Source organism: Macaca mulatta, chromosome 13 (assembly GCF_049350105.2).
Source record: "Macaca mulatta isolate MMU2019108-1 chromosome 13, T2T-MMU8v2.0, whole genome shotgun sequence".
Classification (NCBI taxonomy): domain Eukaryota; kingdom Metazoa; phylum Chordata; class Mammalia; order Primates; family Cercopithecidae; genus Macaca; species Macaca mulatta.
The window spans coordinates 64,487,309-64,559,397 of record NC_133418.1 but is presented as its reverse complement, the minus strand read 5'-3'; the positions used below and the strand labels follow the sequence as shown (position 1 = coordinate 64,559,397).

Genomic DNA, 72,089 nt, shown 5'->3' with positions numbered 1-72,089 from the left:
ACAAGGATCATGGGTCTACCATCATCTTCTGTGAAGTCTCTTACATTTACACAGCATTTACTGCTTTTGAAAAAGATTTCCACATCCATCACTTTATTTGAGATCCACCCTGTGAAGTAGGTGGGAGTGTTACCGTCCTATTTTACAGCAAAGGTCAGAAGACTGAACTGAGATTGGACAGTTTGGGAAGTTAATACAACAATCAGTCTAACACAACAGCAGGTCTCCTTACCTGCATCCAGTTCTCCACCCACTTCACTTCACATCTTGCCTTCTGTGCCTCCAAGGCTTCAGTACAAGAGGTCTAAGTATAGAGAAGTTAACAGACCAGGCAGGGTGACCAACAGCTCACTCTTCTACTCACTTCATAGAAGCTCATACTTCTACTACACTTAATCCTCACAACAGCCCTAGGAGGCAGGTACTATTCATTATCCTCATTTTGTAAATGAGGGAACTGAGGCACAAGGAAATTTACCAATTAGCCCAAGTTTTAATGGGTAGCACGTGGAGGAGCCAGGCTTTGAACCCAGGCAATTTGGCCCCAAAGTCTGTGCCCTTAGCCCAAAGAGAGCTAATGTAGTACTGCAAGAACTATTATCTTTGAGCTAGAACTTCTCAAAATATATTATAAACCAATGACGTTCTAAGCATTCTTCAAAACAAAGAACCAAAGGCAAAATGAAACTAAATTAGCCCTTTAGAATGAAAATGATATTGCTTTGAAATTCCTGTTGGAAACTCTTTCCACCAGATGTGTCCATTTGTAATGTGGTCATTATTAGCCACACATGTTTGGGGCACACGAGCACGTGTGTGTGTGTGTGTGTGTGTGTGTGTGTGTGTGTGTGTGTGTGAGTTCATGTACTGTGAGATGAGTGGCAGACTCTCCAGATGGTTCACTAGAAACCTTACTTCAGGGCTCCCCCTGTGCTTCTGCTCCATCAAAGGGACTTTGAGTTTGGAGTTTGAGTAAATTAACAACATCCCTGTTCTTTATTTATCTCCCTTCTGACTGTGATAAATAGCCCTGGGGAATCCTTCCTATTTCTGGGTTGGGAAAAAAATGAAACATCTCTGCCTACATTTTACACCAATATGGTTCGTAGAGTATTTATTATAAGCTAGCTGTATTCTAGTGGTATAGTACATGCTTTCCATCTCCCAAAAGTAATAAGTGTGCTTATCACCATCATTTCAAAGCCTCACTAATTACCTTAACCAGGTGGGGCAGGATGCCACCGCTGTGTAGAAATAACTGTAACTTCCCTATAAGAACTGGCAGTAAAACCCACATGTCCAATGCATACAGCCTACACGAAAGAATATGCGGACACTGGCTGAAAGATGGGTTTGGGAGGTCTCCCAGTCTAATCTCTATCATATAGATCTGAAACTGAGGTCCAGAGATAAGAAATGATTTGTCCAGGATTTCTCAGCAACAGAATAGCAGTGCCTGCTTGTATTGGCACATTAGGTAACTTAGATGAACCTTCATACAGAGAATAATCAGAAAAGCTGGGCAATATTTAAAAAATTATCTGGCACAAGAGATGTTCCAAGTCAGGGAAGAATTAGAAGACCAAGACTGAGAGAATAAAAAGGAAACCCAGAGAAGTCAGTCTGAAATTTTAGACTACTTTTCCTCCTGACTCTAAAGGCTCAGCCAATTCCAGTCAAGGTGTCTGAGAAGTTTGAGAGTAAAATGTAACAGACCTTTTGACAGACTATCTTGTGGATACGAAATATATATATATATATATATATTCAGGACCCACCAGAAATAGGGGCTGATAAAGTCCTGAGCTTTGGGTTGGGACATGAAAGGGACATAAGCTTACCCAAGGAGTAAGTGTGAATAAAAAAATAGACTAGATCTCACTGGACTAAAATCCAGATTTGAGCCATTTATGCCTAATTATATTAAGGTGGTATTGAATTTCAAAGGGATGGTGACTTTCAGTAAGATGCAATTTAAATCCTCTCTAGAGGAAGATAACTTTATGCTTAGCCTCAAATTATCTCTAATTTTTATATACAATACATAGTACCCAATCAAAAATAACCAGAAGGACTCAGATAATAGAGTTTTCAGACTCAGACTTTAAAATGACTATGCCTAATATATTCAAGGCATTTAAAACCAAGATGAAAAATTTTGCCAATCAACTGGAAACTATTTTAAAAATAAGAAAATAAAATTTCTAAAAATTAAAAAATACAATAACTAAAATTTTGAAATCATGGATGGTTTTAAGAACAAATTAAATGGAATTGAAATGTTAATTAGTAAGAGGGATTAAGAGAGAAAATACGTTGGAAGAAATCATCCAGAAGAAAGCACTGAAAGATAAATGATGGAAAACAGAAAAAAGAACATATGAGATAAATTAGGACCTATTGCATAGAAAGAAAATATCCAAGTAATATTTGTTGTCATAGAAAAAAAGAGAGAAAGAATAGAAGAGGAGCAATTTTAATTTAATTTTTAACTTTAGAGCATTTTTCAAAACCGCTGAAAGATAAAAAGGCACAAATTCAAGAAGTACTTACCATGAATCTTAAGCATGATTTTTAAAAAGTTAAATCTTAGCTACACATCAGAAAAAAAACTGATAATTAACCAAAAAATGGAGGATTCTTTAAAAGAAAAATTACAGAAACAAAAATATAACTCACATGTGACCTCTCATCAAAGAAAACACAAGCCTGGCAGTAAAGCGATAGGATCATAAAAGTGCAGAGAAGACAACTGCCATTCTACAATCCTATACCCAGCTAAAATATCCTTCAGAAAATGTTAGTGTAATCAAGATATTTTTCACACAACAAAACATAGAGAATTTATCAGTAGACTTGAACTAGAGGAAATGTTTATAAGCAGTAGCAAAGTGATCCCAGATGGGAGCTTAAAGGTGCAATAAAACGTGAAGAGCAACAGAAATGATAAACAAGTGGATAAGCTAAGTGAGCAGTTACTACATAAAATAATAATAATACTATCTTGCAAGATTTAATATATGTGTCAATGAAAATTTGTGGTCATAGCAGCATACAAGTTGAAGGTGGAAAATATAAAGTGCTTTAGGGCCCTTGCTTTATTGTGATGAAAGCTCCAATTTCTGTTATAGTTGTTATATTAAATATATACATGTAAATTTTAATAACCACTATAATTATAACAAAGAATATACCTACAACAATCACAAAAATATAAATGGCAAGCTAATAGAGATAGAAATGAAATCATAAAGGAATAGTAAGTCCAAAAGAATGAAAAAAGGAGAGAAAATGAAACACCATAGGTAAGACAAACAGAAAACAGTAAGACTGTAGATTTAAACTCAAATAGATCCATAAATGCAATAAAAGGCAAACGGACAAAATGCTCAAATTAAAAGAGAAAGATTATCAGAATGGATTAAAAACCCAAAACCCCCCCAAAATATGTGTGCTGCTTACAAGTGACACTCATTGAATGTAATCATAGAAAAAGGCTGAAAACATGGGAAAAGATATACTATGCAAATACTAGCCACAAAGAGCTGGCAAAACTAAGTTAACATCAAACAAGTAGAATGTAAGGCAGGAATGATTTGTTGAAATAATCAGGGACACTTCACAATGATAAAAAGTATTCAGTTGACTAAGAAAGTACATAATTCTAAATTCACATGTAGGTATTAATATAGCTAGTTACCACTGGGCTAGGTCCCAAGTGAGGAGAAAAGAATACCTTTGGCTTCAGAGAATCCTCTTAAATGAAGACAAAAACAGAAAAAAAAAGAGGAAGAAAAATGGAAAATAGATTAGGAGAGTCATGGAGATAGGAAAGAGATGCAGAGAGAGAAATTAAAAAGATAGTTGAGTATGGAGAAAAAGTCTAGGGAAAATGAAAGAGAGGGAAAAAAGAAGGCTAGAAAGGACAGAGAGCAAAAACCAAAAGTAAAGTTAAAATGTGTTGAGAGAAAAAGTATGAAGTCATTGAGATTCCACAAATGCACCTCCTTCAAGGAAGCTCAGCTCTTCACACCCAGGGTCAGACTTTCCTGTGGCACATCAAGTGACAACTGCCTTCATTAATTGCAAATATCAAAATCAGAAATCAAAAGCAATCATCACTGTAACCCGCTTTCTGGCCTCAGAACTTGCATACAAATTGTGGTGTTCTCCATGTCGTAAGAGCAAGAACAATCTTGCATTTCCTTTCTGCCCAGAAAAGCCAAGAAGTTACATATTACGCAGCCACGCCCTCACCCAGCCAGACTGCCAGGACCAGGTCCTGTGTATGGTCTTGTCAATGATGAAACCAGTGAGGCCTAAAGTCAGGACTCAATTAAACCCTGAATTCCACTTTTGGACCATTTTCCACAGACGCAAGTTGACTCCTGAGTAAACAGGCCAGGGAAGATGATTTTGTAGCAAATCTATTTCTGCTGTGCCCTATCTGCATGCAGTGTTTGCTCTGCTTTGTTGTGCTTAAAAGTGCTTTGGGGATTTGAAGATTTTGCTGGGACGAGTACGTGAGACAGAAGAGTCATCATTCTTTAAGCAGAGAGATTTTAATAACAGTTTTGAAAACACTGACTGGTGTGCAGGGCCTGCAGCTGTAAGAACTCTATTGATCCCACTGACATGGTATTTGTAAAACTTGTGGCTTCTTGAAGGATTCATTCATTTATTCAACCAGTAATGGTGAGCAAGGCAGATATGACCCTACCCTAACAGAGCTTACATTCTAGTGGGGAGAACATGAATAGTCAAACAAAGCAATTACCACTTTTTATAAGACATCAGGACAGACAATAACTGGAAAGAGGAGAGAGCCCCCTTCAGAGAGGGTTGTCAGGAAAGGTCTCTTTGAGGAGGTGACACCTTGGCCAGGTGTAAAGGAAGTGAAAGCAAGCCACGTAGGAGCTAAAGACAGCTTTTAGCAAGAAGGGAAGTATGCGAAAAGGCTAAGGTGAGAAGGGAGACTTTGGTGTGTTTGAGCACTAAGAGCCAAGTCCTGCCCGTTGGTGTGCAGAGGAGGTGCCATTTGAGGGATCATCATGGTGGAGATTATGCAGAGCCTGCAGGCGGTGATCAGGAGTTGGGTTTCACCATGCCAGCCATGGAAAGCTTCCAGGAGCTTCCAGGTAGAGGAGTGACTTGATCCATTCAACAACTGCAAAAGTGACAGCTCTCAAGGGCAGCTGCAGAAGAAAAACTGTGAAACTTGAAGAACTTCCTGGCTAAGAGTGGCTGGCACCAGAGCCAGTAGGTAAGCAAGTCCCAAGAGCCTCCCTGCCCCAAGGCTCCAAAAGCCCAGCCTTTTTCAGCTGAGATGGTCTAAGAGAGATGGATGTTCCTTAGGGAGAGGAGAGCCTGGACCAGTGACTCAGAGGTTGTTCTTGTGACTGTAATTACACTGCTGAGGTTAATCCCAGACCCAGTGTTGTCACAGTACTTCTGAGCATTGATTCCGTCCAAAGGTAGGCAGCTAAGTTTTACCCAGTAAGGAGATACTACAGGGTTAAGCCAGGTAAACTATGAACCTCAACCAAGTGAAACAAATACAAGCCAACTTTGAGTAGAGAGACAGAGGAGATATTGGTGTGGTCGAGATTTTGGACCAATATTTCTCTAGTGTGGTCCATGACTCATCTGCATCAGAATCAACTAGAAGACTCGCTAAGAATTCAGACTCCTGGTTTCATACAATTCAGATCTGCTGAATCCAAATATGGCTTTGAGTTTGGAAGGGACCCTTTGTGGCAAATGCATCCTTGCCTGTCACATCATTGGAATAATATATCATAAATATAGGAAAACACTATTGAATATGTCCTGTTAGTTTTCCAGACCCCCAACGATCCCTGATCATCCCTCTTATCTTAATGAGTCTCAAGGTGAATTTACAGAACTATGAATATTTAAATCCAGATCTATAATTTAATCTATTTTGTTTAAAAATAGTGTTGCTTGCCATAAAAAAGAATGAGTTCATGTCCTTTGCACGGACATGCATGAAGCTGGAAACCATCATTCTCAGCAAACTAACACAGGAACAGAAAACCAAACACCGCATGTTCTTAGTCATAAGTGGGAGGTGAACAATGAGAACACATGGACCCGGGGAGGGGAACATCACACACCAGGCCCTGTCGGGGGATGGGGGGCAAGGGGAGGGAGAGCATTAGGACACATACCTAATGCATGCGGGGCTTAAAACGGGTTGATAGGTGCAGCAAACCACCGTGGCACATGTATACCTATGTAACAAACCTGCACGTTCTGCACATGTATCCCAGAACTTAAAGTAAAATAAAAACATAATAATAATAATGTTGCTTTGATATGCTTGTGTTGTTTCCTAACAGCTCTGAGATATAACTGTTGTACAATAAACTATATATTTAAAGTGTATGTGTGATAAGTTTGACACAGAAATACATCCATGAATACATCACCAAAATTAAGACAGTGAACACAGCCATCACCACCAAAGGTTTTCTCATGCCCCTTGGTCATCCCACTCTCTGGCCCCTCCCCCTCCTTCACCCCATGCCAGACAACCACTGATCTGTTGTCTATCACTGCAGATCTGTTTGCACTTTCTATATGTTTTATAAATAAAATCACACAGTATATCCTCTTCTTTTTGTCTGGCTTCTCTTACTCAACATAATTATTTGGAGATACATCAACACTGTGTGTATTAATAGTATATTTTTATTGCTAGGTAGTGTTCTATAGTACAGATATACCATAATTTGTTTATCCATTCACCTGTTGATGGACAGCTGAGTTGTTTAGAGTTTTTGGCAACTTCAAATAAAGATGTTGTGAACATTCTTGGACAAATCTTTACATAGAAAAAGGCTTGCATTTCTTGCTGGTATGTACCTAATGGATGGGTCCTCTGGCAGATGTACATTCAACTTTTAAAGAAACTGCCAAACTGTTTTCAAAAGTGTTTTATTGATTGCTTTACATTCCCACCAGCACCTTATGAGAGTTCCAGCTGCTGCATATCTTTTCCAACACTTGGTATGATCACCAATTTTTATTTCAGACATTCCAATAGAGATACAGTGGTGCTTAATTGTGGTTTTAATCTGTATTTCTTCTATATTTTAATCTGCATTCCTCTTGAGTATTTCTTATGGATTTGCTGGTCATCAATATATCATTTTTGGTAAAATGTCTATTGAAATGTTTGCCCATGGTGCAGAGGTTAATTTTCTTATTACTGGGTTTGGAATTTCTTTATATGTTACGAATATGAATCCTTTATCAGACATGCAGTATACAAATATGTGCGCTCTCTCTCTCTCTGTGGCTTGTATTTTCATTCTTTCAACAGTGACTTTAAAAAGCAGGAGTTTTTAATTAAATCCAATTAGTCAATTTATTTTTCTTTTATGAATCATACTTTAGGTGTTATATCTAAGAAATCTTTCCCTAACCCAAGGTTAAAAGATGTCTATGTTTTCTTATATGGTATTCTTAGAGGGTATTTTGTGTTTTCTTATAGGATATTTCGGACAAAGATTTATTTTAAGTTAATTGTTGTACATGGTGCAAAGTGTGGGTTGAAATTCTTTGTTCTGTTTTTTTAATATGTATATACAATTGTTCCAACACCATTTACTGAAAAGAATATTCTCTAGCCACTGCATTGTCTTTGAACCTTTGTCAAAAATAGGTATATGTATATGTGTGTCTGCTTCTCAACTCTATTCTGTTCCCTGATTTATTTGGTTATCTTTGTGTCAGTACCACACTGTCTTGATTACTGTAGCTTTGTAATGAACCCTCCAATATTGTTCTTTTTTTTTTTTTTCGAAGTTGTTCTGGTTATTCCAGGTCCTTGGATTGGATTTGTAGATCGTTTGGACAGAATCTTAACAATAGTGAATCATTTTGTTCATAAACAGTTTATCTCTCCAATTATTTATGAACTCCTTAATTTCTCTTAGCACATACAAGTCTTGCATGACTTTGGTCATATTTGTTTGTAGTATTTTCTATCTTTGATGCTGTTGTAAATACTATTTTTTTGTTTCAATTTCTGATTGCTCATTGTTAGCATAAAGAAATGTAATTAAATATTGTATCTTTGTTTTTTGGGGTTGTTTGTTTTTGTTTTGTTTTGTTTTGTTTTGTTGTTTTTGAGACAGAATCTCGCTCTGTCACCCAGGCTGGAGTGCAGTGGTGCAATCTTGGCTCACTGCAACCTCCGCCTCTCTCCTGCCTCAGCCTCCCAAGTAGCTGGGATTACAGGCATGTGCCACCATAACCAGCTTATTTATTTATTTATTTATTTTTTTTGAGACAAGTCTTGCTCTGTCGCCCAAGCTGGAGCACAATGTCACAATCTCAGTTCACTGCAACCTCCACCCGCTGGGTTCAAGCGATTCTCCTGCCTCAGCCTCTTGAGTAACTGGGATTTTAGGAATGCGCCACCATGCCTGGCTAATTTTTGTATTTTTAGTAGAGGCAGGGTCTCACCATGTTGGTCAGGCTGTTCTCTAACTCCTGACCTCTGGTAATCCCCCTGCCTCGGCTTCCCAAAGTGCTGGGATTACAGCTGTGAGCCACCATGCTGACCCTGTATCTTGATCTTTTATTCTGCAACTTTGTTAAATTTACTTACTAATTCTAGCAGCTTCTTTGTAACTTCCACAGAATTTTCTACATACGCAATCATGCCATGCCCAAATAAAAACAATTTTTCTCCTACCTCTCTTATCTGGAGGATTGTTTTCTTTTTCTTGCTATTTTGTACTTCCTACACCCTCCAGTAAAATGTTTAATAGAGGAATGAACATCCTTGTCTTATTCTTGAACTTAGGGAAAAGTCATTCAGTCTCTTACAATTAGATACAATGTCAGTGGTAGATATTACATAGATGCTAATTATTGTTAGGACATTTACTTCCTTTCTTGGTTTGCTAGACATTTAGAATAGGAAAGAAGCTGATTTTATCAAAATGTTTTGGATTTATTTTGTTTAGCATCTACTGAGATAATCATTTTATTTTAAAATTTTTAAATTTAAATTGTTAAATTGGTGAATTACAATGTTTGATTTTTGAATGTTAAATAACACTGAATTCCTTAAACACCAGTTGGTCACGATGTATTTTCTGTCAAAGGGTCTTCAAAACTTCATGGAAAGTACATATTATGAAAAAACTATGCCTGGATTTCAATTTTTTTGCATCAAAATACAGTTGTGCTAATTTGTTACAACGTGTCTGAACAGAATCAAGTTTGAGGCACTAAGAAAGATAAAATATCAGTTTGAAAAAAGCTCTTAACAGAATAACATGAATTCTGCTAAAATTGAAGCAAGAACAAGCATTAAATCTATGGTGAAGTTTGGATGGAAGAATGGCGAAATCATTGAAATCATTGACAAAGCTTATTGTCACCATAAGTTTTACATAAGCTTTGCAAAAAGCTTATGGTGACAATACCCCAAAGAAATCATCAGTTTACAAATGAGTAACTCATTTTAAGAAAAAAATAAGATGATGTGGAAAATGAAGCTCACATTGGCAAGCCATTTACATCAACTTTTGAGGAAAAAAAATCATCTTGTGTGTGCCCTAATTAAAGAGGACTGTTGATTAATAGCACAAACAATGGTGAACACCAAAGACATCTCAACTTATGCAGCTTACACCATTCTGAAAGAAAATTAAAGTTCAGCAAAGTTTCCACTGAATGGGTGTCAAAACTGTTGCACTCAGGTCAGCTGTAGACAAGAGTAGAGCTTTCAATTGAAATTTTAAACAAGTGGAATCCTGAAGCATTTCTTTAAAGAATTGTAACAGGAGATAAAACATGACTTCACCAATGCAATCCTGAAGACAAAGCACAATCAAAGCAATGGCTACCAAGAGGCAGAAGTGCTACAGTCAAAGCAAAAGCAGATGTCTGCTTTTGAGTATCAGTGTAATGCTGTCTTACAGGTTGAGTTCAAAAATATTTTTTCAACTTCAATTTTCTGGAAAAGTTTGTGTAGAATTGATATTTTTCTTCCTTAAATGTTTGGTAGAATTTCCCTCATGAAACCCTCTAGGACTGGAGTTTTCTTTGTGGGAAAGTTTTTAAATATGAGTTCAATTTTTAAGAAATAGGAATACTCAGTTTACTTACTTTCTCAAATGAGGCTTTATAGTTTGTATCTTTCAAGAAATTTGTCCATTTAATCTAAGTTGTAGAATTGATGGCTAAAGTTCTCCTTTATTATCCTTTAAATAATCTTTTCTGATAACTCATACCTACTCTCTCTTTTTCTAGTCAGTCTAGCTAAAGGTCTATCAATTTTATTGATAATTTTATTGATCAATTTTCTTAAAGAATCAACTTTGGATTTTATTGATTTTTCTCTATTCTTTTTCTAGTTTTTAAATTTATTTCCATTGTGATGTTTTTGTTCTTCTTACTTTGGTGTTCTCTCTTTTTAATTTCTCAAGGTAGAAATTGAGGTCATTGATTTGTAACATTTTTTGATATAGACATTTAGTACTATAAATTTTCCTTTAAATATGACTTTAGCTGCTTCCCACAAATTTTTATATATTTTCATTATTGCCAACTCAAAGTAGTTTTTAACTTTGCTTTTGATTGCTTCTTTGACCCATGAGTATTTTTAAGTGTACTATTTCATCTCCAAATACTGGAGAGGGTGGTAGGTTGAAATACCTTTCTGTCATTAAAGTTTTAATTTACTTGCTTTGTGGTCAGAGAATGATTTGATTTGGATTCTATTATATTTACTGAGATTTGTTTTATGGTTGAGTATAGTCTATCTTGGTAAACAGACACCCCATGGAAACTTGAAAAGAATGTTTATTCTGTTGTTGTTGGGTAGTGTGATCTATAAATGTCAATTAGAACAAATTTATCTGTAGTGTTGTTCAGGTCTCCTATATCCTTATTGATTTTTCTATTCACCTATTCTATCGGGTACTAGAAATCAAATGTTCACATTTGACTATAATTGTGTATTTACCTATTTCTTCTTGCAGCTCATTTTTTGCTTCTTGAGTGTTTAGGATTGTACTATCCTATTGAGAAATTGACACTTTTATCACTATAAAATGATATTCTTTATTCTTGATAATCTTATTTGTTCAGAAATCTACTTTGTCTAATATTAAAATAGCTACTCCTTTCTTTTCATTAGTGTTAGCATGAAATACCTTTTTATATTCTTTATTTTTGACTTATTTATGTCTTTAATTTCAAGTGGATTTGGGGGTTTTGCTTTCTTATCAAATCTGAAAATTGTGACTTTTGCTTGGGATATTTACATTTACTGTAATTAATAATACACTTGGATTTTAATCTACTATATTGCTATTGCTTTTCTATTTGTCCCGTCTGTTTCTTCTATTTCTTTCCCACTTTTTTTGAATTAATTGAATATTTGTAATAATTCCATTTTATTTGGATTGTTGATTTGTTAACTATAACTATTTCTTTTGTTATTTTAGTAGTTTTTAAGGATTTATTTCATTCATCTTTAACTTATTACAGTCTACCTTTAAATAATATACCATTTTATATATGGTACATGATGGTTAATTTTATATCTCAACTTGACTGGACTATGAGATTCCCAAATAGCTGGTAAACTTTATTTCTGGGTGTGTCAGTGAGAGTATTTCTGGAAGAGTTTAGCATTTGAATCAGTAGACTGAGAAAAAAGATCCATTCTCACCTGTGGGGATGGGCACCATCCAATCTGTTCAGAGTCCAAAGAGAAAGACAAGTGGAAGAAGAAAAAACTATTTCTCACTTCTTGAACTGGGATACCATCTTCTTTTGCCCTCAGATAAGGTACTGCTTCTTGAGCCTTCGGACTCTAGGACTAACACCAGAACTATCCTTTTATCCCCTTACACCTTTGACTCCTCTGATTCTCAGACCTTTGGACTCAGACTGAATTATACCACCAGCTTTCCTGGTTCTCCAGCTTGCAGGCAGCGTATCATGAGATATTTTGGCCTCCATAATCACATGTCAATTCCCATAATAAATCTCCTCTTATATGTCTATATATACGTATCCTATTGGTTCTGTTTTTCTGAAGAACTTGGACTAACACTTTGCTACTCCAGAGACTACAATAGGAGGATTGCTTGAGCCCAAGAGGTTGAAGCCAGCCTGCATAAAATAGCAAGACCCCACCTCTAAAAAAAAAAAAAAAGTTTTCATGCTGCTAATAAAGACTTACCCCAGACTGGGTAATTTATAAAGGAAAGATGTTTAATTGGCTCACAGTTCCACATGACTGTGCAGGCCTCACAATCATGGTGGAAGGTGAAGGAGAAGCAAAGTCACATTTTACATGGCAGCAAGCAAGAGGCCATGTGCCAGGGAACTCCCCTTTATAAAACCTTCAGATTTCATGAGACTTATTCACTATCATGAGAACAACATGGGAAAAATATACCCCCATGATTCAGTTATCTCCTACCAGGTCTCTCCCATGACTCATTGGTATCATGGTATTATTACAATTCAAAGTGAGATTTGGGTGGGGATACAGAGCCAACCATCACACCTATATACTTCATTTTTCACTGTTTCTCATTTCTGATGGAAATTTAATCCATTATTTTCTTCAATTTGTTTTTATCCTGCCTCTCTCTCCTCTTTAAGGGATTCAGTTACACATAGACTACCTAGAATTGCCTCACAGTTGATTGGTGCTATGTTTCTCTCTCTCTCTCTCTCTCTCTCTCTCTATATATATATATATATATATGTGTGTGTGGTTTTTTTTTGTTTTTTTTTTTTGTGAGATGGAATCTCGCTCTGTCACCCAAGCTGGAGTGTATCTCAACTCACTGAGGCCTCTAAATCACAGGTTCAAGCAAGATGGGGTTTCACCATGTTGGCCAGGCTGGTCTTGAACTCCTGACCTCAAGTAATCCACCTGCCTAGGCCTCCCAAAGTGCTGAGATTACAGGCATAAGCCACTGCACTTTGCCTCAATCTGTTTTCCTATCTGTTTTTTACCTTGGATAGTTTCTATGCCTATGTCTTCAAGGTCACTGATGCTTTCTTCTATAATGTCTAATCTACTGTTAATCTCATTCAGTGTATTTTTTTTTTCTCTTGGACATTGTGGGTTTTGTACCTTCCATGTCTCTACCTAACATTCTTAATTTTTTGCTAGTTTTTTTATAAACTTAAAACAGTTATAATTGTTTCAGTGTCCTTGTCTATAAATTCTATCATCTGTTTAATTCCTTAGTTGGCTTCTATTGATAGGTTTTTCTCTTTGTGGGACATATTTTTCTGCTTCTTTGCATGTCTCGTAATTTTTTATAAGGTTGCTAGACATTGTGAATTTTACCTTGTTGAGTACTGGATATTTTTACATTTCTATAAATATTTTGAGCTTTCTTCTGTGACACAATTAAGTTGCTTGGAAACAGCTTGGTCCTTTCAGGAATTTTTTAAGCTTTGTTAGGTAGAATCAACATTTAATCTGGAACTAACTTTTCTCACTACTGAAAAATAACTCTTCTGAGTATTCTACTCAATATCCTATAAATTATAAGATTTTCCACTTGAAATGAAAGAAACAGACTATTCCTGGCCCTAAAATCTTCAGAAGTATTTTTTCTCTAATCCTTTAAGGTAATTCTTTCTCTAGGCTTGTGTAGCCTCCTCAATGCATGTGCTGATTAGCACTGCTCAGCAGATATCTGCGTAAAACCCTCTATAGAGCTCTGGAGCTCTTTCTCTATGAAAGTCTCTTCACTCTGCCACTCTACCTTGTGAACTCTAGCCACATTGCTTCCCCAGACTTCCAGCTATGTCTTCTAAGGAACTTGCCAGAATCCACTGGGTTTCCCCTCCCTGTACCATGACCTGGAAACTCTCTCCAGGCAATAAGCTGAAGTGATCATAATACTCATTTCATTTGCTTCCCATATTTTCAGGATCTCCATCCTTGTTGTCTTTATGTCTAATGACTTGAAAGCCATTATTTTATATACTTTGTCCAGTTTTATAGTTGGTTGGGGGTGGAAAAGTAAACCTTACCCCTGTTACTTCATCCTAGTTGGAAGAGGAAGTCATGAATATACCTTTATCATAGTAGTTCCTACATCTGTCCATGTAATGGCCCCTTACAAGACCATACCTTCTTTGAGATTAGGAGCATACTTTACCCACTACTAAATACATAAAATACATTTAATTAGTATTGATTAAACTGAGTTACTATGAGAGAATATGTCTCAATCATTCCCACTCTAGTAATGACATGGAAGATACAACTCTCTTTTGTTTAATATAGGGCATGGGAATTAGGATTTCTGGGTTCTGATCCTGCTTCTACTACCAAAGAGCCTGTATAGTTTTGGAAAAATACATAATCTTGATAGTTCTTGATAATGAAATGAGGATAACTGCTCTTGCTAATTTCACAAGATCGCTAGGATGAATTTTCTAAGTGCTAAAAAAATCAGCCCAACTCAAAGATTACTGAAGGCAATAACAAGAACCTCCCAGAGTGCCTAAGAAATTACCAAACCTGGAAATACATTTTTGAAGTTAATATGACTGAATATTTATCAATATTACTTTGCAGAATTGTAAAGTGCTAGAACGGGAAGCAAGAACTGAAAGGATCTTTTCACATTTTACAGATAGGAAACCTGAGCCCAGAGAGGTTAAGTGATCTGTGTAAGGACATTCAGACAGTCAGTGACAGAACTGGGAGAACAACTCTTCTCATCACAATGCCACGCCTTTCAGTCTAAACCATCACTTTATTATTGTTTTCATTGATTTTTTTTCACTTATTCTTTGGCATTCCTGATGATTTCACAATCTCAGTGGGGGTCATTTCCATGAATGTAGTGAACCACAATGTCACAAATTTTTTAAAAAATTAACGAATCCAAAGGTCACTTGCATAACTGTCATAGTAGGCATTAGGAGGATGATTTACAGATGCAGAGAATATTCAGCAGCAAAGGGTTCTCTGGCAGTAATAGTGTTAATTCTATGCCACATGCTGAAGTTTGAAGCTGGAACATTATTAGGGAAAGAAAACCCAAGACCAATGTGTTAGTCTGTTCTCATGCTACTATGAAGAAATACCCAAGACTGGGTAATTTATAAAGGAAAAGGGTTTAATTGACTCACAGTTCCACAGGGCTGGGGAGGCCTCAGGAAACTTACAATCAGGGTAGACGGGAAAGCAAACACATCCTTCTCCACGTGGCAACAGGAAGGAGAAGAATAAGAGAAGTGCAGAACAAAGGGATAAAGGCCCCACACAAAATTATCAGATCTCATGAGAACTCACTCACTAACATGTGAACAGCACGAGGGAACCATCCCCATGATTCCGTCACCTCCCACAAGGTCCCTCCTCCAACACATGGAGATTACAATTCGAATTACAGTTCAAGATGAAATTTGGGTGGGCACACAAAGCCAGACCATATCAACCAACATATTTTAATATTTAACTAACCAGTGATCATCAGAATTAAAAGAAACACCACTGTGTCTTAGGGCAGACCCCAACCGATCAAAACCAAGGGCTTGACAGATGAAAGTAATCCAGGGCAGGAACTGAAGGGAGAAGAGTCCAGAGGGATGAATGCTGAATGAAATCTACTTAACTTCCAACCTACTGAACTTCCTCTATTGGACAGACCCAAAAAGCACACACCACAAAAAGGGAAAAATCAGAAAATAAGGTCCTCCAAGACACAATGTAACACAAGTCCAAGGGACCTTCCTGGAACTGAGGTCAAGTGGAAGAGGAGACTGGCAGGAAGCCTGGAAGTATTGGGCACTTATATTTTGCTTGAGTTGTGCCAAAGATGCAACATGGTAATGGATTTTTCCATTGCAATATCCTAGAGCATCTCAGCAATATCCAAAGCATCCTTTAGAATGAATCCTCTTGTTCTGGGTTGATGGTGGAATGCAAACTTGCTCCCTGGCTTCTGAACATTTCTTATAAGCAGACTCTCTGCACGAGGAGCCCAACAAAGGGTCTATGCAGCCATTCACGCTGTGATCTTTGAGAATGCCCTGCCCCTCAGTTGTTCAGTGTGCATCCTCAAAACTGTGTGTGGCTGCCCTGCTATGATATTTTGAGACACAGTACACAGAAGCTATTTGTTGTTCCACATAACTAACAAGGGTTCCAGTGACCTTATAAGACTCATTTCTTCAATTCAAGCTCTAAAGAAAAACATTTTATCTTTCTCTTTGGCCAATATTTGGGTTTCTGATATCTGGTCTGCAACACTGAAAAGAATAGGGGTCCAGCTAAGTAGAAAAATATCTTTATTCAGAAGCAGATAAAAATTATACATTTAAAGGCTGAGGAAGCAAAGCCTCTCATGGATATAGACATTTGTGTATTTGTATCTCAGTCGGGATAGGTTAGATTATGCTGCAGTAATTTAAAAACCCAAACTTTCAGTGGCACAAGGCTACAAAGGTTTATTTCTTGTTCACATCATGCGTCCATGGGAGATCAAGCAGGAGCTCTCACTCCAAGGCCCAAGCTGATGGAGTAGCTACTATCTGGAACTTTGCCAGCAAATATAACAGAAGGAAAAGAGAATGCTTGTTTCTCACAGCTTCCACCTAGAAGTGACACATATTGGCTTCAGTTAACATTATCAACCAATCCAAGTCACATGATGGTGTCTGCCAGTGTCCAGGAAGTGGAATTCTTCCCACAAGGAGGTGAACTGCCAATCGGCGAACAACGGTTCAGTTAGGCCGGCATGAAAAGAAAAGGTTTCAGGGAAGTTAATCTAGGATGGTGACCTAATATTCGGGAACAAGATTTATTTTTTATTCATTCGTTTGTTCATTCATTCATTCACTTAACTAGACCATTACTTACCTAGAGTGAGGGGAGAACACTGCTTTGCTCAGGAGAGGCAAATGAGACCAGCCACAAATTTCCAAAGAAATAGGCCTAAGAATCAGCAAGAAACCATGAATCTTGCTGAACACAGTGAGAGAAAATGTAGAAAGGAATAGCAGAGATTGGGTAGACGAAGGAGAACCCAGTGAGCTACCAAAAAGCACATCACTGAGGGACATTTGAGGAGTAGGGAGAACATCAGAAAGGACAATAAATTGAAATTGAGACCTGTCCCCAGACAGCAACCATCAACTGCCCTCAAGTAGCAGTGTCTGGACACAGACTCCTGGACCCGGAAGATGCTCTCGTACACTCACCAACAGACCAGTGCGCTTCCCGACAAGGCTGCAGACCACTCCACGGCCCAGTCGCCCTCCTGGGACAGCCACTGTCTTCCTCTCCCTTTTCCATCTTGAATGGCAATTAGGAGAAGGTTAACTGAGTGTCTTTCTCCCAGGAATCCTCTTCCACTTTTCAAAATCACAGCGTTAGCAAAAGAAAATCCCAGCTTAGGCTAACAGGTAGGAACGTGGTGCAGCCCTGGGAGCTGCTGTTGGAAGTGGGGAGATTGGGTGAATCTTCCCAGCGGGAGGTTAATACTCATCATTCGGAGTTGCAGCTGAGGCCCATTTGAGTGACAGGCAGCCGGGAGCTGAAAGAGCCGCTCGGATCCCAGAACTGCTGGCATGCGAGCTTGAAAGAGATTTATTTCAGGATAATTAGCTGGGAGTATTAAAGGTGGCCAGGAAGATCCGCAATTACTGTTTAGCAAACAGAAAGAAGACACACACATGCAAAAAAAAAAAAAAAAAAAAAAAAAAAAAAAAAAAAAAAAAAGCCAAAAATGAAATTAAAAGACCCAAATTTTTCTCCACTTGAAAGTTGTTGAATAATTGAAAAAAAAAAAAGCTCAAAGCAACTTCATTGTATTGACACACATGCAAAAGTGTTAGAGGAGGAAGGAAGGGGAAAACAGGGAGGAAAGAATGAGATCTTGGGTGACAAGGCTGATGGCAAAAATACTCTCGCCAAAACTGAGTATTTGGAGGGCAGAATCTTAAGGCAAATTGTTCTTACATCAAATGGAAAGTTCTTGCACCTCTTTTCTTGTTACTTCCTTTTACCCACACAAAAAGAACTATGTCAACACCAGTTTAAAAGAAAATCAAATCAAATCCTAAAGTCCAAGTATCTGAAACAAGAAGTTTCACATATCCCAGACATTTTACAAGAAAAACTGAAAAAGCAGGAGGAAGGAAAGAAATGAGGGACAGAGGAGGCCCTGCTCCTCCATCGCTTGTGCCCTAGAGGAAATCAGCACCCTCATCTGGAGCCAAAGAAACTGCCCGCCCTTCACCTTTTAGAGTTGGAGTTGGAGGGTTGAGAGAGCTCCTCCTCCTGTTTTCTGCTTTTGCACCCTGGCTGGAGATGAGGTTGTCCAAAAAGGAAGATATTATATTTTTACCTCATTTTATCATGAAAGGACCAAGTATAGAATTTTCTAAGTAGTCTGATTAATGACAGTTTTGTTCCTTATTTGGGACAGGCAGACTGGGTGGCATCTTCCTCGCCATACGTAGTCACCAACCTTGGCCAAAGCAGTAAATACAACTGCACCCATCACAAGGCTTCATTTCTAGAGTGCACCAAGGAGGAGCCCAAATGGCTCCCGACTACTCACGGAATCCACTCAATAGAGATGCATTCATTCCTTAGCGTTTACATGTTCATGCCCAGGTGTGTCACCATAAAAAGGCTCTTTGGAAAGTGGAGACTTACATTTTTATGGGCTAAGGTATTGGCCCAGAGTCCTTCAAAAGGTTTCAGAAATAAATGCCAGGTTCCTGGTTGAGGGATCTGAGGAAGAGGCTCAGCGGGCTGAGCGAGGGGAAGGGAGGCCATGTTGCCCCCCAGGTTTGCCATGTTCTCAAACCTGGTCAAAAGAAAATGCCACACTAACTACTCACAAGGCTAGTGGGTGCCAAAAGAAAGACTCAGTCTCCGGCCTTGCCTGTTTACATCTTGATGAAAAGATCTGCAAAATTTTTAAATACATGAAACAAGAGTTTATATTATTTATAAAAACACACATATATAGTAAACACACAAAGTGTGTATGGGAAGGATACACAAACTTTTCAGAGCCTGGGATTTCAGCTCTGACAAGTCTTTATTCTTTATAAAAGATAGTAACACTAAAGGGAAACGAGGAGAGGGAAACTGCTTGAGAAGAGCTATGGGGGCAATCCTGCTTTGCCATGCCTTCATGTGTCCCAAGGAAGGTGTGATGTTAACCTGGGTGTGATGTTAATCTCTTCTCATACATACACGCCTGATCTTTCATGACTCCTCCCATTATGTGCTTAGTCCTGATTTCTTGCCCCATGACATCCTGCGGTTACAGAGGGAAGTCTCCTGCTCTTCAGGCCTCCTTTCCTCACAAGATCACAGCTTCAGGCAGAGAGAAGAATGTCTTCGGTCTGTTCAAGATTCCCCATCAAGCCTATCACAGAGCTGGGCTCCTGTAGGTGTGCAGTAGTGAAATGGGATTCTGAAAGGAGATGAGGTTCTGTTTTTCAGGCAGTTGGGAACAATTAGCCAATATTCAGGGATGTTTGCTAGAGTATTGCTTACAATAGGAAAAAACCGGAAACAATCTAAGAATTTATCAATAGGAAATGGTTTATTTGCATTACAACGTATCAGTAATATAGAGTATTTTACAGAATATTTGAAAGAATGAGATAGAGTTATGGAATAATACCCTAAATGTACTAAATAGAGACTGTAAATCCTACATTAAATATATTCACACTAAAACAAAGTAACACTTTGAACACCCAGGCCGGACGCAGTGGCTCACACATAAAATTCCAGCACTTTGGGAGACCAAGGCAGGTGGATCACTTGAGGCCAGGAGCTCGAGTCCAGCCTGACCAACAAGACAAAACCCCATCCCCACTAAAAATACAAAAATTAGCCAGGTGCGGTGGTGCACACCTGTAATCCCAGCTACTTGGAAGGCTGAGGCAGAGAATCACTGGAACCTGGGAGGCAGAGGCTGCAGTGAGCCGAGATAGCACCACTGCACTCCAGCCTGGGCGACAGAGCAAGACTCCATCTCAAACAAACAAACAAAAAACTATATATACTCTCTCTATATATATAGTACATAAACATCTTTACATAAATGGAATCATAACTGGAGGGCTATATACAATAGTAGTCATTATCTTGGCTTGTATCTCCCTATGTTTGGCCATTCTTGCATTGCTATAAAGGAATACTTGAGACTGGGTGATTAATATGAAAAGAGGTTTAATTGCCTCACGGTTCTGTAGGCTATACAGGAATCTGCTTCTGGTGAGGCATCTGCTTCTGCTGAGGGCCTTAGGAAGCTTACAATCATAGTGGAAGGTGATGGGGAACCAGCGTATCACATGGTGAGAGCAGGAGCAAGAGAGAGAGAGATGGAGAAAGTGCCACACTCTTTTAAACAAACAGATTTCGAGTGAACTAACTGAGTGAGAACTCACTTATTACCAAGGGAATGGTGCTAAGCTATTCATAAGGGATCTGTCTCCATGATATAATACCTTCCATTAGGCCCCATCACCAACATTGTAAGCCACATATCAACATAAGATTTGGAGGGGACAAATCCAAACCATATCACTCGCCAGCCCCAATGCCTGTGTCATGCCAGGATTCCAGGGTCATACAGAGCAATATCTTCCATATGGTCCCTCCAACCTTTGGTCTACTCTGATTATTACATTATCCAAAAGTCACAGGAATCTTCATATCATCTTTGGGCATGGGAGTCTTCACAGACGATCCCAGTGACCAAAGTGCATTCTTGGGCACAAGAGATTTTTTACCCATTCCTTAGGCCTTGTCCCTGCCTAAGGAAAAGGTAAAGGTATGGACAAAGTCTCACCCCTTAGAACCTGTTTCTGATCCTAGACCACCTCCCAGTATTTCTTTCTCAAGGCTTCTGCCTATTTTCCCCATCCTACCATTCCCTCACCACCAAGGAATAATCCCATCAAGTTTCTAGAGCTTTCAGAAAGGGAGGTTAGGGGCAGACAATTTCTGCTTTGTCTTTATAGTATGAAGTTGGGTGTCTTCCTGGAATGGGAGAAGGTAACAAAATAATAACAGGACACAAATTAATATCTCTATAAATTACCCTGCTATAGATGGATAGATTAGACTGATGGAAGATAGATAGATAGATAGATAGATAGATAGATAGATAGATAGATAGATAGATAATATAGAGTATTAGGATTCTTTAGAGAAAGAGAACCAACAGGATGTGTATAGAAAAAAAGAGTCTTATTTTAAGGAACTGGTTCACACAACTGTGGAGGCTTGGTAAGTCCAAAATCTTCAGGGTGGTTCAGCAGACTAGAGACCCAAGGAAGAGCTTCCACTTGCAGCTAAAGGTGGTCTGCTAGCAGAATTCCTTCTTCTTCCAGAAAGGTCTTTGTTCTATTAAGGCCTTCAACTAATTGGATGAGGCCCGCCTACATTATAAAGAGTAATCTGCTTTATTCAAAGTCACAGATTTAAATGTTAATCTCATCCAAACAACCATCTTCACAGAAATATCTAGAATAATATTTCACCAAATATCTGTGCACCATGGCCCAGTCAAGTCGACATAAAATTAACCATCACAGATTGGTAGGTAGGTGGAAAGATACATGTTAGGTAGATGGATGGGTGGGTGGATAGATGGATGGATAGATAGATGATTGATAGATAGATGATAGATGGATGGATAGATGATAGATAGATAGATAGATAGATAGATAGATAGATAGATAGATAGATAGATAGATAGACAGACAGATAGACAATATAGCTATAGAAATACATGAGAGATAGAGACAGATGATAGAGACTGAGATACATGGCTTCTGGAAGGATTCATTCCCACACTGAATACTCTGGGGGAGAACTGGGAATATATTTCTCAATTGTTCAAATTTTTTACAGTGAAACTGTACTGATAAATTATTTGCTCTGTGTGTGTGTGTGTGTGTGTGTGTGTGTGTGAGTGTGTGTGTGTGAGTGCATGTAGGTTTAAAGAACAAGGATTCTGGAGGTAAGAAAAGGAAAAGAATGCTATTTATTCCTTCAAACCGCTGGCAAAAGAGCTCTGTTTTCCTCTGCTTCTTTGTAAAAGGAGGTTAGTGTTACAGTCACCTATCAGATGCCAGGCACGTGCTAGGCACTGGGTGTGGGGAAAGAACAAAAGGGAAGAGCTAAACTCCTGGAACATACATTCATATTGTTTAATTCTAAAACAGCTCCATGAGGTAGATAGCAATGCCTCATTTTTGAAGATGAGAACACTTTCATAGATAAGGTGTTGTTAAGAAAACATCCCTAGCCCACACGTTTTTCCCCCAGAGCCTTAGTCTGTCAGTACCCAAATCTCATGCTCTGCTTAGGACAAACACCGGACACTCTCTGCAAAGGGCATCTGTGTCTCTTAGAAATTAGCACAACAAGCATGTTGCAGCTTTTCCAAAGAGACTTCAATTTTCCTCCTGCAGCTCAGATAAACTTTCCACTGCCTGTGGACCCTGGCCGCGGTTGGCAGCCGGCTCCAGCACAGGCGTGCCAAACACAAATAAAGTTCGAAGGACAAACTCAGCCAGAAAGCATCAGAGCTTTCCATCCAGCATCCAGACTTATTATTTCTTATTATTTCTCAAGAGCATCCACTGCTCTTTTAAAAACAAGGGCCCTATTTTGTGAGCTGCTCAATGGTCTATTTTAAACTCATGGCTGTGTTTGTTTACGTTCCATCCTAGGCCTTGGCCTTTGCAATAAACCGCCACTGGCATCGTGCAAAAAGCTAGTGGAGACTGCCATATCACTGTTTACAGCTTTCTCACTTCAAGAAAGGGGTGGAAATCGAATATTTGCAATTGTCCAAATTCTGAGAGGGCTCTAGAGAGGAAAAACAGTGCCAAGCTGACAGGTCTAAGAATTTCTGGGGCAGGAGTGAGTAGTATCTAGGGGTTGAAATGGAAAAAGAGTGAATTATCCTACACTGAGGGAAATAATCAACATGTTCATATAGTCAGCAAATACTCATTGAGCACCCACTGTGTACCAGGCACTGTTCTAAGCACTTGAACACAGCAATGAACAAAACAAAGAAGCTGCCCGTAGGGAACTTACATTCTAGTGAGGGAAAACAGACAATAAACAATAATTAATAATATTTTTTTATATATTATGTTTATAATAGATTAAAAATAATAATAATTAATACATTAGAGAAACTTCAGATGTTTCTCATAGAAGTTCAAGACTTTTCCTAAAGAGAAGGCCAGATCCTAATGTGACATTGGCCAATCATTTCAGAATTGTGAAGCTGAACTGTGAGCACTGTTGATGTGATTTTTATCACCTCTTCAACCCTCCTCATCAATTTGACCCATATGTCTATTCACCAAGGCGGAGCTCCAGCATAACAGGGAAGGAGGCCAGACTGATTCTCTACGGCCTCCAGACCTCCCCCCACAGCATGCCCTCCCTTTCCTGGAGACAAGAAAGCTTCAATCTCCACACTGACATCAGCAAGACTTTCCCTCTTCTGCATCCCAACTCCTCAGGTCAGAGAGAAAACAAGTTGATACAAACACAGTTTAACACTGAATGGACTCTGGTTTGCATCCCACAAGTATTTTCTTTTTTTTTTTCTCTTACTATTTTTAATTGACACATAATAATTGTACATATTTATGGGGTACAGTGTGATATTTGTATACTATATGTACATATAATATGTAATGATTGAATCAGGGTAATTGCTATCACCTCAATCATTTGTCATTTAATTATTTGATTTGTATTGGTAACATTCAAAATTTGCTTTTCTAGCCATTTGAAAATACATAATAAGTTGTCCATTATTGTCACCCAACAGTGCTCTAAAACACTAGAACTTATTCCTAATATCTAGGTATAATTTTGTGTCTGTTAACCAACTTCTGACTGATCTCCCTGCCCCACTCACCCTTTCCAGCCTCTAGTAACCACTATACTATTCCATACTTCTATGAGATTAACTTTTTAAGCTTCTGCACACAAGTGAAAACACGCAGTATTTCTCTTTGTGTGCCTGGCTTATTTTACTTAACATAATGTCCTCCAAGCTTATCCGCATTTCCATGAATAACAAAATTTTTATTTTTGTGGCTAAATAGTATTCCACTGTGAGTATATACAACATGTTTCTTTATCCATTCATCTTTTATGGACCCTTGGGTTGATTCCATGTCTTGGCTATTGTGAATAGTGCTGCAATAAACACGAGAGTAAAGATATCTCATCAATATACAAATATCCTTTCTTTTTGGTATATATTTAGCAGTGGGATTGCTAGATCATATGGTAGTTCTATTTTCAGCTTTTTGAGGAACCCCATACTGTTTTCCATAATGGCTATACTAATTTACATTCCTACCAACAGTGTTCCCCTTTCTCCACATTCTTGCCAGCACTTGTTATGTTTTGTCTTTTTGATAATAACCATTCTAACTAGAATGAGATGATTTCCCATTGTGGTTTTGATTTGCATTTCCCTGATGATTAGTGATATTGAGCATTTTTTATATGCCTGTTGACCATCTGTATGTTTTCTTTTAAGAGATGTCTATTCTGCTCATTTGCTCATTTTCTAATCAGATTATTTGGTTTTTGCTGTTGAGTTGTCTGAGATCCTTGTATATTCTGAATATTAATCCCTTATTGGATGAATAGTTTGAAAATATTTTCTCCCATTCTCTGAGTTGTCTTTTCACTCTGTTGATTGCTTCCTTTGCTGTGCAGAAGTTTTTATTTTAAAATAATCCCACGTGTCTATATTTGGTTTTGTTGCCTGTGCTTTTGAGGTCTTCTCCATAAAATCTTTGCCCAAATCAATATACTAAACTTTTTCCCATGTATGTTTTCTCGTACTAGTTTTATAGTTTTGGGTCCTATATGTAAGTCTTGAATCCATTTTGAGTTGATTTTTATATCTGGTGAGACATGGGGTCTTGTTTTATTCTTCTACATTTGGATATCCAGTTTCCTAGCATTATTTGTTGAAGAGACTGTCCTTCCCTCAATGAATGTTCTTGGTACCTTTGTTGAAAATCAGTTGACTATAAATATGTGGATTTATTTCTGGGTTCTCTAATCCATTCCAATGGTCTATATGTTTGTTTTTATGCCAGTACCATGCCATTTTGGTTACTATAGCTTTGTAGAATATTTTGAAGTCAGGTAGTGTGATGCCTCCAGCTTTGTTCTTTTTGCTCAGGACTGTTTTGACTATTTGGGTTCTTTTGTGGTTTCATATAAATTTTAGGATTTTTTTTCTGTGAAGAATGTTATTAAAATTTTGATAGAAATTGCATTGAATCTGTAGCTTGCTTTATGTGGTATGATCATTTTCATACCACATTAGAATATTAATTCTTCCAATCCATGAACATGGAATGTCTTTCTGTTTTTGTGTATCTTCCTCAATTTTTCATCTATGTTTTACAGTTTTTCTTGCAGAGATCTTTCACCTCCTTGGCTAAGTTTATTCCTAGATATTTTTGTAGCTACTATAAACTTCTGCTAGTTCACTGTTGGTATATAGAAATGCTACTAATTGTTGTCTGTTGATTTTGTACCCTGCAATTTACTGAATTCATTTATCAGTACTAAGTATTTTGGTGGAGCTTTTAGGGTTTTCTGTATATAAGATCATGTCATCTGCAAACAAGGACAAAGTATTTGCTGTTTAAGTGACAACTCCCCTCTCCACTCCCTCTCAGGGACAATGCCTAACCAAAAGCTTATCCTTGATGAAGAAATTTCAGACTCTGTGAAACCTAAATAAGCAAGCTAGTTTTAGGCCAGGAGGCCTTCTGGGTACCTTCTCGGAATCATATAAATATTTATCTCTGCCCCCCAGGTCTGCCGTTCACCCTCCCCTTGCATCCTTCCTTGCCAAATTTCAGAAACAATTCCTTTTTTTTTCTAGGGACCAGTAGTTACTATATAAAATCACATCAGAAAATCTGCATATTTGAACAAGACACTTGTTAAGAAGGCCTTTGAGTGAGCTTTGGGAGAGGGGATCCACTACAGATTGATCCCGTGGTCTATACAGAGGGACACACACTGCAGTGATGTTTTTGACAAGACCCTTGGTTGATTTGCCAGTTCATTAATGAATGAACCTAGAATTGCACATTACTTTAGCTCTAGTGAAAGCATGATTACAGCATTTGTGGTGTAAAATGCTATAATTAAAGATGCAAAACATGGTTTATTACACACCCATTTTCAGTGCTTGGAACTTTCTGAAACAGTCTCCTTTTTAGAAGCACTATTTGCAGGTAATGAGCCTCAGGAGGTTTTCTTCCACCCAGGGCATACAAAAGATGTAAAAGATCAGGGCTGGAGTGAAGAAAGGGGCATCCAAATTATTATAAAGAAAGAAGAAAATGAGGCCTACCTTGTCCAGTGAAAAAGAGAAAGAAGGATGCCCACCTCTCTCAAAATTGAGCCCCAAATAGCTGGATCTCAAGGGTTGGGACAAAGTGCTGTTTTGCATTCAGAAGGTGGCATTTGGAAATTATATCATAGATCTGAAAGACTCCACTTCAACAGTAGATCATTATAATACAGAGTTTGTACTCTTATACTAAGTTCACAGCGGTTTCTTCTGAGCCATTAAAAAATAAATAACTGTAATCATAGCAAAGACAAAAACACCATCATAGATGTATAGCATATGTTCCCTGCCAACAGCACCAAGAAAATTGCCTGGCTGCACCTGACATGTCTGAGTTACAGCAGGTAAAAGAAACGGTCCTGATTTTCCAGGTAGGGAAAGGAAGGTAATGAGGCACAGAGAGGTTAGGCGAGCTGCCCAGGGAGAGGCAGGGCAGCAGCCAAATCAGGACAAAAACTAGCATTCCTGATTCCCTATTCAGTGCTCATACTCTTCAGACTGCACTGTCTCAGAAATGTCAAATACATTATGCGGGAATATTGGGAGTCTGTGTTGAGTCAGAAAAGACTTGATTTCCAGTTAATAAAATTATCAGTACACACACGGCATAAAAATGCCCTCCCTAGCAGACTGCACACCTCAGAGAAGACCCTGGGAGCCCAGGCACCCCCAAGCAGCACACCCCTGTAAACGTTCGTTAATAGCAAAGCTGTAAGATGCTGCTTCCCCAGCATACCCACCCCTTCAGGACACATGATTAATTGTAAACCTGGAAGAACATCCACATACGCAGAGCAGAGGGAGTAGGGACAGTGACACTGGAAGCTCCTATCTAAGTAGTAACTTTTTTGCCCTTTTCTTGATCCAAAAAATATAAATGTGTGGAGGATGTTAGATAGAGAATTTCTCATCTTAGCTGCAAATGCACATGCAGACAATAAGACTGCAAATTCCAACCAAGCCAGGCTAGGAACACCGCACTATAAACATCCAGGCCCTTTGGCCCTTCTCGGGAAGGTATTCTAAAGGATACTTGGATCTGGGCCACGTGTGTACAAATTGTATGCATACACGTACACACACACTGTGCACAGTATAATTTTCTGTAAATTTTTATGAAGATATGTGCTACACTGAACAACTACGATAAACTGATTTCATAAAATTATAAAATGATCTTTATATATTCCTTGGAAAATCATTAGTCAACATCTGTGGTTTGAACTGGTCTGGAAAAGCATCTTTTCAGACCTCCAGAGAGAGATGCACTAGAGCCCTCCTCAGTCACCTCTAGGAGAGCTTAAAAACTTTGTCACTAGAAAGTTCTTCCTTAAGCTTACACCCATTAAACTGTGGCTTAAGCCAGCTCCCTCTATCCTATCAGAATCAGTATTATATTTGCTTTCTTTTGGCAAATTCCAATTTCTCTTTTCAGTACTGGTAGTAACCAAGGACTTCTTGGTAAAAAGAAGACAGCATGCAGACCTATGTGAAAACAAATAGAAATCATGAATGAGGATCTTTTACTACAATCTAGACTTAATGTTTCTAGCTGAAGTTGAGAACAAGAGTGTAAGTTACCTGGTCTATACCTGAATTGGCTGAGAAAACTTTGGTTATTTCTACCTAACATGACCAGTTTAAACTTTAATAGTAGTCATGGAGTTTTGGTCATTCTATCTCAGCACGGATTAGCATTTCTGGTGTACACGTGGGTAAAACTGAAAACCCTAAAGGTGAAGATTCAATTAACTTTGCTAAGGCCAGTAAAACAACCAGTGTATCCCTCATATGTCCTTGTTGGAGGGAATGCCAGATCTTGGCTTTTGATCCTAGCAAAAACACTAATTTGCTGTGCAACCCTGGGAAAATCACTTGATCTCTCTGAACTCCCGCTCTTTTTCACTTTTGAAGTGAGGGTAGCAGAATAGATTATCTCAAAGAGGACTAAGATGTCTAAGATTCTGCCTAATAATGTTATGATGATGATGAATTGAGACAAAGCTTGTGAACTGCTTAGCTCAATGTCTGGTACACAGTAAGCACTCAATAAATGTTCACTATCATTATCAACTTGTTATTATATATGCACACTCTGGGCTCACCAACTTGAAACATAACTTTCAGTCCTATTCCATTGTCCTATAAGGACGTTACCGTTGAGCTCCAAGATCAAGCAATAGGTAAGTTCACAATAGTTGTAGAAAACTGTATCTCTAACCATAAGTAAGTCTGTGAAACTTTAGAATCATGGGAGTGGAATACAATAAAGCATAAAAAGGCCCCATGAAGTCATTAATTTAGTCTGTTCCTTAGTGGTTGGGCAGCAATGCCTCAAATCAGACCAGTTCTGTGTTTTTATTACTTGATCGCTAAGTGTGTCAAAGACTTACCCTGGGTGCTGCCTAAATATTACTGTATGTGGTTTCTGTCATTCCTTACGACCACCTGACACTTTCCTTCTCCTGTGCACATAGGAAGACCATATGTCCCCATCCCCCTTGCCGTTGGGTTAGGGTCATGTGGCTTAGTTCTGGACATTAGAGTTTAGCAGTGGTGATATACCCATTTTCAGACCTAATCCTTAAGAGCATCCATGAGACACTGCATCCCTCTTTTTCCCTTAGTTGCAACTGTGGAAGCCACATGTGGAAACAACGAAGTGATAAGATCGAAGCAACATGGATCCCACACGGAAGAGAGCTGCCTTGAAATGTTGCCCAACCCACACCAAACTTGACAAAAGCAAGAAATAAAGCTTCACAGTGTCATGCCACAGGTATGTCAGGGTTTGCTTCTGCAGTGTAACTTATCATATCCTAATTAGTAAGAAGTCTGGGTCTTCAACATATTAAGGGAATTGACACTCATTAAGCACCTACAGTGTTTTTCAAACTGTGATGCAACCCATTCCTTGGTCATAAAATCATTGTAGTGGGTTGTAATCACCATATCCAATGAAAAAACACAATGTAATAGAAACTATCAGGGAGCACTTTTAGGCTATAGGTTAAAACTGTTTTATGAAAAGTTTGTTTTCTGGCCGGGCGCGGTGGCTCAAGCCTCTAATCCCAGCACTTTGGGAGGCCGAGACGGGCGGATCACGAGGTCAGGAGATCGAGACCATCCTGGCTAACACGGTGAAACCCCGTCTCTACTAAAAAATACAAAAAACTAGCCGGGCGAAGTGGCGGGTGCCTGTAGTCCCAGCTACTCGGGAGGCTGAGGCAGGAGAATGGAGTGAACCCGAGAGGAGGAGCTTGCAGTGAGCTGAGATCCGGCCACTGCACTCCAGCCTGGGTGACAGAGCAAGACTCAGTCTCAAAAAAAAAAAAAAAGAAAAGTTTGTTTTCATTTTACAAGTGCACGTATGTAGTTGCTTGTGCCGGCTCATGATGTAAACTGCATTTCTTACTGTGCTTCATGGCCAAAACTTTAAGAGTCTCTCAAAGCAATCTTATAAGGTTGGTATTATCTCCATTTCATAGCTAAGGACACCACCACTCGGAAAGGACTAATTGATTTTTCCAAGTTACACAGTTACTAAATTGTGGCACTGGTATTTAAGCCAAGCTCATGTGATGGTCTTCATCAAAGCTGGTGCAACCAGCAGCCCCTGGCCCAAAGCCACACCAGCCAGCTTCCTCCTGGGTCTCCTGAATATGCAACCTCCAACTTTACCTGGCCCTTCACACATTTTTAGGAGCCATGTGTGAGCATTTCAATAACTTCTATTTGCAAATATTTTAAACAGGTAGCATTTTAAAATACACACCTATCTATAAAATAGATCAGTTTATATTTGATTTCTCCCAAGTGGTACCTTGAATACCACGGAAGGAAAACCCAGGTTACCTAGGAGAAATGTTGGCTGATGCCAGGCCAATGGTGGCAAAAGGGAGTCTGATATTTATAAATCACAAGCATAAGACAGGAAAAAGAGAAACCATACATTCTTATAAGGCAGATGAGGTAAAACAAAAAAACTTGAACTCTCACAAGGCCTATCAGTTCCACTCATTCTCATTGATTCCTTAAGTGCATCTGTGGACAATTCTAAACTAAAATATGGATGCTGCATCACATGAAAGTTCATTTTAACTATTCCTAGAAGCTTTGCCCCCTTTAAATATCAATCCATGTGCTTGTCAGCTTGGCTTCTAGGAAGTTCAGGCCTTGATCCTTTTGGGAATGTAAACATTTTGCTGCCCAATTTGGAAGCTGGAAGCACCCTTCTCAAGATCTCTTCTTGGTCATAAGGCAGGGTACCATGGCCACCAGACTGGAGAAGTTCAGGGTCATATTTTCAGGTTTTACTTAGTATGAGCAAGAGACATGGTAATGTCAAGTTCATCTTTAACCCTTAGTAAAAGGGCCAGAATTCAAAAAGAGCTTAGGAAGGTCATTCAAGTCTTGGCTGGCAGCTTCCTAGGGAGCTGAGTCATGCTTAGAAGGTGGTGTGGCGGAAGATCTCTAGCCTTTTGGCTGGCAGAGGAGCTTCCTGCATGCAGGGAACCAAGCCCAATGCCCACAGGGTCAGACAGGTAACAAAATGAACAGGAGTCTAAGGACATTTCCCACCCACTTTAAGTGGTGTCTATTCTATTCCAGCACAGCCTCACCAGGACAGCTGCCAGAGACAAACCTTTTAGCTTGCCTTGAGGTCCCCCGAAGAGCCACAATAATAAAAGGCTAGCAAGACTGACTTTGTAACCCCCACACCCTGCCTGGGCAGCTCCACCCTCAGTCTGACATAGCAAACATATGTGGACACATCATGACTCCCAGCCCCTTTACGGCTGACCAAGTGGTCCTGGAGGCAGGATCTTTCACGTTAAATACTTCCAGCTCAAATATTCCATCAGAAACGTGTGGGCCCCATCTGGGCTCACATGTCCTGGCATGGCCTCGCCCACTTATCTACCCCCAAGACATAACAGTCTGATGTTCCCGCTCTTCATCCGTGTCTTTTGGGAAGGGAAGACGTTACTCACTAACCTAACGAATGTATTTAAAAATTGCAGCTGACTGCCATGGTAAATTCATGTCATGTTTTTTACGATAGATAATATTTCAGAGACACAGTCCTGAATGGAACCAAACCAAAAAAAAAAAAGTCTTTTTAGAAAAACAATTTCTGTTCAGAAACTCAGCTGCCCGGCTTTCAGCTGTTACTTCTATAGAAAAAACACATTCTGAATTGCGGCAAGCAGGCGACAAAGCCAGCAAGGGACTGGTACATAGAAGGACTTTTTGTGTAACTTACACCTAATGTGGGAAACTCCAGTCATGGTGCCGCACCTTTAAATCTCATTAAGCCCCTTCTAGGTATCAAAGGTGGGCCAGTCGTGCCATTTCCTGAGTCCTGTCAAGCACGGTTACAGGAAATTGACAAAAGAGCTTCCATTAGCCTAGCCAAAATTCACGTGTCCCTATTATTAAGATGCTGCCAAGTTTGATCACCCTCTTAATCTATCAAGACTCCAAAAGGATAATCTCTTAAAAGCTTCCCCCTTTCCCACCCTTTCTACCCCCAAGTCTTTTTCTTTGTGGCTTAAATCAAGGTAAGTTGATTTTGCACAAAGTTTGGAGGAAAAACGTGCTGGTAGTTGGTAGCTGACAGAAAACAAACATGAGACTTTTCTACCTGGAAACTGTTCCCTTTGATTCAAGACTGAATGTCACCACTTTGTAAACAAAGAAGATGATTTAAAAATGCTGCCTTCCTTTTTTTTTTTTTTAATTTTTTTTTTCAACCAAGAGTCTTCTCACAGTACCTGGCACTCAAAAACTCAAATACTCAAAGGGATTACGTGCTCTTTGCTGGTTTTGTTTTATAAGCCAGAGGCCATTCAAAGAAAATAGAGCTTCCCATCCAGGTGTCCCTGCCTGGTAAAATAATGGACGCAGATTGATGTGATCTGGATGTAAAGGACATTAACATCCTCAGACCCCTGACAGGCACACTGCCAGCCTGGCTCCGGAAAGGCCTTGAAGAGCAGAGCAAGACTCACTTGCACCCCTGGACATCTCCCGACGAGGGCTTTTATTTCGGGACCAGCCTATAGGCAGGTGCTCCTCCCCCTCACAACAGAATGGGCATGCAAGACAGACTGCCTGCATTATTGATTTAAGACGGCCAGCTGACAATACACTGCGCCTCCTTTTATTTATTTCCAGAAGGTACACCTTTCTCCAAACTGAATTGTCTTTGATTTAAAAGCAGGGGTGTCTTCCCCCGCATCCCCCCCTCAGCAAAGAAACTGAATCCATCTCGACACAGCTGCTCAAAGGCTGGCTGGTGGCTGTTACCTACTGAGGAGAGCTTTTGTGCTGCCCAAGGGAAGACAAGGACCGCACTGTGCACATAATTTTTGATCATCCCTGTTTAAATATGCTGTGTGTCGATCAGAGAAGTTTGAAGAACATTATAATTACAAAAGATATTCCTGCTCTATAATCAGTATTGTTTGTTATAGTGGACTTAGCAGTGATAATAATTTCAATATGTAATTCATGGAACTTACAAACACTTATTTGACATGTATGTTCAGGAACTATGCTGGGAAGAAGGAGAACAAATCAAAGGGAACTGCACTGGTCAATGGCATGTCTGATGCAGGGTTGTCCTCTTGTGATGGTGACAGTGACGATATGATGGTAATCAACTGTCCCCACCTTGCAGACATTGTGTGGTCAGAACACCTTGGCCTGGAACGCTGGGTCAGAACACATTAGGTTCGTTAAATAATTGACAACTGCCTCAATTTTACTTTCACATTGTGTGGGATTTTGCAGGACTCAGCCTAAGTCAGGCAGGCTCCCACAGTCACCTTCACATTGTGCGTATGTGTGTGTTTTCTTTTTTCTCTTTTTTTTTTTTTTTTTTTTTTTTGAGATGGAGGCTCGCTCTGTTACCCAGGCTGAACTGCAGTGGGGTGATCTTGTCTCACTGCAGCCTCCGCCTTCTGGGTGCCAGTGATTCTCCTGCCTTAGCCTCCCAGGTAGCTGGAATTACAGGCACGTGCCACCACCCCCAGCTAAGTTTTGTATTTTTAGTAGAGACAAGGTTTCACCATTTTGGCCTGGCTGGTCTGAAACTCCTGACCTCAGTGATCCGCCCACCTCAGCCTCCCAAAGTGCTAGGATTACAGGCATGAGCCACCACGCCCAGGTGTGCGTGTTCTTAAGAGGCCAGGGAAAGAAACAAGAGAGGAAGCCCACCAAGACACCAGGATGGTGCCTCTTAGAGGTGCCTCTAAGTGGCAGACCGGGTATAAATTTTTAAAAGGTCCCTGATACACCCTCACCCTTCTCTCCACTTTCAAACCTGATTAGCAAACCCACTTACCCACCCCAGATGACTTCCTTCACACTCGCCTCCCACAGGGACCTCCTACTTTGACATCAGGATCATCCAACAGCACTCCAGGCCTGCAGAATGGACTGCACAGAGTTGGCTGCCTTCTTGGGAGTCCCTCATGAGCCATCACAGTGAGGCAAGCTCCAAGTGAGAAATAGTTTGCCTTCGCTGACTTCCTTTGACCTACAGGGTCAAACATACACATTTTAGGCTGCCAATCCCATGCTGTCCACCATCTGGCCCCAGCCTTGCAATTCATCCTCCCTATAAAAAGCCCTCTTATTCACAATCCCCTGTACCATGCTGGGAGTTACTGCCACCGCCTCTGCTTGTGCCCTTTCTTCTGCTCTGAGGGCACTCTCCAAAGCCCTCTTATTCACAATCCCCTGTACCCTGCTGGGAGTTACTGCCACCACCTCTGCTTGTGCCTTTCTTCTGCTCTAAGGGCACTCCCCAGCCCTCCCACTCTACTCTCATCCTATCCATCTAGATCCTACCAGTGCTCACCCATAGACTACCCGTTTCCAGAACTCCACACCAGGACTGAGTCTCAGGACTGAGTCTCAAAGTCTCAAAGTTTGACATGTGGTATACCCGCTCTTTGGTCGAGTTGCAGAATTTCAGAATGGAAAGGGGCCTTACCCATCACCTGATGCAGCACCCTTCCTTTGTTCTTCTGTTGACAACTCCTACATGTAGACTCAGTTTGCCCAATTCCCAGACCTGTGATCATGCCCCTAGCCATGCAGCTTCCTGTGCTTCTATAGTGCATGTGGCCCATCTGCTGCCTCTCCCTGCTCTCTCCAGAGCTTCCCCTGGTGCCCCTCCCTGTAGAAGAACATGAAAGAGCTGGCAAATAAAATCCCTGCTGCCATAATGATTTAGGTTGGCTGACAGCTCTGAGGCTGTAAGTTCTCCTTTTACTATCCACAATGTATAGCCTTCTCCCAAGTAAATTACCTATTATTTAAAAGACAGGTTGTCCTCGTCCCCCCTTTATCTCTTTTCCCCAACTCCTCCCCACAAAATGAATCCTTGTCAAGGCAATAGATGTCTTCCTTAATTGCCACAGTTTTTCTTCCCAATTGTAGAATAACTGGCTTTCCGTTCAAGATCCCAAGTTCTGGATCGTGTGCCAGGGTGAGATAAAATCAAATACCAGGAAATGAGGGACAGAGGGAAGGAAGCGGGAGCCTGCCCCTCTGTGAGTCTTGGTCTGCCCTTCCCAGACTGCACCGCACCCCATGCTATGGTCAGCCCAAAGTGCCACCCACACGAATGCCAGCTTCTGATACCCTCATTTCCTCCCACGTCTAATATTCACCTCACCAGGCCTTGTCTGCTTTGTTCTCAGAGTTTAGAATCATTTTTTTTTTCTTTTGAACAAGGCCACTGTAACTCATTAGGGTAGTCCTACGAGAACACATAAGGAGATATGCAGTATATGTTTAATTCAGGGGTAGCATCGACTTGCAGTAGAAAGGGAAGGTTTCATGGAAGAAAGAGAATTTGAAATGGGCCTGGAAAGACAACTGGGTTTGTACAGAGCATTTCAAGTAGAGGACATGAGGAGACAAAGCCACAGGAGTAAGATCCAATATGGCGGCAGATAATCAATCAGGACTGAATGTGAACTACAGAAGCTCCTCGGCAACACACCTACAGATGGTCACCAGCAATGCAGTAAACAGCCTTTCCACCATCACTTGGGCAAGTGGAAAGAAGGGGGTGGGCAGAAAGAGAAGGACGGAAGGTGGAGACCTCTAGGAAGACAAAGCAACCAAATGTCATTCCTGGGGCGCCCAGCCAAATGCAGGGGCCTATCAGGGAGCTGACGGTGAGCGTTGGGAAGGGCCCTGGGGACATTTTCCCTGCCTTGTCCCCCTCTCTGCCAGCACTAGCCACAGAAGGGATAATGAAATATTAATTCTATCTGATCTGGGGCCACCCAAGCAGGATCATGTTACATGATACTTTAATGACCACAATTCAGGCAGCACGGCCTGGCTGTGAAGGAGGAACTCCTCTCCCAGCCCAAATCCAAAAGGTGCTCATGTTACAGGAAGGAGCAGGAAGTGGGGCCCAGAAACGGATCATGGGACCCCATGGATGGCCCCCAGGCCCCCGATATCCCGTTCAGTCCATTTGACATAGGAAGACATCCACTACTTTCCACCTTTTTTCTTGTCGCCACTAAGGTGAGCTGTTCTTCAGCATAGAGTGTCACTCCAGAACTAATAAAACGTGAAAGTCTAATTGTATTAGCAATTTCCCATCATATTCTATTAATATGTATCGTATTGGTATCCATTTTCACTAATGTGACATGAAAGGCAGTAATGTGATTACTCTTTTAGTGGAAACAAATGCTAATGTAATTAAATGTTGACCACATAGGCTGGGAGATATGGCAACCACCAGGTATTTGGGACTTTCTTCCTCTAGAAGAAAGAAAGGAAGTGGAGGAAGAGGGAGGTGTCAATCAGAATTGGACAAAAATATTTCAAGCGTACCATGGAAATCTATGGTCAAAACCTGCCACCCAACGAGCTCTTCTCTAGGACAATGCCTGGCACACAGTAGGTTCCTGGGATGCAGTGGGAGGCAAAGCAATGTAGAAATAAGAACTTGGTTGTTGATAGAGAGAGATCTGGCCTCATATATTCTGGAATCTAGCTGGGGAATTTGGGGCAAGTTAATTTCTTTAAGCCTTAGTTTAACCATTTGAATAATGGAAATAATAGCAGCACCAAACTCAGAAATTCTTATTAAATGAAATGAGATCATCCTCTTAAAGCACTTAGCACAGTTTCTGGCACATGGTAAATGGCCACTAGATGGTGGAAATTATTGTTGTGGTAAACACAGGAGCAGAATAGACTCAATTTTTTTGTCCAATGACGTCAGTTCATGTTCTGCATGTCGCCCCTTCAAATATGCCTCTGTTGTCCCAGAATAATTTACTTTTTTTAGAAGACTCAGAAGGAGATACCACATTCAAACTATAAGGAAAGAGAATATGGGAAATGGGAAGCAAGCCTACCCACAAACCTTTCTGAATTCTGTTCTCTACTGAGCTAAGAATGAGTGAGAGCTTACGGCTCAAATTTCCAAACAGACCAACTACCATTTTGCAGAGTTAAAAAAAGTGTTGTTGTTGTTGTTGTTGTTGTTGTTGTTGTTGTTGTTGTTTTCATCCAGGTCCTTTGTTCCTTCTTCCTGCATAGTTCAGAAGTGAAAACCCAAAAGCCCTTTTCTCCCTACTGCCCACCAGAAAACAAAAGGGATATTTACCTAGAGACGTGGTCATTGCCAGGGACACAGAGGGTGTGCAGTGAGCACCCAGAACTGCTGACCCAGGCAGCTAACCAGCTGGGCAGCACTCCAGGTGACATGTGGCAGAAGGGCCTGAGACTCTTCCCAGCCAGGGCACACAGAGGAGAAGAGCCGGGGATGAGGGAGCAGACCAGAGGACCACTTGCGGTTGATTCCCAGCAGAATCAGAGCAATACAACATAGATTCTGGCTATCCAAAGCTGCCAGAAAGATTTCTGCCCAGAGTGGCACTAGATAATTTCCAAGTTCCCTTCTCACTGGAAGAGCCTCTGGCTCTATAACACTGGCCTGAGAGACACAAACCACTGGTCCACCAACCTAGACTTCTAACAAGCAACTCAGAGCTTTTCCATCTTTCAGCATCCCTAAAGCAAAGACCTTTCCCTGGGACATTTGGAATGTGCATCTATAAAATGGGAATGGGCTTGTCCAAGGTGACTGGTGTCCCTCCAGGTCAAGATACATCAAAAATTTCATTTTCTACATCAGAGGATTGCAAACACTTGGAGGCTTACATAACTTAGAATTCCATCTGACTGGTCTTCTTATCAATAGGGTTTATGTGCTGAGCATTTGTGCTAAGCACTCTATTTAATACTAACATCAACTCTCTGAGGAAGGCACTATTAACCTCCTTTTATACATAAGGAATCTCAGACTCAGAGAAATTAAGTGACTTGTCAAAGGCCAACAGCCAGTGAGGGATAGAAGTAAGAACTGAATCTAGGCTGGCCCTAACCCCAGTATTCTTCTCCAGAGAACCACCTACCGTTGTGGGGAAATGCCTTTTCTTGCAGAAGTTGCTGGAAGCTCACTTAGGGAAGAGATTACATTTCACCAAATCCAATGAAATCAGGAGCTCTGTGTTTATTCCTGCCTCCACCTCTCACCAACTCTGCCAGCCTGACCTGTGATTTGACCTGTCTGAGCAAGGAAGCCATGTGATTTACAGTCCAGACCAGGACGTATCTGAGAATGAGAGGAAGCACTAATCAGACAGAACACTGGGAGAACAGACAAACCGGGACTGTCCTATGAAAATGGAGACATGGTCACAGAGCCTCGCACATTCAGTTCCAAAATGAGGAGTTTGGAAGAAACCTCAAGGTCATCTCCTTGTGAAAAAGGGAAGATATATGCATCTGGTCAGCTCACCAGGAATACAAAATAGGGACTGTCGAAAGCCAAATGAGTACACAGAAAGCAAATGTTTACATTTGTTCGTGTATTGCTTAAATTCTGAAAACATGACAAAACACTTAAAAGTCTCTTCTAATTATCTAATCTCACTAACTATAACTCTCTTGGAGTTTAGTGCATTTTCTTTCCTCATTTTTACTTATGTTTAAAACAACACCATTAGATATAAACATACATCTCTTTTTAATCAAAAGAGAGTAATCATGTTCCACACATCAGCCTGCACTATGCTTTTCCTCATGTCAGCTTTACCTAGTAAGGTGATAGCTGTATTATATTCCATTGCATGAACAAAATCATACATCTGACCATTTCCCCTATTTCCAGACATGTAAGTTGTAACCAACTCTTTCACGAACCAACTATTAACAATGCCATTATAGCCTGGGCACGGTGACTCATGCCTGTAATCTCAGGACTTTGGGAAGCCATGGCAGGAGGAGCATTTGAAGCCAAGGGTTTGAGACCAGCCTGGGCAGCAAAGCGAAACCCCATCGCTACAAAAGAAAAGTCATTATACATATATCCTTAAACATACACAATATTCCTGATATTATCTTATGCTTAGGTGCTAGATAAGAACACTTTCAATTCTTAGAGACCCAACTACACTACTCACCCAAAAGGCTGTACCAATTTACATTCCCATTCCCACTGACACTGTATGAGTCTGCCCATTTCCTCACACACTTACCAGCATCAAGTTGTTTTCATTTTTTTCAATCTGCTAAGTGGAAAAATATATATAATATTGTTTAATTTACATTTCTTTAATAACTAGTGAGGTTGAGTATCTTCTCAAATGTCTCTCAGCACTGGTATGTATTTTGTAAATTACCTGTTCATACTTTTGCTCATTTTGCTACAGGTTGTTGATCTTTTGCTTTCTGCTTTTTAAGACCTCTTTGTATACGAAGAATATTAATCCTTTATATGGCATGCCAATTTCTCCTTCCAGTTGGTCATTTGTCTTTTACATGTGTTTATGTTGTCTTTTGTTATATAGAAAAGTTTTGCCTTTATTGAGTTCTAGTGTATCTATTCTTTCTCTAGGGATTCCCACCTTCCTCTGAAAGGCATCCTATCCCCAAGTTTATTACAATTTTGTTCACAGTGAAAGTTCAGAGCACAAGTAGACTTCTGGAGTCATCCGGAAAGAGGGGCACACAGGCAGCCAGACTTCTTCTCCTTTTCTCTCAAAATGCCCCAAGGGGCAGAGAAGAGTAAATCCCCACTGCCAAGGGACGGGGCCCTCACTCAGAATTCCAGTGGAAGGCAAAAAGTTTTTAGAAATCCTGGGTTTCATCTTAACAATGCATTAGAACTTTATTTTCTACTCCATAATTTATTGGTATTTGTTTTTCTATAAAAGTCATATTTTGGTGACTAACCAAGTAAAGTATTTAACTTCTCCTTCTTGAAATCCACTAGGCTAATGGGGCAGCATTGATTCCTCTGGCAGTAACTGAACCCCAGTCTGAGATGCACCAATGCAACAGGGCTCTGCAAGATTTACCAAGCCTTCCCCAGTGTTCACATTACTGTGAACATTACACCAAAGCAGAACTGAGGGACGCTGTCCAGTTGACAAGTTTCACAGTTTAGGAAGCTTCAAGTTCCTTCCAGGATATGTCATCATGGCATCTGACCAGAGTACTGGACCAGAGCAGGAGCAGGGTCTGGCCTTTCAGGACCTCTTTCCAATGCCTCCCTTTCCTGTCCGCTCTCCTCCTCTTCCTCCACCAATGTGCCCCAGCTCCTTCACCTCCCTTCCACTCATCCCAAACTTTTCTCATGATCCCCAAACTCACCTAGTTGCTCCACAGTTTTCCAGCATATTCTTTAATGAAGTAGCTTTACTCCTGCCTGCTTCAGAGCCACAGGTTTCAGACCTGCACTCAGCCATCCAAAGGCCTAGGCAAGAAAAGCCAAGGATACACGGAATGTGGCATCTCCCACTAGGACAGGTGGGGCAGAAGGTTGAGTGTTGATGCTGCACTGATTGCTCAGAGGCACCTTAGTTACCCTCAGTCTCCTGATGGGCAAAATGGAGCTAATAACAGAGCTACTTTGTAGGCTCTAGGGAGGATTAAATGAGTCAATATGAAGTCCTTCAAACAGCATCTGTCACAAAGTTAGCATTCAACAAATGTTAGCTGTTGTCAATATTATTATACTATATACAAATGCTCAGTTAGGATTTGTCAATTAATGAATGAGTCTTGTGCCACCACTTTCATCCACAAGAACAAGTGCCCCATGCCCCAGGTGTTCCAAACCAAGGAGGGATAGAGTCTGGAGCAGGCAGCAGTGGGTGTTAAGCTGATATGTGAGGATAAGTAACTAGCTCGCCTGTCACATGGCACTTGCATCCTAGGCTGTTCCACAAAAGAACAGCAGGAGATCTGGGTCTTGGTTTACATCACTCCCAGCAAAAAAGATTTCGATGAGAAGAAACTGTCCTCAGAAGGACTGATTTTTTCAGATGGATTTACCTGGTGTCAGTTCACACCTTCACAAAGTCTGACATTCCTTCTCTTGGGTTGATCCTGTAGGGCTCCCTCACACTTTTCACTCTCTCTTTTCAATTCTGAAGCAGCATTGCGATTTGCCACTGCTGTACTGTTTTCATTCCAACGGCCCGTAGGGTCCTATTCCCAGCATGGCCCTACCTCTTGCTAAATGACAAAAGATCAAAGCTTTCATAAAGCCACAATGAGAAGGAAAGGGAGATCAGGTTATCTGGGCCATTCACCATCCACATACCCAGGCCTGTGTGCACTCATTCGTGTATACATACACACACACACACACACACACACCCCTCTGCCAGATTATAAATTGCAAAACCAAACAAGTCATAAACTCTCATGAGAGACAAGGGGGAAAAGCCATGCCAGGAAGATAACAACAACAATGTCAAATTTCAGACATGACCAGGTTTTGGGGAGGGGGGTGGTTCCAAACCAGGGGTTTGGGATAGAAAAGCTGACAGCCCCTTAGAACTAAAGCAGCTCGACTGGGTGCCACTATAATAAATCAAAATCAGTTATGTAAAGTGTAAAATTATCATTTGGAAATCACTCTCTCTGAATAATTCAATCATTGACTTTCACATCAAACAACGATTTCAACCACCCACACACACAGTTCAGCCTCACACTGGTCTTAAACTCTCTTTAATTATCGGCATTAACCTATCACATTACTATTTCATTCCTATTTCATCCTGGGGGAGGGGTCAGTGATTATGATAAATCACAATGAACAGAAAGACTTTGAGCTGTCCTTCCACACGGCTCTGGTGTTCCCTTGATCTGACGGTGACAGGTCTGCCTTTGTCCCAGGAAGGGACAAGGACAGATAAGCAGCCTCCCTCTTGACAAATGCATTACGGATGCCAGTCAGGAGAAAAAGACCAAAAATGCTTTAGAACCCGGCTCTGCAGCCATGCGTGGCTGTCTCCCATGCTTATACCCCAGGCTGGGCAGGGGTATCAACTTGCCCCTCTGGTCGGTGGGTGGAACATGGAAAACCAGGTAAACAAGTTTCACCTGCAGCCTAGTTCTCATAATATCCCCACTGGGCAACCGTTACCCTAAAATAAGAATAAAAACCATTAATTTTTTAAAGACATGCATTTGTGTAAAGTTAATCACTTACATCTTGGAAGAACATCTTAGCCACAGATGGTGAGTTGCCTATTATATTCTTTTAGTGGGGGCTCTGGCCCTTGCCTTAGTGATCCCCAAGAAAGCGGAGGTGCACAAGAATGGACATGAAGTGAAATATTTCACTTAGGAAAAAGGGGGTTTCCTCCATTACTGGTTTGGAGTCCAGTTTCCTAGTTCTGCATATTTAGGGGTGTCCCCACAAACCTCTCCCTCCCCCTTACCTACTAGAGCTTCCAGTTTCCATATATGTAATAGTGAAGGGCAATCTAACGAAAGGATAAGAATGTTTTTATAAAGATGTTCATTGCAACACGCTCATAGGGAAAGAAGAAAACAACTTCAGTGTCAAGTTTGGTGCATAGGTTAAATACATTGTGCCACATCCATTCAGTGGACTGCATTTCAACCATTGAAGATCATGTTGTACATGTGTATTTATAAGCAATAGAAAGCTGTTCATAATAAGACTGTTAAGATAAAAAAAGGTGAATCATGTGAGACCATATAAACATGTTTAACTCTATTTTTTTAATATGTAAGAAGCAGAACAAATTATGTTAGGCTATGTTCGAAATTCTAATCATGGTTATATCTGTGTAGTGCTATTATTACAAGTGATGCTTGCTTCTCATGCTCTACTTTTATTTCTATTCCTATTTTCTAATTACTCTAAAAAAGAGCAAATGAATAGAGTGGTTCAGACCTTGGATCTGCAGCCAGTCTTCTTGGATCAAATCTACTTCTGCCACTTAGGGATATGACTTCAGGTACATTATTTAACACTACAGCACCTCAGTTTCTTTATCTGTAAAATGGAGAGATAATGATCTCAACTTCAGGGTTACTGTGAGGATCAATGGAGTTAATTTCGTAGAGTGCTTAGAAATGTGGCTGGCACGTAGTAAACACTATGCAAGTATAAGTTATGATTATTAAGATCATCACATATTTCTTGCATAATTAAAAAATAAAAACCTGGGGCCACAGGCCAGCTGTTGAACTTTAGGCACATCCACATCTCTTGGCGTGAGTGTCCTCAATAGTAAAATGAGCGAATTAGATAGATGACCTTAAAGACCCGTCCCCATTCTGTGATGACATAATTCAACGGGGATGCTTCTAGTGGGCCCTGAATGTAGCACAGAGGTGAAAGGGGACACTTCAAAACAGGCTTGCAGAGGGGGCTGGTGGGAAGAGAAGGAGATGGGGCCTGTGAGACAGATCAGAGCCCCACAAGCTTTGTGGAGTGCAGGGGAAGGAAGACTGCGAGAAAGTCAGCCAAGGCGGCTGCTTCTCCACTCAACTATGTGATTAAGTGACTGGCTTCTGTTTTTCACAAAGCCAGACTCCAGCTCAAAGAACCTCAGGGACTATTTTAAAGACAAGTTATTCCTTTGTTTTTAATTGTAATTAAGTAGGTATTTTATAATATTTAAATGGTGCAATTTACATGTCACTTCCATGATGCGCTGGGTACCCTTCACCAGAGGGAGAGAACGTAAGTTTAAGAGGACTGCTGTGTATTATTTTGTGATTAGGGAAGTGCATTTATGCAATTGTGAGTAGAATGGAGTAGAACGGAGATACTGGGATATTTTAAGACTTCATTAAACATGCCAGAACTTTAACAAATTTACTTGGAGCCAAAGTTTATTCATGTTAAGATTTCATTCATCCTTCTTCCCATACTTTGACAAAATGTTTAAGTTAGTTTCTCATTTTATTTGTCTACTGAGTTCCCTAAGTTAGGGAAATTAGTATTGTGTGTGCGGTTTGATTTAATTAGCAATTGGGGAAATCGGCCTGGCATGTTTCATGGAAGCTTGGGGAAATTGTCAATTAGCATTGTGTTAATTGGTGTCTGCCGTCCTTGCTTTTTAGTTTTTAACCCCTTTTACCTTGTTCCCTCTTTCAGCATGTAAAATCTGGCTGTTTATTATTCTTTAAATAAAGGATTAATTGCCTGAATTCCTGCCTCTGCTCCGTGTCCTTTTTCTCCCCGAGCAGATGGGGAGTTGGGCAGGCCCGTAGTGGCGGCCTTGTTTCTTTCAGGCCCTCGTCCTCGCTGGCACAGGAGGAAGTGCTCTCTTCCGCACTGCCCCATGCCCAGGCTTAAGTCTCCTCACTGCCATTTTCAGTGCCCAGTGGAGCCTCTCTGTCCACAATCCCCAAAGACCCCACCTGGCTCTCAGGAGACACCCACTGTTCATTATTCTGGAGTCTGTGGCTGATGTTTCAGATTTGAGCCACTCCGTTCATCTGACCCAATCAGCGCCCTCCTCAAGTGAAGGTGAGGGAACCTTTCCAAAACAGGGAAGAAAGTGTATTTTTATGGAGCACTTCCTGAGAACCAGGCTCTTTTAATCTCATGGCATCTCCCAAAATGTAAGTTTACAGTAAAAAAAAAAAAAAAAAAAAAAAAAAAGCTGGAATTCAATCCCACTTGTGGGATTCAAAATAAGACTTATTCCATCATGTTCTACATTGTATTTCCAGATTCTTGTGGTCCATGTGGTCCCAGTATCAGCTGGGAACTTGATAAAAATGCAGAATCCCAGGTCCCAATTGAATCTACTGAATCAATATCTGCATTTAAAACTCCCCATGTGATTCACGTCACATCACATTAATGTGAGAAACACTGGCCTAGCACATTGCTTGGCCTCTGTTAAACTAGAGTTGTGATTAAATGCTAAAGTGCTTGTTGTACTCCAGTATCTGTTGTGTTCTTTGTCCACAGTCATAGAAGTTTTAACAGGGCACTTTAGCTGTCCAGTCCAGGAAAACATTTCCCAGACTCCCTTGCAGCTAGATTGTGAGCATGTGACCGAGTTCTGGCCAATCATCTGGCCAATCAAATGTAAGTGGAAGTTTCAAATGGCAACTCCCAGGACAGCTCCTTAACAGAGAGCTAGCCTTCTACTCATCCCCATCTCTACCCATCCTTTAGACAGGATGGCTTGAGCTCCATGTTGGACCATGAGGATGAGGGTTATACTTTCAGGATGGCAGAGTACAAATGCAAAACACTGGGGCCCTGGGTATTGAAGGGGCAGAGTCCCCCGACTTATGCAGTATTCCATCCTCCAAATTCTAGACTTATTTTTTAATCTTTTTAATTTGTATATATTTAGGGGGTACAAGAGCAGATTTTTTCCATGCATATATTGCATAGTCCTGATGTCTAGGCTTTTTGTGTATCCATCACCTGAATGGTAAACATTGTACTCAACAGGTAATTTTTCAGACTCAACACCCTCTCACCTTTTGTAGCCTCTACTAAACTTTATTAAACTGCTTTTTTTCAAGTGGAGGAAGACACCTGTTATTAATGGACAAACCAACTCCTGACTAATACAGAAGCGAAAGCCCACCTTATCTACATAACACACAGTGCTTCCCAAATTAAAGAAGAGGCAAGGCAAGGAGATCACCTTTGTATACCAAACAAGGATCACTGGGCAGACTTTTCTTGAAGATGAGTTTCAGCTGAATAAAATGCTTGCCAATGATTCGAACTGTCCAGCTATGATAAACAGACTACCCCATTGAGATAGCAAACTTCGTGTCACCAGAACTGTTCAAGCAGAGACTTCCCCAAATGCTGCCGAGGAAATTCCTGTCCTGGGTGGAATATTGATCCCTTTAACCACTAACCTCTTTTCTCCAAAGAATTGTAAAAAAAAAAAAAAAAAAAAAAAAAAATACATACTCAGAGCACAATGGATTTTAAATATTGAACGTGCCTTAGTCATTGAACCAAATTAGGAACCTCTCTCCTAGTTTCCACTTCTGCTCGTTTATCAGAAGAACCCTGTGCCATTTATTTATTCATTGCCTCTCAGTCCCACACACTCCCTTCTATGCTCTCCTCTTTGTTGCTGGAGCTGGGAGTCTACACTTCACAGACCCTCTAGCAGCTTCTGGTTAGACTCTGCCAAAGGGAGGCACTAGTGAGAGATCAGAGATGACAGAGCAAAGGTTCCTACGTTTTTTTCTCAGACATCAGCGGCTGCTCTGGCACTGACTGGTAGTTGCCATAGTGGCAGTGGGATAGAGTAATTCCCAATTCCAGCCACCCAGGGTTCAGCAGCAGCACCTCCTTCGCAGTTCCAGCAACACAGCCGTGGGCTCAGGTGCAGGCTCTAATCCAGGGAGATTGGCAGTTTCCTAATCTCTGGATATCACCTCTTCTTCCTTCTGCTCCTTTACAACTATTCACCTTCTCCATTTTGCTCCTCCAGCCCTTCCTACACCTTCATAACCAATTCCTTCATTAAATCTCCTCTGTGTAAAATATCTCAGACTGTTCCTGTTTTGCTGGCTGGACCCTGAAGGATGCAATCACCAGCCCTCAAGGGTCTCTCTTCTCCCCTGAGGCCATCCTCAGTGCGTGCCAGAAGGGAACATACATAAAACGAGCACCTGGCAGCAGCAGCGCCCATTGCCAGTCTCTCCTGCCCTGCCAGAACCCCGAGCTAAGCTGCCGTCTATTAGACGTGGGCAAGACCAGAGTGCTATAGAGTCTTCAAGTTAACACTTAACAATCACAGCTGATGAGACCGCACTCTGAGACAGATCTATAGCTTCAATTTCTCACCAGTATTTTAGCTCCCCAGGCTGGCTGTCGTGTAGCAGGTCTCATTGAGAGGACATTAAGGGATCCATTTTTCAGGAGTTGGCCTACGTTAGCAGAACTCCATTTCCACGTAATATTTATCAACAAAAGCCCTCGAACATGCTCCTACACCCCAGTCCCCTAGCAGATTTAACTACTAGACAGCATCCATTTATAAACTAGCAAATGAAATCCTTCTCTTGGATAAGAAGAGCAGGAAAATTCTCTGCTGCAGGTTTCCTTCAAGAGCTCCCCTGGGAGAGAGACAGATTCTAGAGAGGATGTCTCGGTCAGCCCTGCTCTCTCCAGCTCAGGTTCCAGGATAAGTTCTGGGGCCCATTAGTGGGTTGGAGGGGTAAAGGTTGGGGTGAGGAAGGAGGCATCAGAGTACCAAGATAAGGAAGTTCATAGATTTTCTATTCAACTTGCTATCTCTTATTCTAGAAAATACATTATCGACATTGTAACCACCACACCCTCAAACCACTCTGTTGGATTGTCAATTCAGTGACTTCAAGAGACTCAAACCTTTGTGGGAATAATACATTTTGATACATTTTATACGTTGTTCTGTAGGCATAAAAACTCTTATACAAGTCTATGGGACCTAAAACAGGATCCCAAGTTCAATCTTGACACAACCTCAGGACCTGAAGGGAAAGGAAGGCAGGTCTCTTGCATGGCCTTTGTGAAACCAACTGAGCTGCTTTAGAGAAGTTTAGGGGACACTCAGTAGGGATAGGGATTGTCAGTTGTGAGGCAAGGTCATGAATATTTAAAATGTATTTACCATTTGTAGATGCAGCTTCGAATACACCTCAACAGTGCTGGTGGAGGATCAGTGTGTATTTGTACAAGTCCCTCTTGGTGCCAGGATCAGCTTCCGGGGATTCTAGGTCCTGGCTCAGCCCACTGGGAGAGCAAGTAACTGCCCACACTCAGGTCTCTAAACACCCCTAGCTGTTGTCAGGTGAAGACAGAGAGGGGCCTTGGTGAGAGCTAGGAATGCTGCAGCCTCCTGGGGAGACCTGACCCATACCTGGTTGTCACTGCTTCATTCAGCTCTCCCATCACTAAGTAAGACTTTTATTCCTGGAAAAGTATTTTGCCCTATCAAAAACAATCCTTAGGAATCAGAGTTGAATCAAATTTACTAATTTTATATTTCCTTTCTATGTAATCCCCCCACCCATCTCCCCATCTCTTCTCCCTGAATCCTTGTCCTGAGAGTCACCACAGAGTTCCCAGTAGCCCCAGCAAAGAGTGAGAGAGGCACAAAACAGGGAAACAAAACACAAAGCATATCTACTCACTCCTCCAGACCCATGCACGACTACCTGCCAAACCCCGGGGACCTGTTCTGCCAGAATGAGGCATCCCTTAAGGACCAGGTCTACAAAGGACATCTCCCAAGCTTTCCAGACACCAGCCAGCCCCTTTGTGCAAGAGAAAAGAACTATCTGGTGGGGAATTCTCATCAGCTCTTTCCCCTCTGCCTGAGCAGAGAAGAAAAGAAGGGTAAACTAGACCTACAGCTGTGAGGACAGTCATTTTGACCAGGAACTGACAGTCAAGGTCTGCTTTAATCTTGGCAGGAGGAGGAGAGGGTGGGCTTTTTTTTTTGGAACTGGTTCTAGCTCTAGAATTCTAACAAACGTAATCACAAACTTTAGGACTTACCCACGTCTGACACTACATCCATTGAATCCTCTATTTTCTGGGTGTATAACCCACCCAGGAAACCTGTATCTCAGATAAAACTTGGGCTCCAAACATCCACTTGGAGACAAAGCCTGTTTTTTTAAATAAATGACCATTTACAGTTTGACAATGCAAACCAACATGGCATATATATGATGGTTTTCTGGGAGACTTGGGGCAGATGAGCCTGGACACTGAGGTAAATGCCCATTTGAGAATTGTTCTGGCCTTGGGCAGCAGGGGATTTCAGGCTAGCAATGAAGATATTTGAAAAAGAATAAGGTGATGATAATAATAATAGAAATATTCATGACCAATAACATATTTGCATACCACATATTATTTTAGATGTCTTTGAAAACTTGTTTACTCTTTTATTCTTAAAACTTATTTCCACCTGGATGGGCTACAAGCACATTCCACATGCTCAAACGCATCCATCTTCTCTGCCCGCCCCCCTCTACTCTGGCTCTATTAAAGACATCAACATTCTTCCAAAGCATGGAGCACAAAGCCTGAGAACAACTGATTCACCAGACTGGCACACCTTGCCTTCAAGTTCTATGGCTCATTCCTTTGTAACACTTCACATTAAATGTTCTCTCCAACCTATCACCAGCACCCAAGGTAGGCCCTTGAGACATATGTCCTGGACAACTGTAATAGCTCCTAACTGGCCTCTTCCTGTGGTCACACCAGCCCTCAACCCACAGCTGGGTGAACAGCCACAGAACTCCCCTGTTTGCCATTGCCAGTCGCCTCAGTGTTCTCATCCTTAGAAGTCTCTTTCATCTTGAACCCAAGGACAAAATGGTGCCTCTTTATGTTACCTATTAATGCCTTCATACCAGCACAGAATCCTTTATTCACAATTCCAAAATAGAAAGAGCTCAGAAGGTGAAAAAACTGGGGGGAATTATTTGATGATAAAACTTGTCATGAGGCTATTTATAACGTTTATTTATCTCACTTAGAATATTCATATCACTACAAAAATATTATTATCTTTCACTTTGGAACACTTCTTCAGACCCCACTGTGAGTATCATGAATTATGTTTTATATGCTCCATAATATCTTGCTAAATCTGAAAAATTCTGCATTTGAAACACAGATGGCCCAAAGGGTTTCAGATAATGGATTTGGGGACTGTATTAATGTGCATTAGAGTCATTACTCACCATGTCTTATGTGTAGTTATCAATCAGTGAATCCTCAAATTGAGCACATGTTATACAGAAGGAAACTTTCCAGGCAGTAGAGGCACACAATAGGTTAAAATACTTGATCCTTGACTACAGGTGCCTATAGCCCTAGACCTGAGGTAGAACCAACATGCTATGGTCCCAGTGAGGGGATTTGATGGGAAAGTCATCTTCACAAACTTGTTGCTCAGGAAGAATTTTGAAGAGGAGGTTTACCTAGCTTGAGTGGTAAAGGTGAAACAAAAAAAGTGATGAAGCTCCAGAAAGGCAGTCCAGGTGTGGGTGTGTAGGGGAGAAATTCACAAGAAATTCACAATTGCAGCCTAGTAGGCTACACTGAACTACTAGACTTAGGTACAATCACAAGATAATTTGGCCACGTTTTATATAATTTACTTACTTAGATACTACTGCTTCTGCTGCTACCAATGTCCCTACCACAAGTGCAGCCAAAATGTCATCTGTACCCTCAACAACACTGGGTGAGAAACGCTACTTCTGTTCCAAGTACTGTTTACGGAAAGTGCAATGAATGCTGGGAACATGGAAAATGTGGCTGAAGATGTAGCGGAGGTCAGATCATTAAGGGCCTATTTAGCAGGTGGTAGACCCTACAGGCTGAGAGTACGCACTCAACATTTAACAGCTCAGCAACCCTGGGGAAGTTGCTTAATGCTTGTGTGCCTCGGTTGCTTCAACTGCACCCTGGGGCTGCTGCTGATGATGTTGATGAAGATGATACTACCTAAAGCATTCAAGTATTGTGAGGATTCAGTGAGAATATGCACGTAAAGCCCTTAGTAAATATTCAACAAATGTTAGTTGTCATTAATTATGTTACCATTCAAAAGAGCAAACGAAAGCAACTGAAGGGTTGTGACATGGTCAGACTGGCATTACAGGACCTCAGGTGGACATGCAGAGACTGTGTTAAAAGGGAGGAGGCTGGAGGTAAGAAGACCAGTTAGGAGGCTTTATGGTGACCCAGGCAAGAGATGTGGCAAGGCTGAACTCACAGCGATGGCAACAGGATCTAAAGGTAATCTCCGAGTCTAATAAAATAAATATCCATGAGTCCATTCTGGTATAAATAAGTAATTACATTTAAAAAAATAGGTGGAGGAGAAGGGGCATCTATTTCTTACAGTAGCATTCCAATTAACAAATGTGAAAATAATGATAGAAATAGAATATCATCATTAAGCAAATACACTATAGTGATTGTGACAGACGAGAAACATTGATGGATGCTAAACTTAGTGGGCAAAAGTATGATGGGAAACAGGATAAATTACATAGTCTTAGTATGTAAACCTCCTCTTCAAAATTCTTCCTGAGCAACAAGTTTGTGAAGATGACTTTCCCATCAAATCCCCTCACTGGGACCATAGCATGTTGGTTCTACCTCAGGTCTAGGGCTATAGGCACCTGTAGTCAAGGATCAAGTATTTTAACCTATTGTGTGCCTCTACTGCCTGGAAAGTTTCCTTCTGTATAACATGTGCTCAATTTACATAGTCTCAAATTATCTACCCACAAGATACAAAGAGAAAATAGTAACTCTATAGTGGACTAACCTGGCAGTCACTATCTTAACCAAGTGATCAAAGATCACATCACCAGTAGTAACACGTATGGATATTATGCACCTCCAGATAGGATATACTGAGAACATCACCTCTGTGAGATTCCTGCCAAAAATGCAGAAAGAACATTAATCTAATTATGACGATACATTAGAAAAACCCAAATCAGGAGACATTCTACAAAAGGACCAGTACTCTTTAAAAATGTCAAAGGCATGAAAGTCAGACTGAAAAACTCTCAAAGATTGAGACTAAGGAGAAACAATGCATGCATGCAACGTGAGATCCTGGTTTGAGACCTGAACCAGAAAGGGGGCATTCGTGAGGCAGTTAGTGAAATTCAAATAAAATCTAAACATGAGTCAATAATACTGAATCGATATTAATTTCCTAGTTTCTATGATTGTACTATGGTTACATAAGATATTATAAGATATTCACAATAGGGGAAGCTAGTGAAAGGTATTTGAGAATCTTGTACAGATTTTATAATATTTTGTAAGTCTAAAATAATTTCACAATAGAAAGTTTAAAACAAGCATAACTCCTTCATCGGACCTATCTTCCTGGGCATCACTTAGGATGCTGAGTGTGGCAGTGTGTGAAATCAGGTGGTCTCAAGTTGACACCTCCACATAAACTACTTATAAACCTCTTCCAGCCACATGGTCACCATAATCACACTTGGTATTATTTATACACTTGTGCTTCTCCACCATTAGAGTGAGGACTCTTTTAAGAACAGGAGCCATATCTTATTCACCCTGGTACACCTGCCAACGAATGCCTGTTGCATGCGTTATGTATTGTCAGTGCTCAATATGCTTGGAAATTTTTCCAAAGAAAATTTCCCCCACGGCCATCTTCTTATGATTAAGTCTGGTCTTACTTGAGAATAGTGAATAATGGAATCTACATTCACATGGCACGTTCATTTCAGGGAGCCAGACCCTCCTCATAAAATAATCATAGATAGCAAAGTTCTTAGGGGTTAAAGAGAGGAATTCAGAGAAAAAAAACTCTTCCAGAGCCTATGGGGTTGGATCTCTCAAGTTCCACAGGGCAAACGCTAGGAAATAAAAATTCCATGTCCGTACTTGAAGATCCCTCTCAAGGAGCCAATGTAAAACAGGGCTCATGCCCACATCACCAACTGGGCACAGCATCCACAGCTTTCACCTGCTGTTTTTTACCAAGATAGTGAGGCTTCCTGGTGACATAATGTCTATCATCTCTTAGGCCTTGGGACAACCTGAGGGACTTACTGCTTTTTGAAATTTTCTTTGACCAGAGAGAAAGTGGTTTTGGTTCCAGAAACAGGCGGAGAGGATGACAGGACAGAGGTGAGGGGTTCTCTGGCTGCCGGCGTAGTAGGATTGGTCCGTGGGTAACATATTCAGTAGAAGGCAGGGAGGGAGATAGAAGTTGCAACACTGTTCTCTCCCACCCCCCACCTCTCACAGTTCACACCTGGACAGGCCTTAGATGGGTCTCTGTTGTTCTGGGGCTGAGCCTGCCTGCACCACCGACCCACTTAAGACAGACAGGGAGTGACACAGGAAGCAGCAGCAAGCATTTGAACTCCCCTGGACTAAGAGAGCAGGCAGACAGAGGAGAACTCTGGCCTTCGTGTGCTGGCCTGCCAGCGAGCCAGCCACTCAAAGTTCACTCCAAATCACCTCCCTTTGAAGAAAAGGCAGTAGGAACATGTCGACTGACCAGAAAGAAGACCCCTCTTTCTCTACTCTGTTTGATCATGATGAATAATGAAAATGTGGTTCTCTATCAAAGCTGGGCAGAGGACTTCTGGAAACAATGACTGCACTTGACTCAATGCAGCCAAAGGCACCATGCAGACAAGTCCAAGGTGTGGAGGCCTTGGTAGAGCTCAATGAGCCCTAGACCCTACCCTTTAGGGGCTGCTAATCTGTCCAGCGCAAACAGTGTTGAGTCCAGCCAACCTCAGAATGAAACAGAGCCAAACATGTCAGTTGTCTCTTGAATGAACTAATAATAAACACTCAGAATCCCTCCTTTTCCCAAGCAAATGAGGCAGGTCCTTCTGTGACCTGGGTTTGAGTGTGACTTCTGAAGCTAGGCTGCCTGGGTTCCAACCTACTACTCACCGGTGCATCCTTGGGTGAGTAACTTATTCTTGCTAGGCTTGTTTCCTCACCTGGAAAATGGTGATATTGGTACTCATCTTGAAGGGTTAATCAATGTAAAGGACTTATTTCAGCGAACTGTCCACAGCCAGCGCTTGGGAATATGAGCAGTTACCCCGCATCCCCTCTCATCAAGAGGTCTGGCTGGGGCCTCTGCTCAGTGGGAGAGATCCAGCTATTGGTCTTTATCTTCACATGCACCTTGACCCCTAACTTAAAGGGCTCAGAGAGGCACTTCTACTGCCACCCCTGAATTTGATATAAACTTGGAAAGTGCTGATAAATCTATTTTTATTTATTTCTAATTTACACCCTGCCAGCTTCCAGAAAGGATGTAAAGCAGCACAGATAAATCTATGTAATACCCTCCAGTGACAGGAACCAGGGCACGCTCTTCTTCCACATCTGCCATGAAGGTCAGCCCACCCCCACCTCTTCCGAGTAGATCAGGGGATGTCCAGAGAGCAGTCACAGGAGGGAGGAGGTGTGGGCAGCTGCTGACTGAGGCGGCACCCAGCCCAGCACCAAAGAGTCACCATCTCCCCACACCTCCCCACTCCAGCCCTTTCCCTCCTGCCCTGCCAGCCTGCTGCTCCCACGTTTCCTGCAGCCACATCAGGTCCATGCTGTCCCTGAAGATTGTAGGGACAAGGGAAATCAAGGGGCAAGCTGTCCTTCTATAACCACCCAAAAAATAAAATAAAGCCTACAAATGAAATCAAATCCACAGTAGCTTTAAACGGAGGGTGTGTGTTTGCTCATTTCATCATAAAAGAGCAGCCTAACAGTATCAAAAGAAGTAGGTGGGTTTCTTGGTGGCTGGTCAGTCACACTGTCCCCCACCCCATACCCCTGCACCTAGCTGCCACCAGTGACACCCGCTCCCAGCAGCTCCACTCCCCAGAGGTGGCTCTAGCTGAGCTGCCCTTCCGTCTTTCCTCTGCCTACTCAAAGCTCCCCACCCTGCAAGGGCCTCACGGTCCCAAAGCCCACCACCTCTCCACTCACTGGCCTCTGCCTCTCTGAATGTCAGTGTCACCAACCATGTCGGGCTTCCCGTAGCCCTTCATCTCCTACTGACCTCACATTTCTCACCATCCCCCCTCCCCTTCCCCATAGATGCTGATCAATCGGTCTGTAGGCTCCCAGAGAAGAGGGTGATGTGGCAGCGTGCAGGGCACACCAGAGGCAGGACATGCACTTGGGCTGATTCAAAAAACTTAGAGACTCTGCTGCCATCCAATCCTTTTGTAATTTGATCAAACTACCCAAAAGCTAAGTGGGTAGTTCTCAAGCTTTAGGGAACATAAGAATCAAACAGAGGTAGAAAGTGGGAACAATAAGGACGTGATGTTGGCTAAAATAGATTTTCAGGCACCATCCCAGAAAGTCTGTTTTAGTGGGTCCAGGTCGGGGTTCAGGAATCTGAACTTTTTTGGGGGGGGCGGGGATGGAGTTTTGCTCTTGTTGCCCAGGCTGGAGTACAATGGCACGATCTTAGCTCCCTGCAACCCTGGCCTCCCAGGTTCAAGTGATTCTTCTGCCTCAGCCTCCCGAGTAACTGGGACTACACATGTGTACCACAATGTCTGGGTAATTTTGTATTTTTAGTAGATAAGGGATTTCACCATGTTGGCCAGGCTGGTCTCGAACTCCTGCCCACTTCTGCCTCCTAAAGTGCTGGGATTAGAGGCATATGGGATTCCATACCCGGCCAGGAATCTGTATTTTTAATAAGCTCCTCCAGCCATTCTGAGGCATGGGATCTCATCCCAGGCTCTGAGAAACAGACCTGGCCCTAGCACCTTGTGTGGGGGCAGAAAGAGACCTGGTTTGGGCATACAGTACCAGCAGAGCAAGGCCCTGGCTCTGACACCAGGTAGGTGATCTCAGGTAGGTAAATGACCTGGCTGGGCCTCTGACTCCTCATTGGCGAAATGAGCTTACGGTAGGAAAGGATTCCTCAAACTCTAATGGTAAAATAACAATGGCTAACATTTATTGAGCATCTATTGCATGCCAGATGCCGTTTTAAGTATTTTCCATATATTTTTCCATTTACTCCTCACAAAGGCCAAATGAGAGGTACAAAGATTTTTATTTTACAGATGAGGAAACTGAAGAGCACAGTGCTGAGTAACTCATCCAGGCCACCTGGCTGGTGATGAGGGATCCGAGATTTCAATCTAGGCAGTTGAATCCCAGGAATAAAGCTCACCACCATGCTCTGCTGCCAGTAAGGACTTCTGGTCCAACTTCACAGAGGGAGGAAGCAGGACAGAGGTTACCTGAGTGGCTGCTATACTGGTCAGCCCATTCCAGGGTTCCAGTCACATCTCTGGAGCTGTCTCTCTGGGTCACCCTCCAGGCCAGTTGAAAGGCAAGTCTCACCACATGAGGTCAAATTAGCCTCCGACCCATGCGTGGGAGGGGTGACCATGACTTATGCAAAACTGAGGAGGATTTCAAAAGCTGGAAGCAGAGTGTGCAGGCACAAGGAGTGCCCAGGCCTCCCCCACCTCAGAAGCTTTTGACGGGAGAGGACAGGACTTTAGAGGAGCAAGGGGCGGGCTGGGAACATTCCCATGAGACCAGATTGCCAAGCAGGGCTTGTCAGGGCAACAGGCCACTGCAGGCCTTTGCTGTCTTTCCCAGAACAGACAGAAAGCACAGATCACACCTCAGGCCATGAAGGGATGACCAAAAGTTCCCTGGGAGATCCCCAGGGCACTTGCCACCCCCATGAGAGCAGGAAGTCCAGGAAAGTGCTTTAGGGCCAAGGTCACCCTAGAGGGGTGGGGAGGAGAGGGAGGGTGGTCCTCCCCCCAGCCACGCAAGCTGAGCCTGGGCAGATCCTGACAGGGAAGAGTGCAAGGGACCCAGTGACACTCCCACTGTGGGCCCTGCTATCCCAAGCCCCTGGCCGGGGTGCCAAAGCGTTTGTGGTATCTTCACCTCTGCTGGCACCAGCTGTGAGGCCTACATGTCTCCCTCCTCCCCCACCACTTGCCTTCCCAATCCTGCCTGTCAGAGTCCAGCTTCAGAGGCCTCCATCAAGCTCATCCAGATAGCCCTTCCCATCCGCCTCACTCCAGGTCACAGCCCCCTTTCCCACTTGGCTCCTGACACTGTGCCTTTGGAACCCATCTTACATGACAGGCTTGTAGTGGGCCCAGCATTTTGCTTAGGAGCTGGGCTCCTAGGTCTGCCTGCCTGAGTCAAAATCCTCATTCTGCCCTTTATAAGCTGTGAGACCTTGGGCAAGTCACTGAATGACCCTTAGATCCAATTTCCTCAGCCTTAGCTTGGGAATAGTAATTCATCAGCTTCATCGGGTGGCTGTGAGAATTGAATGAATGTACATAGTGGTCTTGGCATCAGTAAATGCTAAGGATTACTATTTTCCTGTTTCAATGTACATATATTTTCCCTTTTGCTGGTATTTCCATGATAGCAGGTGTCTTCATATCTCCCAACTGCAATCATATACTTTTTTTGTTTGTTTTTTTACTTTTGAGATGGAGTTTCACTCTTTGTTGCCCAGGCTGGAGTACAGTGGTGCGATCTTGGCTCACTGCAACCTCTGCCTCCTGGGTTCAAGCAATTCTCCTGTCTCAGCCTCCCAAGTAGCTGGGATTATAGGTAATCACCACCATGCCTGGCTAAGTTTTGTATTTTGAGTAGAAACGGGGTTTCACCATGTTGGCCAGGCTGGTCTTAAACTCCTGACCTCAAGTAATCTGTCTACCGTGGCCTCCCAAAGCATCATATACTTTCTATGGAAGGGCTACTGTGGGCTGAGCTAAGTCTGTGGGCCCCAGAGCTGCCCTTTAGGAGTCACCAGGCTGAAGCTTCTTGCCAGCCACCTGGTACCCTACACAAAAAGCCATTTCTGTTGGCATAAGCCTCCCTTGAGCCCTGGGCAGTTTCTGCACTCCCCTTAATCCCAGGCTTGGCAGATGCCCTAGAAAGTGAGAGGGAAATGTCCTATAACTCCTGCAGGGTGCTTCAAGGGTAGCAAAAGAAAACTGGGTGTGGGAGTGAGTGCCCACGTGCATGCACAGATGGGGTGCCCCATGGAAGAGCATTGTGCTCTCTAGCTCAGTGCTTGTGTCTGCCACATAACTAGCAATGTGACCCTCGCCACATTTCCAACTCTTAAATTCTTGATTTCCTCATCTACCAATGAAAATTAGGATTTCTTCATACTGCTACTATGAGAATTGCTTCCAGCAAACATTTATGAACTAATCTTGCCAAACTAGGTACCAACCCTCTCTTACACAATGAATCAAAGGGAGAGGGGATGTGACCTAGAGAACCCAGACCACAGAAGAAAAATAAGCCCTATACCTTTTGTCAATGCTGTCAACAGTGAGCATGGCGCTTCCCGTGAGAACACAAACTCCAGTAATAGTGAAAAGTGCTATGAATTTGACAGTATCCACAAATTCAGTGTTTCTTCATACATCTTTACCCCCCAAGCACCATATCGTTATATGAATGGAAGCAAAGTCAAGGCAAGCGTCAAGGATGTGTTGAAAAACAGATATTCAAAATGGTGGGCAAAACTATGCTAATGACAAGGGCCATGCCACCTTTTCAGTCCAGAAGGCAAACTCACCCTGAGAAAACATTCCTCCCCCACACACACTCTCAACCACTTTAACCCAGTGGAAAGCAAAGAGAAATTGCAAGGAATTATTTAGAAATGTACAAGAATCACAGGAATAACATGAAAGGGGTCTTTGTTTTATAATCTGTTTAACAGCCAACAGCAGGTCTTGGCTCTTCTTCTGTAAAATGAGTACTCTAAGATTGCCTACTTGATAGAGTGGTTGAGGGAATTAATTGAGATAATCTAGTACTGTGGTTTGAATGTTTGTGTCCTCTCCAAAATTCATGCTGAAACTTAAGTCCCATTACAACAGTATTAAATGGTGGGGACTTTTGAAGGTGATTAGGCCATGAGACCAAGCCTCATGGATGGAATTAATGTCTTTTTCCTTTTTTCTTTTTCTTTATTTTTTAGAAATGAGGTCTTGTTGTGTGGCCAAGGCTGGAGTGCAGTGGCTGCTCATAGGCACAGTCATCACACACTGTAGCCTTGACCTCCTGAGCTCAAGTAATTCTCCTGCTTCAGTCTCCCAAGTACCTGGAACTACAGACAACACCACAAAGTTCTGCTTCTAAGGGATTTGTGTTTTGCAAAAGGGCTTGATGGGGCAAATTTGGCCCTTCCATCTCTTCTGCCATGTGAAGACACAGCAAGAGACACCATTTTGGAAGCAGAGAATAGCCTTTACCAGATGTAATCTGCTGACAACTTGATCTTGGACTTCCCAGCCTCCAGAACTGTGAGAAGTAAATTTCTATTATCTATAAATTACCCAGTCTCAGGTATTTTGTTATGGCAGAAGGAATGAACTAAGACATCCGGGTAAAGAATTTAGAATGATACATAACAAGCTTTTGACAAATGTTGCTCCCATTGCTGTTGTTTTTGTTGTTCCTATTCTTGAATTGTTAAAATCAAAGAAACATGAATTAGCGAAATAGAAACCCTAATCAAATGGTTCACTCTTTGGGTTGGAAATATTTTTCAAATATCTAAACCTCTTCTTCCCACAACATCTTAATCGAATGCAACGTACCATGGTTTTGGCACATCCCGTGGAAAACCGTGCCCTGTTCTCCTGACATCCGTGAGCTCCCTGAAGGGGGAGAAAAGCAGAAAGCTCAAGTCAGGTGAAAAGATTGCCATTGAGGATTGGAAAAGGAGTGGCTGGGGAAAAAAATGGAATTGGTCCAGAAGACACACACACAAATAAATAAATAAAGAAATAAAAAGGGAGTGTTGGAGAGCTCTTTAAAAGGCTCCCATGCCCTGCGAAAAACCTTCAAAGGCGAGAAGAATGAGCTAACCCTTCAGACCCTTTGAAGTACTTATATAAACGGTGGAATCCCTCGGTCCACTCCTTCTTCAAATCCTGCCGAGTTAAGCGACCCCCCCCAACCCCGCCCCAACTACATGCTTTAGGCGGTGTGTACCTGAAAAGCCAAGTGCCGAGGCATTGCAGGGAATTTCTCTCACTATTTAATAAGGAATGCTTGGAATATTCAGGCTGAGAAGTATTTCTTAATTTCCTGTGCAATCTGAAAGCATTATCCAAGGGTTATTTTTGTTTTGTTTTATTCAGAAGTGGGGTTGCTGGAGCATTCCTCTTGGACATGTTCAGATTTGAATTAATTAGAATTCCTGTACAGTTTTCTTCAGTTATAATTATAGCTTAATTTGATTGCTTAATAGCTCTGGTTTTCGTAATGTTTAGCACCTGTTGTAAATTGCACAAGATAAATCACCTTCTACCTTCCACCGTGTTTACGCCTAACTTTTGCCTTTTCCCTTTCAGCTGGTGGGCTTGCGACAACAACCACGCGCTTTGCTCATCCCTGCCCTTTCCACCAAAGAACTCTCTTTTTCAAGGCTATTTAACCACAGAAGAAGTGACTTTTACTTAAATGCCTCCTTAAGACTGTTAGACTTTTTTTCTAAGGAGAAAAAATTTGAGCAAAAAAAAAAGAGTATTTCAGATGCTATAAACTCTGAGGACTGACCTCTGGTATTATGTAGACTTCCACTTAAGGGTCAACTTTTTGATGCGCTGGATGTACAGAGTATTTTTTCCCTCCTTTCCTTTCTAGGATTATTAGACAGCAGTGGAAGCCCTGCATCATTAATTGATTTCTCCCATGCATTGTGCTATGATACAATTTTTCAAGGCTGTGCATAATTGTGTTCTCTGTGCCAGCGTTCTGTGTTCTGTCCTTGTCATATTGTCATTGAAGGCTGTTTCCACCCTCTGTAATTGGAGATGTTCTACTTTTGGACAAAGGTGTGGGGGCAGCTCAGGGGAACAGCGCTGACATTTACTTCATCAATTTATTTTTATTGTTCCTACATTTATTGCAGCTATAACAGCCCTTTAATAGTTATATCTCCTCCCTGTAGGGTATTCTGGTATTTGAAATTTTTTTAACTCATTTGTTCTCATAGATAACAGTAAAGTGCATTTCAGGATAACCTTTAGGTTTCAATCTCCTCTCTTCTTTTGGCTCTGAGGCAGTCTTCGCTTTAAACTTTTACTGCATTGCCAGTCTAAAGGCCAGAGCGCCAAGTTCATTCTAGCACTGGAGTAACCACAAATTAGTGGTCCTGAAAATTTCAGGGAGGTTAGTCCTAAACCAAGAGTGCAGCTATTACCGTAATTCAAAACTGGTCATCCTTTTAATGGGGAGGGGGGACTAAAGGAAGGTGGGTGGGCGGGAAGGGGAGAAAGTGAGGGGCAATGAGAGATAATCCTAGTAAATACTAACTGAGTCTCATGTTACAATCCTGGTCAAATAAGGATTGTAATTAAATCTTTACGACCAATGAAGCATCAGACTGGACCAATTCTGAGTCTCTGCCCTTCAAGGCCAAAGACACAGGATACAATTAAGAGGCAACTGCACTTGGATTTACTGTTCTTCTAGTCTTTAGATACTGTGACCCTCTCCCAACCTCCAAGTCCAGTGTCACCTCCCTTAAAAAGGTTACCTTAGTGCAGCCTTGGAAATAAGTCCTTACCTGAAAGCCTAGTGTGTTTGTTTACTTCTTTGTTTTCTACCCACCCTGGAGAAAAAATAAATACTGACTTTGTCCACTTTTCTACCACTATATCTGTGGTAGAGAAAACATTGGTGTGGGCAAAAGAAAATATGTCTAGGCTTATTTTTAAGGCCATGATAGTAAGTCATTGTCTAATACTTTGTGCTCCAACTGCCAGCTTTCAACCACTAATTTCCTCTGAATAGTATCTAGGCACATTTCAAAAGGAATTTCATTCTCGTTTCTACCCCCCAGTTTCTCCTACAGAATCATTGTCACACCTTCTTTTCCTAGCAGTGTCGTCAGAATCTACCAGAAATTAATGCCTGCACCTCATCAGAGAGGACCAAACACTTTATCCACTATCCAACACCAAATAATCAGCCAAGAGAAATGGCTCTGAATTCTGTACTGGTTCTAGCACAAGGTCCCTTTCCCTTCTCACTTGTCCCGTGCGCATCATCTGTGGAACAGCATTGCTTATGCACCCCCACTGCCACCATTAATAAAAAATAAGGTTTTTTTCAAACCAAATAATCTCCATTATAGAAAGATGGGTCTAGCAAATCACTGCTAAATGCAGGCAGAGATTGAGTGGTCAAGGCAAGGGTTCCTGGTCTTGGTCCCTATGCCTAGATTCTCTCACAATAGCAGTGAAGGGCAACCCCAGGCCCAGGACATTCTGTTGAGGCTTCTATAGCCAGAAAAGCCTCTACTGCAGCGTCTTCTGCAGGCAGACTCTGCAGAATGGTGACCCTCGCCTCTACACTTCTTATTTGCCCCACCCCCTATATCTTTTTCATTTTCTCCCACCCTGTCGCACAACTTCCACTGCAAAAGGAAACTTTTCAGAAGACCGTCTTCTATTGCAATGTTGGTGTATCATTGACAGCTTCAGAAAAGGAAAATAAAGATATAAATAGAAGAAATAATAATCAAGTGCACAATAAATCAAGTGCACAAAATCAAGTGCACAAAATCAAGAGGGAAAAACATCATAGACTATCTTCATGCTAGAATCCTAGCTTGGGCCGGGAAGCTATACAAGTGAACAGTTCCAGGGGTCTGCTTTCCAACAGGACTATACAAAAAAAAAAAAAAAAAAAACCACACAAAATCATGCTGCCAAGTTTCTGATGAGGGTAGGATGTTTGGAGGCTCTGTTGGGATTTTTTTAAATTATTATTATTCCGGTTAGACTTTATCCCTGGATAGTTATAGAAAGATACCACCAGCAGGGCATTAATCCAGATGAAAATATTTTCATGTTTCCACATTATAGATCTGGCTCAAAATTCCAGGTCTTGCTTAGTCAGGTCCCTGACACGTTTTCTCATCTGTGAAGACTTACAAAGGAAAGTCATGATGGGCAAACACATTGCAGCCTGATCCCCGACGGACTTGGAGAATACGCCCACTGCCCTGGCAGGGCCAGAGGCAGCTGACCTTCTGACTTATCTGCCCAATGGCAAGAGTCCTTCTGCATCAGTCATCATCTGAATCATGGGTATAATTTAGAGGCACTAACCAGCTGCAAGTTTCACTATGCACAGGGAACTTATTTTCAAAGACTGAGATTAGAGTTGCTGGGATCTAAGTGACTAAAACTGCTGAAAGTTAATTTTGGTCAATTTTGCTTTTAAATATGCATATGCATCTCCATTAATCAAGTCAAGAAGCAGGCCACAATTAACGTGAGCTAAGCTTGACAACCATGGCATTCTAACAAAAAGGAGACCTTCCAGAAGGAGAAGAGTGCCTTTGGACTCAGAGGTGAGCCCTGAAGGTCAAGTGGGCACCAGGTAGCCTTCTGAGCAGCAGACCAAAGATGGAGTGGAAGAGCACAGGAAACACAGGGAGGGAGTGTACACCACTCCTTCAGATCTGAAAGTGTGGTTGTCAGCAGCAGGACAGGGCAGGGCAGGCAGAGAAGAAGCCACCTGAACTAGGAATCAAAGGAGAAAGAGACCCACAAGTGGAAGACCTGATCCCATTGTTCTCTAGCCAGCTATTAGGCATACTTTCACTAAGGGCTTATAGTAGGCAAAGCTCATGAATTGATATTTCAAAGAAAAAAGACATTGGTGAACAACAAATATACAAGAGATTATCCAATAGTTTTTAGAAAGCAGGTTAAAACATGTATCAATTCATGAGTTTTGCCTACTTTCTTATTGTTATATTTGTCTTTTTGATTTATTGATTGCTCTTTGCATATTAAGAAAATATGTTACAAAAATATTCCCCAGATAGTCTTTTTTTTTCACTTTGTCTATGGTATTTTTGCTATATAGACCCAGTTAGCTGTATTTTATTTCCTAGTTTGATAATATTTTGCCATATGAAAGTTTCAGATTTTATATTATCAAACTAATCAGTTTTTCTTTTATAGCTCCCATAGTTTCACGTCTGCTGTACTTGAATCTCATTAAAATTTTCATTTACTTTGTGATTATAGTCTTTTTCAATTTAGGGATCCAGATTTACTTATTTTTCAAAATATCTATTTTTCCAAATAGCTGTCTCAACACTGCTGACTAATACATCAATTACCCATTGATTTTCAACGCCACCTTTAAAATTTAATAAAGTCTCATACAAATCTGGCTGTATTTATTGACTTTCAATAAATAACTTTTATTTATTGAAAATAAATTTTTAATAATTTTTAATAATAATTTTTATGTACAAAAAATAATAAATTTTTATCAATTCATGAGCTTTACCTACTATATTTTGTTCCACTGCTGTTTCTGTCTTCTCTCTGAATAGGTACCATACTGTTTTATTATGATAGCTTTACAATGTAGTTTTGATCAGGTAGAGCACTATTCTTTAAAAAATGGAGTTTATGGCTGGGCATGGTGGCTCACACCTGTAATCCCAGCACTTTGGGAGGCTGAGGCAGGCGAATCATGAGGTCAAGAGATAGAGACCATCCTGGCCAATATGGTGAAACCCCATCTCTACTAAAAATACAAAAATTAGCTGGGTGTGATGGTGTGTGCCTGCAGTCCCAGCTACTTGGGAGGTTGAGGCAGGATAATCACTTAAACCTGGGTGGCAGAGGTTGCAGTGAGCCGAGATCGAGCCACTGCACTCCAGCCTGGTAACAGAGCAAGATTCTATCTCAAAAAAAAAAAAAAAAAAAAAGGAGGGTTTATCAAAAGCACAAAACTTTAAGAACATTATCCTAGACTAGAGATTTTTCTTTTTATGATGGATATTCCTACAAAGAGTATGAGTTGTTTTTAAAAAGCAGTGTGAAATCTGTGAAGCAAAAAATATTTAACAAGAATTTATTATATTAATAGCTGGGAGAATGGACAGAAAAAGATAAGGCAGAGAACACAACCTAAAGGAATTTTTTCAGTTAGAAGGTGCAAGACCACAAATATCAAAGCAATTAAAAGAAAAGGCAACCTTGTCTGAGTGATAAAAGAAGGTTTCTCAGGAGCAGTGACGGTGACAGACAGACATAAACACCACTCACAGAGCCCCTGCATTGTCATCAGTGGGAAAGGTCTCTTTCCCCTGGAGATATTTCTTGCTAATAATGAAAACGGACATTAATTGAGTGCTTACTGTTTAACAGGCACTGCTCTAAGTGTTACATGCATCAACTCAAACCCATGACAACCCTACAAAATAAGTACATACTCTCATTAGGCCTATTTTATAGATTAACAAACTGAGGCACAAGCCCTCTGTTGCCAAGTTACTCAGTGGCTAAGCAGAATTTGAACATAGGTTGTCTGGCTTCAGAAGGTTCTTTCTTAATCATTACGCTTTACTGTCTCCAAAACCAGAGAGGACTTGATCCAATGCACCGCCTCTTCCTGAAGCACTCCTCCAGATGACAAAACTATTAACAGAGAAAGGCCACCCGACCAGTGCAGCCTGGATACCCCTGTGTTCGGGCTGCAGACGCACAGGCTTAATGAAGACCCCAAACTTCCTGAAGGGACAGAGGCACCTGGAATGATGCTGGCCCCCTGGCCAGGGTCTGCAGTGGATTCCCATCAGTGCTTGCAGCTCCTCTCCCGCAGGAGAGCCCAACAGTTCATGCTCGTGCACACTTTCTGGGCCTCCGGTGCAGTCTGGTCACCTGGGTGACCCCTGCCCACCTGGGACCAGGGTGGCCTCTGTCTGACCTTATCCCAGGCTGACAGCTGGCGTCGCACTCACCCAGACAGCCGGCGCTCCAGGCCGGACTGAGTATTGTCTCCCGCCCTGTCTTACAAATAGGAGAGAGAGAGAGCAGGCCACTCCTGTTCAGCCGTGGCCTCAGAGGGGGGTAGGTCCCTCGAATTGAGGAGATAGGATGAAACAAAATGCCAGCTGCAAGTATTTCTGACTTTAAGAGAAAAGCAGGGCCCATGGCCTCCTGAAGTCCGGTGCCAGGAATTGTTGAAAACAAAAGGCCCTCTGGTAGGCAGGGTCGGGCAAGAGCACAAAGCCCCATTGTTAGGCTACACCAGCGGTTTTTCCAATTTTTCTTTTTAAGCCACGGAACCGTTTGTAACCCCTCAGCCATGCCCTCGACGTCTGGAAGGGCTTTCAGGTGGAGCCCGTCACCAGGAAGAAAACAATGGCGCTCTGAGCCCATCGCAGGCAGACACGGCATTGAGACAACGTGCAAAATGTCAATTTTCCCATCGAGTCGCCTTTCATCCCTCACAGAGGCTGTCTCAAATGGGCGTCTGGGACTCCCTTCCCTGACATCCCTCTCCCTCCTCTCCCTGCCCGCCTGAACATGAAAACTGGAGAGATCCGGATGACCCTTGCTCCTGGATCTGTTCTGGAAGGGCCCTAACCCTGCCCATCGCAGTCTCGGATTCTTCACAGCCAAGTAAACCTTTCTCTTCCTAAAGCTGACAGCCTCTCAATAGCAGCGCCACCATGAGGTAAGGTGCTCATAAATCTCTGCCTCTTACCCATCATTTGCTCTCTACTAGAAGGAAGGAAGAAAACGAAAGAGGGAGTAAGGGAGATAGAAATCCTGACCCTAACCCTGACATCTTTTCAAAGAATGTCGGATGTAGAAGGCAGACATTCTACTCTGGTCCAACCAGGGGCAGGGCTTCAGCCCTCTCAGCCTTGTCCTGGCCTGGTGGCCCCAATATCATCAACTCACAGAATCTAATCTGGAATCCATGAGGCTGGATAAGGCTGGAGTAGACTCATGTTGGGAATTCATCTAAACTGTCAGCCCCAAAGTCTTCCCATTGGACTAGAAAGCAAGATAAAGCAAAGATTCTTTGTATTTGGGGAGTCCCAAATCCTTTAAGAAGAGGATAAAAGTGAATACATTCATACATACATTTTGCATCCAATTGCAAGAGATGCATGAATCCTCCACAAATTCAGGGACCTCCAGTGAAGAAGCTCGGGCCCAGCTTTAGAGCTACCCTGTAACATTCAGGAGTCTATGCCAGAGACAGCTAGATTCTCACCACACCTATTTTCTCTCTTCTGAGTTCACAGCTAAACCGGTCCCATGGAAAGTCCCCAGACACTCCCTTCCTCTCTGATGCCAAAGACTGAATGGATGACGGCACAGAGCTGGACTGCTGACAAGACTGGCAGACCCCCAAAAGCTGACCTTGAGGCTCTGGGCCCCGACTGACCATCCGGAGTGGAGACTGATTTCCCTTCGATGTGTCTGAGGCCTGGCTCACATGTGTGACTGATCCCCAAGAAAGCCACTCATGTGGCGGCTGCAGGTTAGATTTAATCCATTCCTAACAGGAGCTGGAATCTATAGTCTACAAGCCCGCCATCCACAGTGCAGCAACCAGTCAAATCTTCCAATGATGGGGCTGACTAATGTCCAGAGTACTAAGCATGTTCACCCTCGTGCCAGGGTCTGGAGAGAAGGAAAGGAGCTTTCACAGTTCCTCGCAGACTCTGTTAGGAACTCATACAAGCCAATGCTCCTTCTCCACTCAGGTTCCTCTAGGAGGTCAGGAAGAGAGCAGGTAGCTAAGCCCACCCTTGCCTCTCTCCACCACCAGCCGCCATGCTCAGGGTGACCTTAGGAGCAAAACAATAGCAGACATTACTGAACACTCACTCTATGCTGGGCTTTGTGCTGAGCTACTTACATCCAGAACTTCATTTGGGTTTATCACAACTCAGAAGAAGGTACTAGTCCCACCTGCCCTTTAACTTTGACCCAGAGAGGTTAATTACCTGTCCCCAGATCACACAGTTAGAAAGAGCACCCAGTGCTAATACTTCTGACTTGTCACGACTTTCCCAACTTCTCAAATCACCTTTACAAAGACGGTCCTAGGTACAATCACATCTGAAGGCTTGGCTAGTCATCACTTTTTTACCACCTGAGAAAAAGAAGAGGCCTCAAGGCAGCTACCTTGGGCACCAGTGCAAGAAAGGGGCTCCTGGTTGCAAAGGCGGGAGGCCAGGAGGCAGAGCTTGCCTTCCTTTCCCTTGGCTGAGAGCTGGCCTAGCCCTGATGTACAGAAGCACCTCCCAGCCACCTTGGCCTCTGCTGCCCTTCCCAGCAAGGCTACGATTCCACATGACCAAAATGGCTACAGCAGACTGGGCAGAGGGCTTGAGTGCTCAGCCTAGCTTGAGGACAAGCCTAGGGGGAGAGGAGCTCTGAGTTGGCAGTCCTCCCAGGAACCCCACCCCACCAAGCAGCCCACCCTATGGAGCGGGAAGCCTAGCCTCAGCCCAGAAGTCAGACTCCAAGTCATGCTGCTTCCCCCTGCCTTCCTGTGCCGTGGTAAAGGCTAAGAATTTCCAGTCTGTAAAACTGGTAGTGGTAGTGCAGTGTGCAGTGGAGAGAGTCCAGCTACCTGCTCCCTGATTAGGGTGTTTGTTCCAGGCTACTTGGTTCCAGTCTAATCATACGAAGGGCATCCCCGCATCAAAGCCAGGCACGCAGATCCTCGCGGAGCTTTGCGAGAGGCGGGATTTAGCGTGGGGGGCGGGACCTTGCGCGAGAGGCGTGGCTTGCGGGGGGGCGTGGACCTCCGACGCGGGATCAGAGCCTCCCCCAACCTATCCCTGCCTGTTTCCTGGCTTTGCCCAGATGCTTTGAGAACTTTTCGTCTTTAAATCCATTTCGCACGTTATTGCACATTCCTTTGTGCAATTTTTAAAAATCTGTAATTTATGAGAGCTGTCATTCTATAGGGTCTTTCCTCTCCCTGGCTGGAACTTCTTCTAAAGTACTTCCCAGTAGGCAGCGAATCACTCCCCTTTGATTACCATGTGATTAGTTTGTTCAACTGATGGCCTTTCTTCTCTAAGATCCTCATTGTGTCTTCTGCCTCCTATGCAGTTCTTAAGAATTTAAATGAGCCGTTTTATTTCTTCCTCCAAGCCGGAATCTGCACACCCGGCCCCACCCTTCGGCCTCCCCTTTTAGTGAACCTAATAAACAGCGGCACCGTTTCCGAGGGCCTCCTCTAACGGGGAATTTTATGTTGTTTCTGACATTGTTTGTTGTGCTTCCCACAAGACCGAATGCTGCTGAAGATTGAGAGACAGTGACATAAATGTCAGGGAAACGCCTCGGCAGTGTCAAGCCTAATTAGACGCTTGCACTTGGGGGACAACTACAGATACCATAAAACTCAGAGTTCGCCCTCTCTGCACAGGCCTGGAGTCTGGCAGATGGGGCAGGGCAAAAGAGAAGGCCCGGGAACAGGATGAAAGGAGATGGCGAACAGTTTCACTGGGACGCGCAACTCGATTTTGATGCATCCTCTTGTTCCTTTTAGGTCACTCTTGTCCTAGAAGTGCCCACAGGCAAAGCCATTTTATGCATCAGGCGCTGTAGGCACAGTGCCTAGGGGATGTGGGGTTGTCAAGGGCCAAAAAAATGTTCGAGATGAAAAAAAAGGCTCCAAATTACAAAACGGAAGCTGTGAAATCAAAATGATAATTGAAGTAATAATTAACAAAGCAAGTTATAAAAATTATTTTACAGCAGAAATATGTGCATGCGCACTCACATATAGGGTGACATGTACATGCATTTTAAAGATTAATATAATATGAGATTAGGATTTCAAAAGTAAGAGTGCGTTTGGCCTTAAAATGGCTCTATCTACCGATTCAAAACACATTTCCATGTGCCTGGGTGAGTCAATTACACATAAATCGCATCACTAACATTCAGGTTCTTCAGCACCATGCCAGGTACACTGGGGGGACAAGGGAAATTACCCTCACAGCTGTGAGAATCTATTTGAGAAGATGTAACTAATTATGAAGAACAATTCACTTATTCAGTTACTCAGTAAATATTTGAGCAGCTGTTATGTGCAATATTCTTGATACTGAGAATAAAACAATAGACAAAAGATACAAAAATCTCTGCCCTCTTAGAGCTTACAAGTCTGGTGAACAATGGCATGATAAAGTACTACGTTCAACATAAGTACCAATGATTTACAGAATGCTGAGTGTGATGGCGCAGCCCACATGATCAAGGACAACTCAATGCTGGTGGAAGTGTGAGTAGGTCTGGTCACTCAGTCACCCACTCTGCAGCTTGTGCTCCTCCACCCGTGTGTACAGAGAAGCAAAAGGTCTGTTTTTGCCCACAGGAAGATAATATATGCATGGATGAGATAATGTGTGTGAAAAGGCATGTAGTAAACTCTCAAGTGCAATGTGAATTATATGTCTTATTATGTATGTGACACATTCTGTTTATGCACCTGAGTAGAGATACTAGAATCATTGTGGAGAAATTCATGTTCAATCATTTTCTACTCTCAATTTTTGCCCAGATATTTTTCTGCTAAGTTGAGCCAGCTTGTACATAAATATCCCAAATCCTCTTTGGTCACACTTTGGAATCCCACTGAGGTACTGAGAACAGTAGCCACCTCAAAACAGCATCAGAGAAAGACAAAACCACCTGAGACCTTTTCCAAATGGACTCTCGTTGCTGAAAGGGGAGAGTTTGGGATGGGAGAAGAGTTTACCTATCAAGGGCGTCCAAAGTCTGGATTCCAAGGTAAGATCCAAAGCCTGGATTCCCTAAAACCATGTGGTACAGCTCAGTATATTTTGGCAAAACAGAGTCCATTTCCTTTAGTCATACAGGAAGTTTACACTGTTTCAAAGAGTGTGAGCATCATGATAATTTATGGTTCAAAATAAATCCATGATGTAAATAAAATAATCATTATTAATCCCATTTGGCAGATGTGGAAAGTGAGACAAAGCAGGCTTAAGAGAGATGCCCAAGGTCCCGCTGGCTGGCCATCATAAAGGAGTTCCATTTTCTTGGCATACTGCAGGATTCCTTTCACCTTTCACCACTTAGTCTCTCACTAAGGCCCTAGTGCCAAGAGCTGCCAGAGACCTCCTCCTTAGAAGATCCCCAAGCCTAGGGTTGACCTCCTCTGAGATGAGCAGAGTTGTTTGATGAGTAAACACACACCATTAATTTGCCCATCAGACTTTTCCTGTAACATGCACTTGTCTAATTGCCCAAGAAATTCTTCCCTAGACTCTCCCTTCTGTCCCCCAAAATACACACCTAAAATACAAACACACCCAGACACATACAATGTGGATCCATTCAAAATCCATTTCTCAAGTGCTTACCTTCTAAGGCTGCCAGACTTAGTAAATAAAAATATAAGATACCTAGTTAAATTTGAATTTCATGTAAACAAAGAAAAATTGTTTGGCATAAGTATATCCCAGGCAATATTTGGGAAATACAGTGAAATAAGACTTCATTATTTATTGCTTTGCACTAAACCGTTTACCCAAATGGAATCAGACTCTATAAGCCTCATAATCTAAAAATCAAATGGAATTTCTTGGAAATCAAGTGGAAAGAATTTCTTGCACAATTAGAAAGTGCATGTTACAGGAAAACTTTGATGAGCAAATTAATGGTGGGTGTTTACTCATAAAACAATTCTGGTCATCTCAGAAGAGGTCAACCTTAGGTTGATGATCTTCTAAAAAGGAGGTCTCTGGCAGCTCTTGGCACTTCCAGGCCTAAACATATCTTGGTCCTACTTGCAGTCAGCTGCAAAGGTGAGGAGTCTGAACTTATTTGTTTAATTGTCAGAGAATCTAAGAGTGATGGAAAAGTTAAAAATAATTTTGTCCCTGGCTTCCATGAGATTACACCTAAAGTAATCGAGACTAGAGGAAACTTAACCTGTGTATACATACCGAACCCAGAACCCTCACTGGAAACAGTACAACTGTCATACCCAAGAAGCAGTTGACTCCTAGTATGAATCCCAGTGGCTGTGAATACGGTCATTTCTCTGCATCCTTCCTCAGCCGTACCAAAACCCCCTGCTCCTCCACCACAGTAAACTCTCTCATAACAAGCCTGGTACACTTGTTGGCAAATGATAGGTTCAATTCTTATTCGTGAGAAGAAAATGCAATGCATGTTGGAAGCCATATTTTCAATAGTTTAGCTCAAGTTAGATAAAACTGCAGACTCTGAGAAAGAAAGATCTGGAGAAAGGCATCACTGATTCCTTTGGGGGACAGCATCTGGAACCAAAAGGAAATGGGTCCTGGAACCCAAAAAGGAACAAGCAAACAAAACATTGACAAGGCAAATGCAAGCTTTCTCCTCCTAATACTGAGTGAATAAATACTCATTAATACCTCTCAGCAGTATCAAGAAAAATAGCTAGTCCAATGGAGGGGAGTGATCCTCCAAGAACTGAAGAGCTTGTGGGCTCATTTATATTTTCATCTTCCAAGTTTGAGGGAACACTCAGGAAAGATGTTTCTGAAACTTTAGCTCAACCTCTACCCAGTTAGAAAGATGGCTCTCCTGGTGTGTTTTTAATCCTATAGTATTTGTTTTATAATGGGGTGGTCCTTAGAACAAGGATAGTGAGGGAGAAACTTTATTTCTTTATTATTTGTATTAGTATATTACAATGTATTTACAACACATTTACAACACAGCTTCTACCGACTTTAGCTGAAGAGACAGTTTTTGAGGGTGTGTGGATAACTGTGAAGAAAGGCAGGAAACTCCCAGGGAACTGGTTGCAGGAGCATAGGATGGGAGAGGGAAACTTATAGTGCTTATGCCATCCTCACCTCAGCCCACCCTGTCGCTGACCACTGGCAAGGTTAGCTGAACCTGGACAGG

At 41.8% G+C, this 72,089-nt stretch overlaps 1 long non-coding RNA gene across 1 annotated transcript; it reads right to left on the bottom strand.

Moving 5' to 3' along the window:
- Window positions 1-19,125: 19,125 nt before the first annotated feature.
- LOC144333604 (uncharacterized) lies at window positions 19,126-68,368 on the bottom strand. Its single transcript, XR_013402484.1, has 3 exons — window positions 67,780-68,368; window positions 58,956-59,015; window positions 19,126-19,478 (listed from the first exon to the last, which is right to left on the bottom strand). It is a non-coding gene; the product is annotated as an uncharacterized LOC144333604 (long non-coding RNA).
- Window positions 68,369-72,089: the final 3,721 nt, after the last annotated feature.